A 60,948-nucleotide genomic window follows, 5' to 3' on the forward strand; every position below is an offset into this window, starting at 1 on the left:
TAAAGATGTACCAAATTTTTAAAGAGTACAGATACTAATATTGTCGATATAGTTCGTTTATTTCATTAAAAAATAAAAAAAAAACTGTTTAAATATTTGTTAAAGAGGACCAGTTAATATGATTCCAGTATTCAAACTACATTAATTGACTGTTTGCGTTGATTAATAATAATTGCTCCAAATACTAAAAAACTGAATTATGTATGTGTATTAGACAGTGTGGTAAAAAGTAACACCTTAAAAATGATATTTAATTTGTTGACAAATGCTTATTTATAACAACAGATACGTTCATTTTTATAACTTATTATTATATTGATTTCTGACTCAAATCCACATTTATTTAGAATAATTTATTAACGAACACAATTAAGTATGTAGTTAATTAGTATTTGGGCGGAAATACTGGTGGTATATTTCATTAATGGTATACTCTTTTATAAAGATTTAAATAGTTTTCTTTTTGCATACAAATGGGTTAGTAATATTATCGTTTTACTAAAAACGATAATATTACTAGCCCGTACATTTTGTACATTTGCTGTTTTAAAAACAATCTAAAATGTCAATATTCCATGGATATATTGATAAATGAGGTCTAAATTACAAGAAAATGCATTTTCTACGAAAACTTGAAGAAATAGGTAAGAAGTGGTATAATACAATTTGATATACAATTAAATCGTGCATCTGCTTCTCATACAATATACAGGGTGTTCTATTTAAATTAAATAAGTTATTGCCGTTTAAAGCTAGTAATTATTTTAAATTAATTTTTAGACACTCTGTATAAGGTACTATAATTTTTATTATTGCAACACAATAACTGATCAATAAATAAACTTCAGTAAATATTTAGTATTAAAAACTTTGATATCCTCGGAGAAATGAAGCCTTAAAATTTATACTGCAATTTCGCAAAATTGAGAAATATTTCAAAAACGGTAAGGTTTAAGTGTAATAAACCTTAATCAAATTTACCTTTATTTTAATCGTAGAAACTAAAAATGTAATAATATACAGGGTGTTCCATTTAAAAAAATACAACTGATATTTTTTACTTATTTGGGACACTCTGTATCTTGTAAAATTATTTTTAAATTGTACCTCTAATAGTCCTTCATCGAACCCAAAACTTACAATTTGTAAAAATCTCATCGTTTAGCTACAATACTCCGTGTCGTATGTGGTGAACAACCCTGATATACGGCATTTTATTGAGCATCAAATTGCTCAACTTTGCCTCCATTGAACCGATCCTGTATATCTTACGGTTTCCGAAATCCGAATGATGAGTGTCGAATTCGAGCCACACTGTACAAGTGGTGAAATACCAATAGGACTGTTTTGAAGATATAAAAAACTATTATAATGTTAATGAAGTTTCTCTCAACTCAAGTGGTGTCTGATTTGACTTCAGATTGTAAACCGCGATAACTTTTTGCTCTCCGCCTGTTCCATAGTCGAGAACGAAATGAAACGAGTGAGGTTGAAATCCCGACGCGCCGAAATAACAACAACGGGCGGCTGAAAAGGGTTAAATTTAGACACTAACCCCCTTTATTCTTTATCTCCCGCTCGCACAGGTCGAAACACGCCAGAATTAAACGGTTTTCCGAAATTATATAAACCCCGACCAGCTATCTCGATTTGCAAATGCCACAGTACAAATACTTTGCGGCCAGAAAAAGACGAAACAATCCCGAAATTGTTCAGAGAAATTAAAAGTTTTCAACACCGAATAAATCTCGTAAACCTACGCTCATAGTTTAAATGGAATTTGCTGAATAACTTTGGTAATAATGTAGTGTCTCATATCCTGGTGGTAAAAGTCATTATTGACTCGTAATTTTCTATGAATATCATTCTCTATCGTCTAGACTAAATCAAGTTATTTTTGTCCAAAACGATTTAATCCTTTCTTGTAAGTCAAAATAAGCTGTCGTACTATAAATAAACGTTTCCTGCGAAATTATATTGTATTAATTTAATTGGTACTTAAGATGTTTACAAATTATCTCGCAGAAACAAGAAGTTGGAGCCCGCGCGCCGGGGAGAGTTTGTATTTCTCTTTACAGTGTTTTGAGAGCTTTGCATTTAATTAAGGGTATTATTTCATGCCAAAAGGCGAGCTTAAATTCTTTCAAAACACTCACGTCTTTTTGGGCTAAAGTGTGTATATAGTTTGTTAATTAGAATTGTAGACGTTATGTCACATTATTTAATCTTTTTTTTTCCATACCAACTGTTAAAATTGCCTTATATCCACTTATATCTATCAAAAATAGTAGATAAAATAGTACTTTAACCGGAAGGGTAAATTAAATGATACTTTAACAGCGAGGATATGTTAAAAACTTTATTTCTTTTCGTACGTTTTTTAATTGCTTCCATTTTTGAAAATTTTTGTATTCCTTTTTCTAAGTTATTCGGGATTTACATGGAAGTAGTTTGGATATGGCGTTTGTCGCCTCAGCCTGAATATCTCTTGGTAATTTACTTATTTCGTTTTGAGCCATTTCTCGCTCCATTTCTCGCAATCGACACGAAAGAGAATTAAAAAATATTGACTCAAAACCATAGATAAAAGAAAATAATCTTCTATTAAGATAGATATGAAACTTAATAGTAAAATTTTGGGTCAAAGCAGAGTAACTTTAATAAAACATAAGAATATATATATTTTACAGTTTATTAAATATAAATTTTGACTACAGGGTAGAAAGTAAATCACAATATTTGATAAAACTTATAAGTATATATACGATTTTTACAGTTAATAAATAATAAAACTATTTCTGACTACGATATTTAAAATTTTAGATAGATAGAATATTAAAAAGCATACCGGTATTTGCAGACGCTGGCCCAAATTCAATAAAACTAAAAACTTTTCCTGCGAAAATCGGGCTTTTTCACAGAAAAGGTATTTTTGATTTACCAACAATCATTGTCAAGTTGACAATATACAGGGTGTTTCCTAATTAGTCTAAAAAAGATTGTGGTGTGATTCCTCATGTGTTCTTAAACAATTTTTTAGTATAACCATTAGGTCTAAAGTACTTCCTTTCTGATCTACAGGGTGTTAAAATTAAAAAAAAATCGATATTTTGCTTAACATAAATGGTACACTACTGCTTTTTAAAAGAAAATATTTTTTTCTTGACTGGCCATCCTTTTTCAACAAAATTGATCTTTTGAGTTTTTCTTGTTCATCAAACGGTTGCCGAGAAAAAAATAAATATACTTATTAAGAGTCCGCCTTAATCCGTTTTCTAACGATTTATTTATTTTTTAGGTTCATTAGGAAACACCCTGTATATGCATATCACAGGCAAACCAAACCCTTTGAATAAGAAGACTAAGGAAGGAGCATAATGCTATCCATGTATTCATGCATGGTGGGCGGAAAAGCCACCATAAAAGCTCTCTAGGGTGGGGATCCTTGACAGTTCTGTTTGACGATTCATTTGACACATTTGAATTTGATTTGAAATTTTGTGGATTTGTCAGTCTTTACGGAGCCTATTTTATCTTATTTATTATTTATTCTACTACTGATAGTTGTATAAAGGTAGTAAATCTAGATGAAAATTGTGGCAGAACTTAAATTAACAGTGACACTATCGCGATTTATCGAAAAAGACTCTAAAATAGTTGGTTGTGTAGCGTGCGGTAGATCTCTGCAAAAATTGAGTGAAATAATGGAACAACTTTTCGCTAGTAAGTGACTATATAATATACATACGTGTAGTAAACCGATCATTTATGAAATTCACTTAAATTAACTAAATTATATATTTTTCTTGCATTTTAGCTTTTATTTATTACTTGTCAAAGATTAGATGATTAAATAAAATTAGAACGACACTGATAAACTGGTATTTAAGTCGGCCATATTTGAGGCCCATCGCGGTGTACCTAAGATTTTTGATCTGCTCCTTCCTTAGTCTTCTTATTCAAAGACCAAACCAAATAAACTAGTAACCTCTAAAAATTATTTTTCCTTCCACTAGCGACTTATTTTTCCTACCACTAGCGATAAAAGTACTTTGATATGACTGAAATCGGAGATGGAGAACTAACCTCTGTAAAACCGTCTCAGATACTGACTTTGTATTATAAGAGAATATAATTTGTATTATACTTAAAAAGACTTTAACGGTTTTTTAAACACATCGAGGTAAAATTGTAAAAAACAACAAATTTATTTGATTAAAAATATATCCTTCTATAGCGACGTTTTAATCCTACATATTATTCCAACCAAATATACATAGAAATGAAAAACAAATTCGAAAAAAATAGAAAATATAGAAAAGTAATTATCTTCGTGCTGGATAGCATTTTTTTTCGATTTATTAGTCCACGACGAGGGGTTATAGGGGTAGGGGGGTGGCAAAGGTGACGTTCTGAACGAAATCCGGTGATTGCAAATATGACTGCTGTCAATAATCATACACGTCGAGCCGGGCGCGGCGTGTCATTTGGCGCCTGTAAGCGAAAAACGAATCGGATTTTTAATTATCGAGATTTCGGCCGAAATGCCATCATCACGGGATACAAACACATATTTTCCGATATACCGGCATTTTTAAATAATAATGTCATTCAAACAGTACGACACTCGGTTGAGTTTGTGCGGAACAGCGTGAAAAACAACGTAAATTAAATTCGCATTTTCAGAATTATTTGACTCTATTTGAAGAATTGATATATTAACAATTATGCATTATTATTATTATTTAACATGGAAAGATTTCTCACGTAAAAATTCAGGTCCGATTCTGCTTTGTTTTGTAGCTACAGGGTGTTAAAATCTTAATAATATTCTTTCGATTTATTATAACTTTCTTCCAAATACTTTTAGTGATTTGAATAAAATTTTGGGGGTAAAAGTTACAATAGATGCGACTTATTTTAAAGCTACTTGAATATTTTTCTAAAAATAGCATGTACGCCACTGACTTTTTTTTCTTTTTTAGCGAAATAGTTTAAGCAGTTTAATGGCGATTAAAAGTTGTCTTTTGATATTTTGTCTATTTTAGCCCCCTTGATGAGATAAACGCAGTTTTATTAATTTGCCTCGATCCAAGTCTAATAGCAACCGTTATAAGTACCCATTGATTCCTCATCTAAAGATACGAAAAAAAAGGAAATAAAAATTTAGAAAAGGACATTTGAAGGAAATAAAAATTTATAGGGTATTTTTCTTGGTATACAATTACTATTAAAATTCTCTTCCCTTAGTAATTCCGGACAACCTTAATAACAATAAAAACTGTAGGCTTCCGTGTCCCGTATCAAAATCATGCCAAATCCAGAACAGCTCGATGATGGCCGAGTTTTCGGCTTGTCAGCTCCAGATCTAATTGTTATCGGAAAGCTATTGCCTTTGTGGTTTTCAGACACGATCAGATCGTACTAAATACCCTATCCAGGCTAGTAAAGTTCCCCAAATATGATAAGTCTATTATTTTAGTGCTGTCGTTTGAAGTATCTTTGGTCTTTTGGGGAGGAAAATGTTCAAGAACTTTTTTAATTTTTTGAACATAGCAGTAACAAATTAAAGTATGTCTGAGAGCGATGGGAACTATCGAATGAATTAGACTATCGAATGGTTACTGAATGAATGATTTCAACTATCGAATGGTTTTATTCGAATAAAATCATTCATTCATTTGTATACTAAAGCATATGTGACAACTTTGCCGTGCGACTAAATGGTTATCGTTGCGCCACGACTATCGAATGCTTTTGATAAATGAAATTTAGTATTCGTTTGATTTTTGTGTGCGTCAGTGCATTATTAGTTCTTCCAAATTTTTATAACTTCGCCTTGTAAATACTATGCAATTTTTGCGTTTATTAAAATATTTAAAATACTAAAATAGTAGTTTTTTTTAATTGACGATTGTGTGCGAAGTGGTCAAAATTTTTCCGAAAATTTGTGTGATTTTCCGTAGCCCGATCTTTCAATTATTTAATCTTATATGGTATATTATGGTTAGGTTAGATTGCATTTTTTTAAAGGGAAATTTTGAGAAGTAGCAATTTTTAACAGAGATGCGATGAACTTACAATTAACTTTAAAAATACATATTTGTATTTTAGATGTTTTAATAATATGAATTAGTTGAACTTAATAATCATATTTCAGTAATGTGGTTAAGTAAATTGTGTGTTGTCGAACTTAAATTTTGGGGTGAGAAAATTAAAGTAAAAGTTTTACACGTGCCAATTTAAAAAAAAGCTAACAATGTATTTTGTTTATGCTAATTCTCTTACATGTAGTTTTTTGCGAAGAAATATTTCATTTAGGTTTTAAAGTAAATGCCAGCAAAAGTAAATATTATTTTTAAATAATAATATAAAGTAATAAAAAGTAATATAAATAATTTTGATTTCTAATTTTTTATTTATATTTTCCTTCCATTACACTGCATGCTTAGAAAATTAATAAATGTTTATATATCACGATTTTAAAATTTGTTGTTAATATAACAAATTAGTTCTGTAATTATTATTATTTAATAAACCAACGTTGCCATTTAGAGACTATATTATTTTTAAATAGGATCTAATATAAATACTTTTGACTTCTATTTGTTGTTTATATTTTGCTACTACTTAAAACAAATGTTTATATTATTAAATGATTGTAAATTTTGTTGTTAATAGGTATAACAAATTATTACTGTTATTATTATTTATTAAACCAGTCTTTGCTTAAAAACACATTAAAATAATTTTCCCTACATCCAAAATAAAAAGTATTATTGCAGTGTAACAACAGAATATTAATAAAAAATGCAAAAACATATAGACATACTATCCCTAACTAACTAATGCTAAAGAATAATATTCTTTGCTAATACCAACTAATACAAATATATGGCAACAGCGCCCTTCATAATATATTTTCTGTGTAAATACTAGCACCTCAATAAAAAAATGTGTGTCACTTATCTTTATTTGACTCCGCAAAAAATCAAAGATGCCGGCTTCTTTCATAGCATTGCCACCGACCGCTGTCGGGTTTCTAGGAAAGAAAGCTACGTCGCCGGACGACAACTAAAATCCAGTTTATATTTTATTAAAATCGATCCTGACGAATAAATAAATTTGATAAATGAATGAATTTTATAAATGAATGGTTTTTGCTGCCGAATTACTAGAATACAATATTTCAAGGCAGATGACGCATCTATGCGATAATTTTTATTCGAATAGTTTTCGACGAATGTTTTCTTACTAGCTATCGAATTATTCGAATGAATTGCAACTATCGAATGTTTCGATAGTATTCATTCGATAGTTCCCACTACTAGTCTGAGATACTTAAATCTTTTTAAGAGAAACAATTCTGCACAACTGTACTAGCTCTGAGAGACACTTCTTTCTCCAAAAGATACTACAAAATAAAAACTCTTCCGTACCATTCATTATCTATACAACATTAGACAATAAAAAGGGTTCCGTACCATTCATTATCTATACAACATTAGACACTATATTATTATAAACTTTTTTTCCGATTTAGCTGAAATTTTGAATGCGCTTATAAGTAATTTAAAAAAAATGAAGAAACACATTACTAAAAATTGTATTAATCAATAATAAAAATGTAAAATTAAAAATAAATATGTATCAATTAAAAAAAACGATTAAAAAAAGTCGCCTTGACTAGGATTCGAACCTGCCTTACTACGGCTCCAACGTCATAGCAGCGTAAAGTCCTAACGCTTTAGCCACGCGGCCACCTAGGACTTGAAAGATTCTATGTAAAATTCTTACTTAAAAGGTAATGTTTAGTAAAAGTACTTTTTTATTTACAAACATTTATTTAATTCTGTTTTTAGTATTTCTTCTTATAGCGGCAACATAGATACATTATCTGTTAAAATTTCAACTGTCTAGCTGTAACGGTTCATAAGATAGACCTTTGTGACAGACGAGCGGACGGACGGACAGCGAAATCTTAGTAATAGGGTTCCCGTTTTTACTCTTTGGGTACGAAGCCCTAAAAAGTGTGTTTTGACACAAATAAAGTTGCAAATGCCGAAATTGAAGCAAGATTTCTATCTTGACCCACGAAAGACCGAATAAATCATTCAATTGACAAAACCGACACCTATTAATATGGCGAAACGTCGAAAAATCACGTAAAAGCGATTAAATAAGCTTAATAAAGTGCGGCGCGGTATTTTTAGCCATCGACAGGTCGGGAAAATTGATGAAAAGCCGCGGAAAATCTACCTGACTGAAATTAAATCGTCAATTTTTAATTCGCCTAAATTAAGATCGATGAAAACTTCATCTCGCTCTTAATTCCGCATCATTAAAACTTTCCGACTTTGTGCCCGTTCAGACTTTCTCTATTCATATTTATATTAAGTTTGTATCTTCGTTAGAACGTTGGAGTGTAATTAAAATAGAACACAGGTAGTTGGCAGTTAAAGTTATGTAAATTTCGGAATATGTCAGGGTATTTTAATATTCAGGGAATTTTCACAGGGTCTTTTTCATTTATTGCAAAAAAACGAAGTCGAAAATCGGATCACAGATTCAAAAGTTATGAAACATCAAACTTGGTCAAAATTTTAAGTAGCGGAATTTTGTGCCGGGAAGTTTATGTTAAACTATAAAATAAATGAAAATTTCAAAGTGCCCCTTTTTCGTGGCGGTGAGTGTATACAAGATTTATTTTTTCCAAGGAATATGCTGTAAAACTAGTGCAATGTATCAAAAAGTTTTCCATTAAGTAAAAGTATATCCCTGTCCAGCTTACAGTTCTGAACAATGCGCTCCGTTGTTGGATGCTCCTCGAAGACGAGTTGCTTGTCTAACAAAGTTTCCGAACTTCTACATCCTTCTAAAGAGATAACGGTTATTTATTCATACGCCAACTCGCGTTAACAAAGAAGTTTGTGCAGGAGCGGCGTGTGGTCATTCGTGCAGATTGACAAAAAGTATTATACGTGGCTTTGTTCATAAAATATTCTACTAGTGGGTTTATGATGGTGATTCTTAGGGTATATATAAAAACTATGTAAAAACATCTTGGTTGTACATCTTGGCCACCTTTGTCTTGTATCGTAAGATGTGTCTATTTATATTATTTGTCTGAGACGTTGTTTCTAAGAATTATTCTATTTTAACCTCTGAAATGGCTGGCCCGTATATTCAGCTGTTCAGTACAAACGACGAAGTTTACCTAAAGGATTAACTGTGGAGTCTTTGAAGCAATTAGCGGCTCCACTCTACGGATTTTCCTCTAAAATAACGTCATCTCCGAGCACTAAATCGCATTTTCCGTAGAGCTTTTCCCATTTTCAAGAAAATCCGTCATAATTATCCCTCTTCGCCTTGAGAACAAAAAAGACTATTTCGTTGAGAGATACTAAGCATATGTGTTATAGTTAGAAAGATCTAAAAAAGAGAATTCTACTAAGATTTGTTAAATGTATAGTACATGCAGAAATAGTTGAAATCATATAATCGTTTTTATACGGTATTCTAACTACTATTTTGTTGAGAAACTCAAAAAAGTATGTTTAAAGCAGTAACAAATTAAATTACGTTTGTGATCCATATACTTAGGAGAAAAAATTATGCATAACCGTACTAGACATGACTCACACTTCTTTATCGATAAGATACAAAAATACTACAACTTTCCTTATTCAAGGCATATTCCATTGAAATATCGCGAATTTATACGTTTGAATGTTCGCAAACAAGTATTCTTTCAGCGTAAAGTTGTTTTGTTGTAACGAAAGCTTTTTCTCTTAACAAGCTAGTTATTTTCAGCCAAGCGAGTACATCTTTCATTGCCTAACTTGCAACCGGCAATTCCTTTAGCAAAGAACAATTTTCTTAAAAGCCTTTGTAATAAATAAAGTTGGCGAGTATTTTACTCGTTTTTACATTAATTGAAATCCAAACCCACCCAGAACTTGCTGTTTTGAATTAAATACTTGTACGTACAGGATGAATTAACCAAAGAGTTAGAAAGTCAATTTCCTTATTTGTTTAATGAGTTAAGAAATTTAATAATTTTCAATATTACTGGAATGTTAAGATAGGCATACTGTACGGAATCCCGAAAAAAATTATATACGAGTATAGACACAACAAAACCTGAGTAATATTAAAAATGTACATTTCTTCGTGCTTTTTTCTCCTAAAAAGATAATTCCAATCTCGCATCTATTGTCGCCGATGACAGTTCATCAGAAAAAGGAAATTTTCGATCAGAATCGACGACAGTTATGATGAATAGCGCCAAATTCTTTTGTGTATTCCAGCAAAAATTTGCAGGGTGCGCGTAGTAAGAATGTAGTGAATACGGATTTGTAAAAAAATATATTCGCATTTGCAATAACGGTCTCGTACAAATAAAATATCTTATTGGATAAAGACGAACAGATATTTTTTTTAACAACCCAGGGTCGTTCAACAAATGACTAGAAAGTTTTTCCGAAAAACTTTTGTTTTGGAGAGGCCGAAAGTAATATAAAAATGGCGCTGAAAGTAAAGATTTCATTAGAGTAATAATTTTATGGAGGGCTATTTAGCCGGGACACGTCTGGAACTTTTTAATTATCAATGGAGAAAGAATGGCGATTAGAGCCTAGCCCTTAAAAGCTAAGAGCTTCGAAAAGAAAGTTTTTTGAAAGATGAGAAACAATTAGAGGACTAAAGCCAAAGCTAGAACGCTATGGGTATACTCTCTAACGTTGAGCACTTGATAATATAAGAGATTGAAGGATTAATTATAAATACAGGGCTTTTAAATAAGTTTAATAAATCTCCAGAAAGGTGAAAAGTTCATAGTATTTGCCAAAATACTATGAACTTGGGATCTGATCAGTTAAAAAAATTGCTTTTATTTAAGAGACTCTCATAGTATAGGGCTTTTCATAATTTTAAATTTGCTTAAGATGAATTTTGTTTTATTACATCGGGTTCTTAAGATCTTTAAGGGTCTTAAATTTAATAAAAGTAGAGACGATGTCGATATTTCAGATTTAATTTAAGCGATCTGCGGTACAGACCGGATATAGGTGATCTTCCCTCCCCTTCCCAGCTTCTAAAATACGCCACGCCCCCCAATCGGGTCACGTCTGTGTCGGGTTTCGCGTTAAATTAATTAAATTTTGTTCTGAGGTCACACCGCATCGGAAAAATTCGCATTTCGTCTGGAGCAAAGTCGGGTTATTGGAAAATCCTTCTCTTATTTGCAGCGGATTTTTTTTTCAGAAATATCATATGGTATTATAGAAATCATGTATAAAAGATGAACTAAGTATATACAGTTGCGGATTGTTTATAAGAGGAAAAACTGTTTTATTATTGTTATTTTTTTCGAAAAATGCATTTTTCGTAAAAATTTTTGCTTGTTTAAAATGGCTAATCTCGTTTATACTTTTCCAAATTTCTACACAGTTTTAGAGAAAATTAAGAAAAACATGAAAATATGTTGGAATTTTTCCTAAAAAAATTCTTCCAAGATCTAAAGTCAAAAGGCGTTTCTATGGTAATATCATTTCGATTTCTTTTAAACTTTTATTGATTCAGTAATAAATAAAATAAATAAAGAGATGTTAAAAACCCCGTAACAATCTAAATATTGTTCTTACTAAAATCAAGGAAACTTTTGGATTTGTCTCTGTGGTTGGAACTTGCATACCTAGGATATTGTTATCGTTTGTTAAAAAACGGCGTAGCTTTTTTGTGGACGCATAAATAATTGTTTCAATTTCTGTTCGAATCTGTGGCAGTTTCGATTGAGTTAATAAAAATCGACAGGGAACAGTTTTGTTCAATTGGTTTCGACAAACTTTATGGATACATCCTCCCTAGGGGGTGATGTTCGCTTTTGAATTTTTGGAAAACATTTGCGTATCAAAAAATAAATCGCGCAAATAAAATAAGCTATTTTAACGAAAAAATAGTCTAAAAAAATAAACATGCTCAAGTTAAATATGTTTGAAAAATAAAAGTACAAATCAAACAAAATCCAGGTTTTCAGTATTACAGTACCATTAGCTTTGATTACTGTTCATTTATGTGGTTTTTACGCACTTTTTCCGTGTCTATCAGATTTCCCTTTCATTAAAACTAGAAAAAACGGTGTTTTTTAAATAAAAGTCCGTTCCCAGTAAGCCTATATAAATTACAAGGCAGCATGGATTGGATCGTATCACGCAATACTACTGTCCCGGCGGCCAGTTGGATATTGTGGAGTGATTATTCTTTGGCCAAAATGAGGCAATTTCTAATTTTAGATATACGCCAGTATTTTTAGGTTTCTATTCGTGGAATATTGTCAGTAAAAGAGCACTTAATAGTCACAAAATATTTGTTTTCTTATATTAAAGTTCCATTAAACCAAAATCTGGAAGATTTTTTAGTGTTTTTAGGGTTCCGTACCCAAAGCAAGTCGCAAGTCGCAAGTCGCAAGTCGCAAGTCGCATGTCGCATGTCGCAAGTCGCAAGTCGCAAGTCGCAATCGCATGTCGCAAGGGCAAATCGCAAATCGCAATCGCAAATCGCAATTCCTAATTTTAGATATACGTCAGTATTTTTAGGTTTCTAATCGTGGAAAATTGTCAGTAAAAGAGCACTTAAAAGTCACAAAATGTTTGTTTTCATATATTAAAGTTCCAATAAACCAAAATAAATTTGGATTTTAGTGTTTTTAGGGTTCCGTACCCATAGGGTAAAAACGGGAATCCTATTACTAAGACTTCGCTGTCCGTCCGTCCGTCCGTCCGTCTGTCACAAAGGTCTATCTTACGAACCATTATAGCTAGACAGTTGAAATTTTTACAGATAATGTATCTATGTTGCCGCTATAAGAACAAATACTAAAAACAGAATTAAATAAATGTTTATAAATAAAAAAGTACTTTCACTAAACATTATCTTTTAAGTAAGAATTTTACATAGAATCTTTCAAGTCCTCGGTGGCCGCGTGGTTAAAACGTTAGGACTTTACGTTGCTATGACGTTGGAGCCGTAGTAAGGCAGGTTCGAATCCTAGTTAAGGCGACTTTTTTTAATGGTTTTTTTATATATATATATATAAATTTTTACATATTTATTTTTACTTTTTACATATTTATTATGGGTTAATACCATTTTTATAGTAATGTGTTTCTTCATTTTTTTTAAATTACTTAAACGCGCATTCAAAATTTCAGCTAAATCGGTAAAAAAGTTTATAATAATATAGTGTCTAATGTTGTCTAGATAATGAATGGTACGGAACCCTTCGTGCGCGAGTCCGACTCGCACAATTTTTCTGGACAGCATTTTAATTATAAGTACATATTTATATTTACTGAAAATCAAACTTCAAAAGCCCTAAAAATATACTTTAACTTCTCGGCTTATCAGTTATCTCCACACATATACAGCAGATCAAAGGAACGAGGGTAAAAGGATATGTGTTTCAAAAAAGTTCTCTAAACTCTCTGGTTCCAACGATGGTATTACCAGCCCTATAGCCCACGCTTTTAACCAGATTTAAATGTCCGCTCTGGAATTTTTTAATTAGTACTCTACTCGAAATTAGTTTCTTTGCCAGATATTAAATTTGCATAAAGGTCGAATCGCTAGATCTAGGAAAGAAAAAGTTTCGGTAAAACTACATTAATTTTTGCCTGAAAAACTAGAAACTCGAGAATATAATTTTATTATCTCACAATGTTAATTGAATTTCTTTGAAATATATTATATTTAAGGTTATAGTTCAGTAATTTTAAGGTACGTTTTTGTGAGTGAAGTAACTTGCTTATTCCGTGTGATTTTATATCAAAACTCTTCTGCTAGTTGATTTACAGAACTCAAGAACCTGGAAAACTCTGTTCGTAACCTGGAATATCATTGTCCTGAACAAACATCAAATAAAATAATATTATCCTCAACGAACATCAAATACTATTTCTATATTTACTATTTTAATTTAAATAGTTGTTTTGGACATCGTATTTAAAGGTTTTTCATTTCTTTCAGGTACAACGATAAGACAGCAATCCAAAAGTTGGAGAGCTGAACACAAAGCAGCGAGAACACTAGGAATAATAATGGGCGTGTTCATTCTATGTTGGTTGCCGTTTTTTCTATGGTAAGCAAACTTAAAATACATTTTTAAATTGTCCAGTGTATTGACCATTTTGTAGAAAAATGTTATTAAAATGTTAAACAGGCAGGTGTATTGGTACATTGTCATTTCTGAGATCACATCTAGGTACAGCGCAACGGCCCAGCTACGTCGAAATACCAGTTCTCATTAGAACACCGAAGTTAAGCGACGTAAGGCGATACTAGTTGATGGATGGGTGACCGGATCGAAACTCTGTATCGTGCTGTTGTCCAATAAAGGCAAAAGTGTAAAAAAATCTATTGACACACTTACTCGTGAGTAAGAGTTGATTTAGACACTTGCCAAGTCGGTAGGCCATTGACCATGATATGGCCGAGGACCGCTGTTCGGATTCGTAACGTAAACAAAGTAGGCCCCGTCCAGATTAGCCCTGGCAGCAAAAAGGAGACGTTAACTGAAATCTTTACTTTACTTCTTTACTTTACACCTAGGTACACAGAGGCACGTTCTTAAATATCCATTATTATTTTAACTTATTGCACAATAAGATTATCTCAAACGTTCCCACATGCAAAATTAAACAAAATGCTATTCAAATACCCTTTAGGTTCAGTTAGAGTATCCATTTTTTATTCCTCGGAGTAAATCAGCCAAGATAAGACCCCTATTTGACTGCTTTATTGAGAAAGAGAGAGAGATAGAGAAATCTTTACCGTTGAACAGAAATAAAAAGAGCGGAAAACCAGAGATACATTCGTTTTTCTTTTTCGCTCGCGCTCCCCCCAACGTTGCCAAGTTTATAGATTAATCTACGGAGATTTTTTTCATATAACATGTGCATATTTACAAATGGAAATACCTGTTTTATCAATCAACAAATCATGCAATTTATAGGTTTCATCGCAAAAAAGCCAAATCAAAAGTATAATGATATACAGGGTGGTCCGAACTGTGTTCCGGAAATTATGTATTCTGTAAATAAAAATAAGTAAAAAAGTTCGTATAAGCTTGTGTCCTAAAATGCTTAGTTTCGAAGATACAGGGTGTAGAAATTTCATTTTTATTTCAATATTCTTCAAATAATTTCTGTAGTAACGTCAATATTTGGATGAAAATTGGTGTCTGGTAGTTTATTGACATGAGAAATTTGATTTTGATGTCAATATGACTTCTACTTGTAGAGGATCCCATCTACATATTTTTTAACTGGTTTAAAGAGTAATAACTTTTTGTCCGTACCTGTATAAAACTATTGATTAAAAAAACATACATTTGCGACGTTTTTTATGTAAAAAAGGTCTCTTGGTAAAAATCGCTACAAGTAATGGTTATCTCCTATCCCTATCCTCTATTTTAGAAGCTGTTCTTTTGAGGATTTTTTTGGATCTGGCAACTGTGTTTACTTTATCTGAAGGAAATCGACTTTCCGCATACACCGTTAATAAAGCGGAAGGAAATCCGCACGAAGCGTAGCCGAAATTTTCCGGAAGGAGACCCAAGTGGGAAACACTTTACATTCATCCCTATTTGAATACCAAAATATCAGTCTAGGTATCAAAAAGAATATAGGGAGTGTCCAAAATTCGATGGTGAGCATTGAGATCTGGGAAAAATTATTGTGAAACTAAAATTTTTGCTTGTTCTAAAATTATTTTCCAAATTTCTATACTGTTTTAAAATTTAAGATGTTTTAGAGACATAAATAAATGATGAATAAAATATGAATCGTCCCCTTAAATAGTAGCATGCCACGAAGGAACACCCTGTTTATCTTGTACACAAAAAACACGCGTTTTAATTTAAGATGACATTTTCATTTATTTCTAAGAATAGAGATAATAGATTTATTTTTAGCTCCACAAATACGAAAAACAACTTGATCCGGTATTATAATTTGAACTGCGACCGTTTCCATTTTAGATTTCCAGTTATTTACGACTTCTTCCACTTCATGTATCAGTCTTAAATATAAAGTTACGAGCTAGGAGAGAGAGAGGAAACCGTTGTGTATAGTGTAACACCCACAACAATGCGAAAAGTTTTTCCAGCAGACTTGTGCGACTCCGGCAAAAGTTATTCTAATGGATACTTGATTTATAAGGCCGGAAAAACTTCTTACTGCGTCGTGTTTGCTTTGCTTTCCCGGAGAAAAATCAAAAAGAAAACATATTCATATAAATAAAACGTGCTTGTATCAGATGTCTGACGAGAAATACAATATCTAAGGCTGCGATATTTGTCACATTATTGTTTTATAATGAGATATTTCTTTTAAAAATATAATCCTTAGTTGAAGAGAGTTCAGTAATAGAAAATGGATTTTTTTAAAGATTTAAATTTCCTACAGTATGTCCCCGGATTGTCTTTACAAGAGGGAGAAAACTCTTTTCTTATTAAGAGAAAGAGAAATTGAAAGAGAAAGAGAAAGAGAGATCAATAAATCGATAAATCGATAAATCTATAAATCGATAAATTCTCTTTCTCTCTCGATTTATCGATTTATGCAATAGCAAGTCGCAATCGCAAGTCGCAAGAGGGGTCGTAACTGGCGCAGTCTAGTCGGTACGATTCTCAAATCGTTGCGCAAAGACAAATTTTCGGCTAGAACAGTCTTCAGAGAGAGAAACCAAGACGCCCATTCCATCGAGAATCTTCCATTTGCCGGCTCTATTACAATTACTTAATCGTAATCCTAATCACAGTCGTAGTCGCAAATTGCAAGACGCAATTGCGAGTCGCAATCGCATGCCGTAAATTGCAATTGCATGTCGCAAGTCGCAATGGCAAATCGCACTCCCATGTCGTAATCGCAAGTCGCAATCGAAAAAGAGAGAAAGAGAAAGAGAGATCAATAAATCGATAAATTGATAAATTCTCTTTATCTCTCGATTTATCGCAAGAAGGGTCGTAACTGGCGTAGTCTAAGTCGGTACGATTCTCAAATCGTTGCGCAAAGACAAATTTTCGGCTAGAACAGTCTTCAGAGAGAGAAACCAAGACGCCCATTCCATCGAGGATCTTCCAGTTGCCGGCTCTAAATACAATAATTGATCAAAATCGCAAATTCTATCTGAATTTGCGATTTGCGACTACGACTGCGATTAGGATTGCGTTTAAGTAATTGTAATTGTAATTATTGTTATTACAATTACAATTACTTAATCGCAATCCTTTAAATAATTATTATTACAATTACAATTACTTAATCGCAATCCTAATCGCAGTCGTAGTCGCAAATCGCAAATTGCATGACGCAGTTGCAAGTCGGAATCGCATGTCGCAAGTCGCAATGGCAAATCGCAATTGCAAGTGGCAGTCGCAAGTGTCAAGCGCAAGTCCCAATCGCAAGTCGCAATCGCAATTCGCAATCGTAAGTCGCAATCGCAAGTCGCAATCGCAAGTCGCAATCGCAAGTCGCAATCGCAAGTCGCAATCGCATGTCGCAATCGCAAGTCGCAATCGCATGTCGCAATCGCAAGTCGCAATCGCAAGTCGCAATCGCAAGTCGCAATCGCAAGTCGCAATCGCAAGTCGCAATCGCAAGTCGCAATCGCAAGTCGCAATCGCAAGTCGCAATCGCAAGTCGCAATCGCAAGTCGCAATCGCATGTCGCAATCGCAAGTCGCAATCGCTAGTCGCAATCGCTAGTCGCAATCGCTAGTCGCAATCGCTAGTCGCAATCGCTAGTCGCAATCGCAATCGCATGTCGCAATTCCTAATTACTAATTACTAATTACTAATTACAATAGCGACTTGCGATTGCGACTTGCTATTGCATAAATCGATAAATCGAGAGATAAAGAGAATTTATCGATTTATTGATCTCTCTTTCTCTCTTTTTCGATTGCGACTTGCGATTGTGACATGGGAGTGCGATTTGCCATTGCGACTTGCGACTTGCGATATGCGATTGCGACTTGCAACTGCGTCATGCAATTGGCGAGTTTGTAATTTTCAATTTACGGCATGCGATTACGACTCGCAATTGCGTCTTGCAATTTGCGATTTGCGACTAGGACTGCGATTAGGATTGCGATTAAGTAATTGTAATTTTAATAATAATAATTACAATTACAATTACTTAAACGCAATCCTAATCGCAGTCGTAGTTATAGAATTTGCGATTTTGAACAATTATTGTATTTAGAGCCGGCAACTGGAAGATCCTCGATGGAATGGGCGTCTTGGTTTCTCTCTCTGAAGACTGTTCTAGCCGAAAATATGTCATTGCGCAACAATTTGAGAATCGTACCGACTAGACTGCGCCAGTTACGACCCTTCTTCCGACTTGCGATTGCACCTTGCTATTGCATAAATCGATAAATCGAGAGATAAAGAGAATTTATCAATTTATCGATTTATTGATCTCTCTTTCTCTTTCTCTCTTTTTCGATTGCGACTTGCGATTGCGACATAGGTGTGCGATTTACCATTGCGACTTGCAACTGCGTCATGCAATTGGCGAGTTTGTAATTTGCAATTTACGGCATGCGATTGCGACTCGCAATTGCGTCTTGCTGTCTTGCAATTTGCGATTTGCGACTACGACTGCGATTAGGATTGCGATTAAGTAATTGTAATTGTAATAATAATAATTACAATTACAATTACTTAAACGCAATCCTAATCGCACTCGTAGTTATAGAATTTGCGATTTTGAACAATTATTGTATTTAGAGCCGGCAACTGGAAGATCCTCGATGGAATGGGCGTCTTGGTTTCTCTCTCTAAAGACTGTTCTAGCCGAAAATATGTCTTTGCGCAACGATTTGAGAATCGTACCGACTAGACTGCGCCAGTTACGACCCTTCTTGCGACTTGCGATTGCACCTTGCTATTGCATAAATCGATAAATCGAGAGATAAAGAGAATTTATCAATTTATCGATTTATTGATCTCTCTTTCTCTTTCTCTCTTTTTCGTTTGCGACTTGCGATTGCGACGTGGGAGTGCGATTTTCCAGTGCGACTTGCAACTGCGTCATGCAATTGGCGAGTTTGTAATTTGCAATTTACGGCATGCGATTGCGACTCTCAATTGCGTCTTGCTGTCTTGCAATTTGCGATTTGCGACTACGACTGCGATTAGAATCGCGATTAAGTAATTGTAATTGTAATAATTATTTAAAGGATTGCGATTAAGTAATTGTAATTGTTATAATAATAATTACAATTACAATTACATAAACGCAATCCTAATCGCAGTCGTGGTTATAGAGTTTGCGATTTTGAACAATTATTGTATTTAGAGCCGGCAACTGGAAGATCCTCGATAGAATGGGCGTCTTGGTTTCTCTCTCTGAAGACTGTTCTAGCCGAAAATTTGTCTTTGCGCAACGATTTGAGAATCCTACCGACTAGACTGCGCCAGTTACGACCCTTCTTTTTTTTATATTTGTTAAAAATTACAATTTTGGTTTGGGAATATAAAAACAAAAATAAAAGTAACACAATTAAACTGACTTCTAGCCAGCTAGGTAAAGACAAGTGTTTTATATGAGCAAAAAAAATTGTTTCATATTAGTTCATATACAGAGTTGCAATATAACCACTGTTTAGGCTATATCAGTGTCCTAACAGTTTTTAGCTGCAAAATTATTAGATTTTCAACAAAGTTGTTTTTAAATGTAGATTTTTAGCTAAATTCGTAAAATGTTAAACAGCATTTTCCCGGATTGTCTTTACAAGAGGAAAAACTTTTTTATTATTGACATATTGAGAAAAATGCGTTCTTCATAAAAATTTTGCTTCTTCTAAAATGGCTAATCCTTTAAAAAAAATTTCCAAATTTCAATGTCAATGTTTTGCAATTAATTAATTCTTTACAAGATTTACGATTTAGGGTTTGCGATTTGCGATCGCAACTGATTATTCGTAATCGCAGTTCCAATCGTAATCGCAATCGCAATCGCCATCGCAATCAAATGATTGTAAAAATTTAACGATCCAAGTGTACTATCCCTACGGTTAGGGTTTTTTTGTGGGTCTTTCAGTTGTATTTAAATGGCAATTCTGCTAATTGGAGTTCGACATGAGTTCCATTCGCCACTTCAACCAACCAATCGTACCTAAAAATGTACGATTAGTTCCCAACTTTACGGAAACTACTTTAAGGAAAGATTTTTCTATGTATTTTAAAATGTATCTAAGAATAATCTAATTCACTTTATGGAAAAATGTGCAAAATAGAAAAAAATGGACCATACGAGGATTGAATATAAAACGTAGCTTCATAATCTTTTGCATAATACAGTACTCCGTCCAGGTTATATTTTATTGAGAAAAAAATCTAGATCTAACCAAACACCATAGATCAATGATAGAGAATTATTATTACTTGCAATTACTAATATCGGGCTTTGTCCGATAAGTCCACTTCTACTCTATTAAATGCAGCACAACTCTAAAATAATATCCGTTGGTGAGTGCCAGTGCAAGCAAATAATTCTCCTGCACAGAACTAATTTTCGGTGCGGGCTACAAGGAACAAAAATAAAACGAGAAACTTTACTTGCGCTTACGTGTTCTGAACCGGTATTAAACAGGGAGAGGATATTCCCAACTTTAACCGGCTAGCATGATTTACACTCCAATTTCTCTGTTATTCTATCGATAAATAAATAAAACTATCCAAAGTTGCATTTATTAGGAATAATATTATATTTGTTAAGAATAAACTACCTCAGATGAATAATATAAATAAATAAACCTTAGTTATAAACCTTTTAAATCTACACCGATCCAATTGGTCCAAGAATCACCCCCATCCAATATTAGCATGTCCTTAAAAACACCCTGTAACATTATTTCATGAGTTTTTGGTTTTCATCTATTGTCTCGAATTAATTAAAATCAAAATTATTTACTAATCAATATTTAAAAAGCATATTAAGAAAGTGAACTTAGTCTATGCAAGACAACTTCTCGAATAGTTTCAGATAACGTCATTCTATAAATAAGCACGCATGTATATTATTAGAATGGCCCACATCAAAATTCCTTCAAACTTTCCACCAAACTTCAAACTGTTAGGAAATATTTCTCTTGTCTATCTTGCATGGATCTCTCTAAATAACTTTCTGTTCTCTATATATGTATATCCAGAAGCTTATTAGGTTGGAATAACGTATCGCATAGTAAACTTCTGCGTCATGAGGAGGCTATTTACCGCATGTTATAACTAGGAGAATCCTCCTTACTTTGATCTTGAACGTGTCTTATTAATTAAATTAATTACCTTTTGGAATGACTCTCAGATAGAAGAGACCAATAGTTAGAGATTTTGGACCAATACCAACTTTTAACTAAAGTTTCTTTTGGGTAAAATTGATGAAAAGATTGAATTTTTAATTAAAACGGTACTTAAATTTTATAAGTCATTCTTTTTGAAGCACTAAAGATACTTCAAAATGCTTGAAAGTTTCGAATAGCTAGGAAAGTAACAAATTTTATTGCTGCCAATTTATTTTTTAAATTAAAGATTCATGGTTTTGAATATAATACCGTATGAGCAAAAAAAACCTTGAATTTAAAAATCTAAAAATCATTATCGATTTATCGATTTATTGATTTATTGATTTATTGATTTATTGATTTATTGATTTATTGATTTATTGATTTATTGATTTATTGATTTATTGATTTATCGATTTATTGATTTATTGATTTATTGATTTATTGATTTATTGATTTATTGATTTATTGATTTATTGATTTATTGATTTATTGATTTATTGATTTATTGATTTATTGATTTATTGATTTATTGATTTATTGATTTATTGATTTATTGATTTATTGATTTATTGATTTATTGATTTATTGATTTATTGATTTATTGATTTATTGATTTATTGATTTATTGATTTATTGATTTATTGATTTATTGATTTATTGATTTATTGATTTATTGATTTATTGATTTATTGATTTATTGATTTATTGATTTATTGATTTATTGATTTATTGATTTATTGATTTATTGATTTATTGATTTATTGATTTATTGATTTATTGATTTATTGATTTATTGATTTATTGATTTATTGATTTATTGATTTATTGATTTATTGATTTATTGATTTATTGATTTATTGATTTATTGATTTATTGATTTATTGATTTATTGATTTATTGATTTATTGATTTATTGATTTATTGATTTATTGATTTATTGATATATTGATTTATTGATTTATTGATTTATTGATTTATTGATTTATTGATTTATTGATTTATTGATTTATTGATTTATTGATTTATTGATTTATTGATTTATTGATTTATTGATTTATTGATTTATTGATTTATTGATTTATTGATTTATTGATTTATTGATTTATTGATTTATTGATTTATTGATTTATTGATTTATTGATTTATTGATTTATTGATTTATTGATTTATTGATTTATTGATTTATTGATTTATTGATTTATTGATTTATTGATTTATTGATTTATTGATTTATTGATTTATTGATTTATTGATTTATTGATTTATTGATTTATTGATTTATTGATTTATTGATTTATTGATTTATTGATTTATTGATTTATTGATTTATTGATTTATTGATTTATTGATTTATTGATTTATTGATTTATTGATTTATTGATTTATTGATTTATTGATTTATTGATTTATCGATTTATTGATTTATCGATTTATTGATTTATTGATTTATTGATTTATCGATTTATAGATTTAGCGATTTATCGATTTATCGATTTTTATTAGCGAAAGAAATCTTGATACAGTCTTGAAGTCTGCTACTCATAATAAATAATATAAATATTTATACCTTAATACCATATAAATCTTTAAACATCACTCAACTATCACCGTTTTATTTTTTATTTACAGGTATGTAATCACAACGCTCTGCGGTGAACACTACTGTCCAACTCCCGACTGGCTCATAGGCATGCTGTTCTGGGTGGGCTACTTCAATTCAGCCCTTAATCCTTTGATCTACGCCTACTTCAACAGGGACTTCCGGGAAGCCTTCAAGGACACCCTCCTTTGCGCCCTGCCCTGTTGTTTCGGACGCTGGAAGACACCTCCCAGGTTCCTCTAGCCACAGGATTGCTCACCCGGCGTGAGGGACGAAAGGCTGTGATATATTAATCTTACTCAGTTTGGTTAGACCGAAAAAAAAACAGTTATTATAAAGAAAATTTGATAAAGTTACTCAAAAACGTTTTTTAAAAAATCTAATTTTTATTTTATTTTACAATATACTGGTGGTCAGATAAGCAAAACTTCCACTGTACCGAGGAATAATAATCCCCACCGTTATATGGATGCGAAAACTGGGTGCCGTATTGCAAATACTCGTCAGCGAGTAATGGGAGTAGTAGTAGTAGGTAAGATAAATAAAACTTTAGAAAAATGATATGGAATTATTATATTTGTTTTGACGTTTTTGAGTAACTTTAAAAAACTTTCAAGATTGTATTTTTTGTTGCAAATTTGGAATTCCTGGCTTTTGCTTAAAGAATTAATATGTATTTTTGAAAATCATTAAATATTTAAGTATAGTGTATTTTATAATTAGAAAATTCTGCTCCTTTCAATATCAATGTACCTACAAATTATGAATAACTGGCTATTTTAAATTCAGATCAATATTCACTGAATCATCTTTAAAATAGAATAGTAAAATAAAGCTAAAAATATATTATTAAAACATTAATATTCTGTAATTAAATTTTATTTTTAATAGCAAATTTTTATTTAACTTTTTTTGTAAAATATACTATACTTTGTAAATGTTTTGTTTAAAATTAAAAGTTTTAAATTTCAAATATATTTGCTTTTATTTATAAAGAAAATATAGAAGTTTGTAAAAATGCGTATTTTACGCGAATGCCTTCCTCAAAAACGACTTGTATATAAATAGTTGTACCATTCTAACTTGTATATACATAGATAATAAGACGAGTAACTGTTACAACTTATATTCCTAAAGATTAAACCTAAAAACACGTATTACTTTGTTTTCCAAAAAAAAATATTTTTAAAATTTTTTTTTACTGAGTGAATTAGTAGTAGTTTTTTAATTCTTGTGTGTTTATTAGTTTCTTTAACTAGTAGTAGTTTTCTTTTGATACTAGGCTCTTCCATTTTAATGCCTGAATATTTTTAGTGCTAATTTTTTTAAAAAATAAATAAAATATATAACTGTATACCAAAAGCAATATAAAGAAGACTTTAAAGTTATTCTATGTTAGAAAAATTATTAAAATAACATAAACATGTCAAGTTTGAATCCTGTTATTTCTGAAGACAGAAATATTTGATGAATTATTGAGGAAAAATGTTTTTTATATGTAAATATTTCTGTCTTCAATGGTTTACTACTTTCTGTGATAATGTTTTAGATTTAATGTAAATAAATGATATTGATAGTGACCTACCCGGTATGTATTCAAGAAAGAAAGATTAAAGAAACTTATTTTTCTAATTATTGATTAAATTTGCTCAATGACACGGCGTGATTGATTAAAAAGCGTGTGATAGTAGGCTTAGAAATAATATTAACTACTATGACATTGTTTTTTTTTCAATTACAAAGTATTTTGTTAGATGTCAGTAAAAATGTCGGTCATTGTGATTGCACAAAATTCATAAGATGACTGATTCTTTTACTGCACTTATTTTTCTGTGATTTTTTTAGAAGATTTTTTGTTTGTCTATTCAATGTGAACCATTGTAAAGTAATTGAAAAAATCTATTCATAATTTTAATGAATAATCATGTAAAGCAAATAATTATAAACTATTGTTATACGTGTATATTGCTTATCGCAAAAAAACGAAAGTAAAATATATTTTTTTGAAAATTTGTTTGATGGAAAAAGAATGGATAAACATTTTGCGATAAGCAAATACATCTGAACGACAATCTTGTAGGCCTACAGTAAAATATATTTAACTGAAAAAAGTACGTAAAATAAAAATGACATATTATAGAAAAAAACCTAAAGAAAATCATGATAAATCAATGTAATAGATATAATTGTACATTGCCAATAAAGAAAATATTTGTTAAACATCACTCCGTGTTTTTATTTAATATACTATATCTTCCACATAACTATATTTAGTAAGTTAATAAATTTAAATCCCATTTACCTATGGAAAAACGCTTTATGCATTTTTTCTTTGTTATATAACAAAATGTAGGCGTGATATACAGAGACATCTGGCAGAGAGTTGAAAGATTTGAATCATATAAGTGACAGAATTCTACACATAATTTTAAGTACAAGTTCTGTTAACTAGATGGCGTAAGAAAAATCAGAGGCAATTTTTTGAAAAATTCTGTATATCTGATTGAATATCATATAAAATATCTATTTATATTACTATATTATTATGTGTTGCAATATTGTTTTCAACAGTTTTCAACAATATAAAAAAACGGTAATCGTATACCGGTGAATTATGGAAACAGTCTATTCTATAATTTAATTTAAACTAATGTATATCTGGTTGCATAAAGGGAAAATAGTTTAATTTGAACTAGAATTATTATAAACTTTGAATTATAAAGAATTATATAACCAAGCTGAAAGCTATAAATCATATAAGTTACAGATTTTTACACATAATTTTTGGTATGAGGGCTGTTTACTAGATGGCAGAAGCAAAATTAGTGTCGATCGTGTCGATTTATTAAGAAATTATATAACCAAGCTAAAAGCTATAAATCATATAAATTACAGATTTTTACACATAATTTTTGGTACGAGGGCTGTTTACTAGATGGCAGAAGCAAAATTAGTGTCGATTTATTGAAAAATTCTGTATATCTAGTTGCATACGGTATAAAACATCGATATAATTACATATTTTAATTGATTTCATTAATAAAGAAAATGGCGTTCATGTACTTTTAGATTATGAAAACTTTCATACCATAATTTTAATTTGATCGAATTTAGGAGAATTATTATTAATTCTTATATTAATATAATATTAATTATCAGACATTCTTTAATAAGAGATATAAAAAAACAAAAACATTGTAGTGATAATTTCTGGAACATTATGCAACCAGATATTCAAATTTTAAGAGAGGTGTACTAAAATCAAACACAATGATCAGAATACCATATTTATTGATTTTTAAACTTTATTTAATATATCGTTCAATGCCATTTGTTGTTCTTCAACGGGATCTTCGATGTTCGGTCTTCTTCGCTCGGTTTCATTGTTGTAGGCCCAATGTAGACTTGGACTGGACTTTGGTCGTTTCTTCTTCCTTTTAAGTTTGTTTCTCAAAGAGGAGCAACTGTAAAAAAATCAATCTAATAAAAACGTGCTAAAAAACAGGATAAGCTTACCATTTGGTCTGATAGTCGCTGTTCGATTGTATGGAGTCCAGTTGAGATTTAAACGCCAAATCCCTGGAATTATCCGAATAGGCTTGCACTTGTTTATTTTTTTCCAGGAACAGAATTGGTTTCTCGCGATACTCGTCTATACTGCCTTGTGCCGGTTGTTGAGCCTGTCTAAACATATTGGCCGCTTCTGTAGCTCTTGCAACTAACTAAAATTAATAATTATTATAACGAACTAATATTACATTAATTTATTTTAATGAGTTTCTATGTTTAACTAGTCCAATTTTCAAAGATGTCCCAAACTTTATTTCCTTTGTATCTCTTAAGCTTGACTCAGAAACTCAAAATTAGTGGAATACATTAGTGGTTTCAATTAGTTTGAATGTTCAAAAAAAAGTTTAATATTAGTAGTAATTTTCAATTAGTAAAAAAAAGTTAACAAACATTTAACTTTTCCACTAATTATTCTTCAAAATTTGCGTTCGTGTCATTTTGGAATTTGATTATCCTCCGCCAAGATTTCTTCTTTAATAATAAATTAATAAGTTTAAATCAATCAATACTATTTAGAGTTCCGGTTTAAATCAATCGATCTGGTTTTTGAATGAGCACAAAAGGGACAGATGTCGCTCTTTGTTTAGTCAGCTCGGTATTTGATTCAAAGATGTCAGTGCAATCCATGTAATAGCTTTATAAAATATGTATTATAGTGGAGTGCCTAGAGACTTTTACCTCGGAATTCAATTAATGTGAAACCTTCTGTATTATGTTTTATAGATAAAATACTAAAATGTTTACCCATTTTTTTTCGTTGCTTTTAATTTTTTTATTTTAGTAATTTTATTAAATTCTTAATTATTTCTTTCTTAATATTTTGATTTTTTTAATTCTTTTTCTAACTAAATTTTTGAAAATTGAAATTTTGATTGAAATCGAATTATACAGGGTGGCGCGTCATACACGACGTGGTTTTTGCAAGGAGAACTTGAAGTGAAATTTTGTGAGCTTATGTAAGTCAATTTAAAGCATTTTCTAAAATTATGTAGAGTTCTACAGGTTGTCCCCAAAAAAAGTTACATATCAAAGTTTTGTTTTCTGTATCTTCACGACCAACCATCCAGTGTGTGTTTTGAAGGACACACTAGTACCAGCATCAAATTGATGCTTGCATCAGAAGGGCTACCTAGTGACCTGGAGTCCTTGCGTAAGTTGTACTACCGCTTCCACAACGCCTATGGTATTGGTTCAACTGAAGTTGATGCAGATCTTTCAGCTTTCAGGTCATTCTTTTCTGCGGAGAGCCTTCTACGACTTCAAAAAAATTAGGGAAAGTCATGGCAAATATTATTCCAGTGGTTCCCCAAATAAGAGTAAAATTTTTAGTTGAATTGACGCGAACAGAGGATCAAGCACCCTCTGAAGAATTAAGCGATAGCAAGCTTGGTCTATTCCTTATTAATATTCAGTCCTTAAGACATAAAACAGATGAATTATATCTTTTACTAGAAGAACTTGAATTTCCTGATATCATTGCCATAACTGAGCACTGGTTGAATTTTGATGAGCCTGTGTTTATTAAAAAATTATACCACAGTAGCCAGATTTGATAGAACAAATTTTTTCTCATGGAGGTACTATGATAATGTCTTTAAACAACGACTTTTCCGAGGTAACTAGGTACAATGATTTGTTATCTGAAAAAGTATTCGAATTTTCCATTGTCCACCATAATGCTTATGACCTTTACATTATTTGTATTTATAGAACACCTGACTCTGACGTGCAATTATTCTGTCATAATCTACTAAGATTGCTTGAGTCCCTGCCCTTGAAAAGCAAATTAATTTTGTGTGGTGATCTTAATATTGACTTTCTTAGTGTATGTGCTGCTCAGGAGTTTCTTCAGTCCATTTTTGATTCTTTTGGAATGGTCATGCATGTAGGCTCACCTACCAGAATATCCAATACCAGTTCTAGTACTATAGACTATGTTGTGTCATCTTTTGATCCTAACTCCATCGCCTGCAACGTCTTTAGCTCGGGTCTCTCTGATCATGAAGCAGTTTTAACTGAATTTTCGATAAAGTCCAAAATCAAAAAATGCCCCTCGTAAATTATGCCGTATTTTTTCAGAAAAGAATGCTCAAAAGTTCGGTCACTTATGTAAAACAACCAACTGGGATACTAGCTCTTATGATGTCGACACCGAATTTTCTATTTTCGTAAAAACATTAACCAGTCTAGCGTTCAAATCCTTTCCTCTTAGGCCTATAAAAATAAGCATAATAAACCTTGGACCACTAAAGGTCTACGCATATCTTCTAAAACATGCGTTCATTATCTCACTTAAAAAATTCTCAGACAGTCTCTTCTTCCACAATTACGTAAAACTATACAGAAAAATTTATCATAAGGCTATAAGAGCCGCTAAGGACCTTTATTATAATAGGAGAATAGTCAATTCTGGTAATGTTGCTAAGGAAACATGGTCTATTGTGAATGAGTTGAGAAACAAAGCTTCTTCGTCTAGCAATATCTCTACCTCGCCTGAGAACCTTAACGATTACTTTGTAAATGTAGCGAAAACTTAACTAATACCATATGTCCTCCTCATGATCCACTTTCTTATCTCTCTAATGATAATGTAAACTTACACAGTTTCTTTTTTTCGCCCGTAGTTCTTTGAAGAGCTTCGCAGTACAATTAATACCATCAAAATAAATCCTCTTCTGGGACCGACGGGCTAACTTTAAAAATGTTTTCGAATCTGCCAGAAAGCACTCTGAATCACCTAACAACTTTAATAAACATGTCGTTCCAAAATGGTATTTTTCCAAAATGTCTTAAGACGGCAATAATCATTCCACTGCACAAAGGAGGAGACAAAGATGAAGCTTCTAACTATCGCCCAATTGCACTCCTTCCAACGCTATCTAAGATCATAGAAAGGTTGGTTAAAAGCAGGCTGGTATCTTTTCTGTTTAAGTACAAAATACTTACTGAATATCAATTTGGATTTCTAAGCAACAAGTCCACAAATGACGCTATGTTTTCCCTCCTTAATAAAGTTTACTCCAGCCTAAACAACCATCATTCTACAGCAACAATTTTCTGTGATTTTTCTAAGGCGTTCGATTGTGTAAATCATGAGATCCTAATTAATAAACTGCAGCACTATGGGTTCAGGGGATCATCTCTCGAATGGTTTAAGTCGTATCTGAGCAACAGAAGTCAACTTGTGAGGGTGGATACCACGTTGTCTTCTAGCAAGCCAATAGAATGTGGAGTACCACAAGGCTCAGTACTAGGCCCTATTTTGTTTCTTCTTTTTATTAACGACATTGCTAACATAAACATCAGTGGCAAAATATGTCTTTTTGCGGACGACACTAGCTTCACTTGGAGCAACAAGGACATCGCGGCACTTCATAGGATTATATCAAATGACTTAATCACCATTAAATCTTGGTGCGATTCGAACCTCCTGAGTCTCAACATTTCTAAAACTAAGGCTTTGTCGTATAAAAACTCGTTGCAGCCTTTTGTACTTGCCAACACCACCATTGACGTCGTAAAATCCGTAAAATTCTTAGGGCTTGTTGTGGACAATTCTCTGAAATGGGACATACATATCGAAGCTTTGTCGAAAAAATTGAGCTCTGCCTGTTTTGCATTAAGGTCTGTTTCTAAGGAGCTTAACTTGTCAGTGGCTAGAACTGTTTATTATGCACTTTTTGAGTCGCACCTCAGGTATGCCCTTCCATTCTGGGGTACGTGTTGTGCGGCTCAATTTGACCGCATTTTCAAGCTCCAGAAGAGAGCTGTTCGATATTCACTGGGACTGAACAGCAGAACTCATTGCCGGGGCTTTTTTAGAGAATTAAAAATATTGACTCTTCCTTCCTTATTTATATTTGAATCCGTTTGCCTAATACGTAAACATGTATCAGCTTCTCAAGAAAGGCCATCTCACACTTATCCACTCAGGAACGCGGAGCAAGATCTTTATCTACCTACCCCACGCTCAGAGTTAGTTAAAAGTTCAATATTATACAACTCGAAAAAATGCACAATCACCTGCCATTTGAAATCAAATCCATAACATCATTTTTTCATTTCGCAAAGCATTGAACTCTTATTTACTAGACAAGGCTTTCTACGCCGTAAATGAATTATATTTGAATTGAAAATCGAATTTGATCTTGAAAACACTGGTCTAATGTTTGCTATTGCTATATTTACTAATGACATCGAAATTAATTTATTTAGAGGTCATTGATATTTTGCTATAAACTGGCTAAATATTTTTGAATATTATTTTAATTTTTTGTTCTTTGACATTGTAAACATTTATATATGTTTATTTTAACAATAAGACTGACAATATTATTTGTATAATGTTTTGTATTATCTTTTGTTTGTTTGTTTGTGTACCTTGTTATTTTTTACTTTGTTTGTTAGTTTACCTTTGTCCACAAATTGAAAAATTTTTTGACAATAAAGGCATTTATTTATTTATTTATTTATTTGTTTTTTGTAATGGAACGCCCTATATATTAATTAATTTTTGGATTCTAGTAAAAAAATAAAGGTTTAGAAAAGTATATGACTAAAATGTATAGTTTTTTAAATACATTCACCGGTACGAAAAATGAGCACCTTAAAACTTTGATGCATTTAAAGGTTAATATATTTTATTTTAATGGGCCGATTTTGATGATTTTTTAAGCAGTGTGTTGCCAAATTATTTGACTTTTGAGTATCTTTTTCTAAATTAAAAATGACACTCGCCATCTGTTAACTATACGAGGGAAAACAAAATGTTGATATTTGGGTGAAAGTTTGTAACACCCTGTGAAATATGTTAAAACAGCAAGAAATTTAAAAATAATTTTATCATCTAGATACATCCTTTCTCGATGGTTTGTTTTTTGGTTCATCTCATTAGCTTAATTTTTGTTGGAAATATTCGGTTTTAAAGATGGCGCTAACAGTTTTTTGTAAGTTTTAGTTGTTAATAACTTTTAGTTGCAAAAAAAATCGTTAGTATAGAGAATATCAAAATTAATAATACGTTTTTGTAGAATAGATACCTGCAGCTTGCTGAGCCATTTTCAATCAAAACAATAATATAAACGTAAAAAGAGCACAAGAACAAAAACAATTTATAATTTTAGACATAAAATTTAGCCATTTTCCTCTTATCTGTGAGAAGTAACGACTTTGACCTTTCGTTGAAACAAATGAATGCAACTAAACACAGCCATAGCAACGCCATTCATTGCAGACATGATTTAACTTATCATTTATCTTTTTTTGGGAAATCTTAAACACATTTGCTTTTTCGAATTTCGATCACCTTTTTCATGCTAATACCCCACCGTGCGTCTGTGAGTGTAGAAAGGAGAATTTCACGCGTTTTTAATAGCATCAAATTTAAAAATGATGGAATTTAAAAAAGAGAAGGAAATGTAAATTACTTACCTGTTCTTCGCTTGTAGTTGCTTTCAGCACTGAATTTGAAGAGTGTCCTTTTGGGAAACTCCAACTAACGACACTGGTACGTTTTTCGCGCCGTTCTGGTTCTGTATAAACTGAATCTTTCATATCATCTTCCTGGAAGAGGTGAAACTTTACAGACACTTTCCAAAAATAAATTTGAGTCATACAGGGTATTCTTTAAAAGTGGCTCACCAATATGTCTTTTTTAATTTTCTGTCAAATAAAGTAAAAAAATACCGAGGATGTCATTTAAAAATAAAAAGTTGTAGTAATTTCCGAAAAATATGAAGTGACCGAAAAATTGAGTACCTCAATCAATCCTAATTTATGTTAAGCCGCGTATAAATATGCCGAGGCAAGTACGAGACAAACCCGAAACGAGTATGAAACGAGGCTATAGCAAATTCTTTCCAAAAGGCGTACTAATATGCCGAGACGAGGACGAGACGAGTCAACCTCAAGCGGAATTCGTCATATTATAGCCTCGAGCCGAGCGCTTTAGCCTCGAGCAGAGTCCCTGCCCAGTCGAACGGCGTTGTCTCGCGGCTATCCATTTTCAGTGGAGCCTTTGGCGAACCCACAAAATTCTTCATAGGGCTGTGCGATACTGAGGCAGTATCGATATTTTGGTATCGGTTGTATTGAATATAAAGTATCGATACTTTAAAATATTGATAAATATATTAAAGTATTATTCGATACCATTCAATATTTTAAAAAATTAATTAATAAATTTAAGTATAATGTGTTTTTTAATTGGATTAGGATCGAAAAAAATCAACAGAAGTCCTTTGTTTTAAATTTGTCGACGTTTCGCAAAATTTATTTGCATCTTCAGGACACTACAAAGTTAAGAGAGCAAAATACAATCAAAAAATTTTAAAAATTTAACAAACAACTTAAAACACATATCAGTGGAATTCCACACATACACAATTGGTAAAACTACCCTAATGTTAACAATTAAATAAAATATATGTATATGTTATAAACTTAAGATCGCTTGTAAATAAAAATAATAAGGGATAGGGCCAGAATATAATCAGGATATTTTCTTATTCGCATTTAACGAAAAAAATCGACGATGGTGGCACTGTTTTATACAAAAAACTACCCGGATCAGAACTAAATCAGTCATCAAACGATCTCAAATTACTAAAAGCACTTGGAAGAAAATGATAAAACACTTAACCTAGGGTTGGCAACTTTGAAAATAAAAAATAGGGGCGAGAGGATAAAAAAAGGCACAGGCGAAACATTTTTGAAACGTCGCTCAAATGTCGAGAATTTACCAAAAAGTTATATAAACGGTATGCGATAAATATTTAAAATACACAAAAATATTTATACTCAAAACTTATTAAAATAAAGCAAACCATTGTCAACAAACTTTTTTTCAAGACATAAACTAACAGTAAGTAAACATAAAATTACATAAAAGACACAGATTAACAATTCTTTAAAGCATTGTGGCGATAAACGAATATTTTTTAGATTTTGAAGTTAGTATGTAACAAAGTTTTCAATACGTGAGAGAAAAGAGGACAATCAGATCAAAAAGAGGACTGTTTCTGGAATAGAGGACGGTTGGGAACCCTATTTTAACCCCCTGTAGCTACGAATCAAAGCAGAATTGGATTGGTTGATATAAAAAATAAATCTTATTTTTACGTGAGGAACTTCCCCACGAGAGATGGAACATGTTTTTTGAAACACCCTGTATATGTTTGTTTAATTTCAAAATAGGTAAAAAAAGAAGCTAGATAAATTAAAGGAATTCATGATAAATTTAAATTATATTCCGACTGTTTACATTAAAAAAAACTGGAGAACGCCGACTGAGATACCTGGAGTTAACGGCACGGCAGCGGCGGCGGCGGAGCCTTCTGCGAGCGCCGTTTTTTTGAGTCTTTAATTATTTTATTCAATAATATATTTTGTATGTGGTTTGTATATCTATAAATTTTTTAAATAGAGTAACAGCGCTTTCAGATGGAGCGGACCGTACGCGCAGAGCGTCCGCACGGATGTTTTTTCAAGATAGCTCATCAGGACGGAGCATACGCGACCCAGGTGAAATTGTTCATATAAGCTCATGGTACTTGCTCGAAGTCGCGGACGGTCCGTCTCGGACGCTCCGTTCCATCTGAAAGCGCTGTAAGATAAGATCTAATTCGACTTTATTTATTTAAAAAATTAGAAATTTAAGTAATTAAGATTTAAATTATTAATTTAAATCTACATTTAAATGCCAATAACTAACCTGGAACTTTATTATTTTCATATTTGCCATAAATTAAGTTTCTTAGTAGTCTGGATAGTTCAAATTTCTGGATTTTTCTATATCGGATCGTTCCTTTCTTTGTCGATTCCCTTTATTTATGAGAGTACCTACCGTAACGAACTTCTGATAGCATGGCCACCTTTTTCAACACACTCGATTTGCCTCTCTTATCTTCTATGTATCCTATATGTAAACAATATTGTTTTACATCTTTTTAATTCCGTTCAGCAGAAATAGCGCATAATTTACGTTTGAGCCGTTAATAACTCGACGAAAAGTTCATTACGTTTATTCATTTTTCATAAAATTTTCATGGTTTTATAAAAGAGATCACTAATAAATCTTTGTGTATGAGATTTACCTACTTTGGCTAACTTACCTATACTATTTTAGAGAAGACAAAATTGCATCTTTCTAGTTAGGATGCATTATTAACATTATTACAAATAAAGGAAAGAATTTTTATTTTTATGTAAAAATGGGATGTGGAATCCGAGCCCCTTGAGACTCGAGGCACTTGTTCCGCGGAGCCGCGGTGTATACGCCACTGGTTAAATAGACGCCCCAATCCTTTTGATGGTTTTGAAAAAACGGAGACAACGCCGTCCGGCTGGGCATAGGCTCGGCTCGAAGCTCAGACCCCGTCCAAATATGACGAGTCAACCGCAAATCAGCTTGAGGTTGACTCGTTTCGGGTGTCTCTCGCACTCGTCTCGACATATTTATATGTCGACGCAGCTTTATATACTCTTCGAATATCGTTTTTTACTCTGAAAAAATAAAAAAGTTGTAGGGGTGAACCACTTTTAAAAAATACCCAGTATAACTTATTTAAATTATTCCGATTTTGATGGAACTTTAAAGAAGCGCGCTGGCATGTGTCTAGGTATATTACTTTGAATTTTACTCCTCAAAAAACACTCTGTGTGCACCGGTATAAAATATTATATTTTATACCGGTGCGTTTATTAGGGCATGATTTCATATATGTAACAAAATACCGTATGACCAAAAAAAACCGCGTCAGCGATGGCTATGAAATGAAGATTGCTCTCATTTTATATGTAAATTTATATGGAAAATGACATCGATCGTCATTTTTCAGCCAACTGGATGCCGAATTTTTTTCGATCATACGGTGTTATTTGAGTCAATAGATGATTTTTAAGAGAAAATATGATTTATAAATCTCTTGAGGTGTGTTCATTATAGTGTCACCAAAATCAAAAAAACAATTTAAAAAGTCATCACAGGGTGTGTCAACACAACTAAAATGATTTTTGTTCGGAATGTTTTGTCATAAAGCATATACCGTGTGATTGAAAAAAAACGGTGTCAAAGACGCCTGGGGAAATGACAATCGATGATAATTTTGTCAAGAACAATCTCTAGAGGATTATTTACTAAAAATTGACATAAAACTTGTCAAAATTAACACTGATTCAAATCAATTTTGTAGAATGTAGAATTGCAGTACGCGCCATTATGAAATAAAGAAAAGTACAGGCCAAGTAAATTACATCTTTAGAGCTTGACCTCGTCAAAATTATAATTGATTGTCATTCCTCAGCCGTCTTTGACGCCGTTTTTTTTTCGATTGTATGGTTTATTGACCGAGCACTATAATAAAAACTGACTTCTTCATTTTTAGACGTAAAGAGTTCTTCTAGTATAATACTACTTTTCGGTTTTGCTATCGCGTTAGAGCTGCTTGCAGGCAAATAATCTTCGGACTTGATAAATTGTTCTTCTTTTTTGAAATCTGTATTAGGCGGTTGATGATTGGTTGGTTCCTCCTGCTTTAGAGCGTAAGTAAAGTTGTCTTTACCCCAATAATGGTAGCTTTAAGGAAAAAAAATACATTCAAAAAAACTTTATACAGGATGGTCCGAATTGTTTTCGGGGAACTTCAGAAAAATTTTCTGCAAAAAAAAAATTAAAAAAATGGCAAGAAAAGTTAACGTAAGCGGTTAAATATTCTGTTTTTGAATATTTGTTTTTTTTTAAATTACCAGAATTATTTAACACTCTACTATCAGAATATGTAAACGAAAACAAAATTAAAAAGTTTTTGACCTGACCCGGATTCGAACTCTGAATCATCGGTTCGTGGTCGGAAACTCTACGCACTGCGCTATGGAGACATGTTCGGTTTATATTCAATACTAGAATTTATAGGACGAAAGTAATAAAAAATATAGGATCTTCTTCCGATGCGCAGTAGTAAACGCAACGGGTATCGGCAGCCAGACGGGCCGCATGCTGTTCCAGAGAGCATAGTAAAAAATATATCAAAGAGCTTTCGGAAAGTATATACGATCTACGAAGAAAGGACTAATATCAATTTTTACATACTCGCTATCTCCAGTATCAGTTGATTTTGTAACTTCCACTTTAACCAAAGGTTCGTATATGTCGCAAATTCTAGCTGCCAGCTCGCAAGCCTTCTTTCTGCAACACATTCTCACATCGGTTATGAACTTGTACGTGCTCGAATCCATGTCGTTGAGCGGACATTTTGCCGTACGGCAACACGTTTTCGTACTCTTGAAACCGACGTTGAGTTTGGGACAAGTTTCAGCCACGCATATTTTCGGTTTGACTTCGTGCTTTGACGGTTCTTGTTTGATTATCGATTGGGTTTTGCTGTGGGTACTGATAAGACTTTCCGAAAGTTCTGCAGTTGATTCGATTCCCTGGCAACATTGCGGTCTCTTGATTGGACGTGCATCTTCTGTCGGATTTGATGCAACTAGAGGTATGTATCTAGATGATTCGCCTATTTAAAAATAAACATATTTCTTTAAATTCAAAACATTTAGTTTTTTAGACACTCTGTATACATAAATAATCGTTGATTTTTAAATATTACTCTGAAACTAGGGAGAGGGAATTCAGACGACAGAGATGATGGGTGTTAGGTAATAGCTTTGGCATCCTAGATCATATATACCGTATGATCGAGAAAAAAAGGCGTCGGCGATGGCTATGGAATGACGATCGCTGTCATTTTATATGTAAATTTAAATGGGAAATGTCATCGATGTTCATTTCCCAGCCAACTGGACGCTGTTTTTTTTTCGATCATACGGTACTATTATATAAACGGTATGCGATAAATATTTAAAACAAACAAAAATATTTATACTCAAAACTTTTTTTCAAGACATAAACTAACAGTAAGTAAACATAAAATTACATAAAAGACACAGATTAACAAGTCTTTAAAGCATTGTGACGATAAACGAATATTTTTTAGATTTTGAAGTTGGTATGCAACAAAGTTTTCAATACGTGAGAGAAAAGAGGACAATCAGATCAAAAAGATGACTGTTTCTGTAATAGAGGACGGTTGGGAATCTGTTTTTTTTTTCGATCATACGGTACTTACGTGGATAAATCAACGCCATAAGTTTAGCATTAAAAAATATGTCTCCAACATCACGACATGCCATTTTCAAACCTTCTTTATTGCACTTATGAAACGCTCAATAGTTTTGTCTTTTTCGAGGATCTTACTTTGCGCATGCGCATTAAAAGTTGCACGTATTTCCAAAATTATCACAATTTTATAGGTTTAGAAAGTACTTAGAAAGTACAGATTATACATTGTTATGGAAACCAACTTTTCATTTGTCATCATATTGTCATAATCATATGTCATAATCTTATTTCCATTGTGTGACGACGCTTGTTTTTTGCGTTTTTTATTTTAAAAATTGTATTAGTTACTCTTTTAGCGACCGCTTTTATATAGCCAAGGATGCAAGTTTGTTCAGCGAGAAGTTAATTTTAAGTGTGTGCGTAATTTTTTTTCGTTGGACATTCTAAATACTCGTAAAAATGACTAGAAAGTGTTTAGTGTGTGAAAGTTCTAATATAAAGGTCCCCGAATTATCTTTTCATAGGCAAGTAAAGTATTCAGTTGTTCTTTTATTTATATTAAGCTACATGCATACTTTCTGGTTAGATTTTATAATAATATTGATATTCGTACAGAGTGGCTAAAAGTATTTTTTATATAATTTAATTTTTGTGACAGTAAATATTCAATTTATTGTTCAAATATAACATTTTACAAATGAAATTTTTAAAATTAATGTTCAAATTTGGCGCGCGGACGATAGGTCCTCGACAAGGATAGAAAGAGCAGAACCACCTCGTGTGCAACAAAAAAAGAAGATAAATGGAAGTCGTTGATATGTTTGCGACAGTTTCCATAGTGATTTACTTATCCACGAAAGTATATATGATCTAGGGTAATAACACATTTTTTGAATTCAGTAAAAATGTCAGTAATACCTTTTGGTGTGTATTCCTTTGAAGGGGCATTTTCTAGCGATTTTGCTGAAAATAGAAATATGTATTTTCATTAAAACATTTCTGTATTCAGTAAAAATGACAGTAATACCTTTTGGTGTGTATTCCTTTGAAGGTGCATTTTCTAGCGATTTTGCTGAAAATAGAAATATGTATTTTTATTAAAACATTATTGTATTCAGTAAAAATGTCAGTAATAATACCTTTTGGTGTGTATTCCTTTGAAGGAGCATTTTCTAGCGATTTTCCTGCAAATAGAAATATGTATTTTAATTAAAACATTATTGTATTCAGTAAAAATGTCAGTAATAATACCTTTTGGTGTGTATTCCTTTGAAGGTGCATTTTCTGGCGGTTTTGCTGCAACTAGAAATATGTATTTTTATTAAAACATTTTTGTATTCAGTAAAAATGTCAGTAATGCCTTTTGGTGTGTATTCCTTTGAAGGTGCATTTTCTGGCGGTTTTGCTGCATCTAGAAACACGTAGGTATTTTTATTAATACATTTTTGTATACTCAGTAAAAATATCAGCAATACCTTTCGGTGTGTATTCTTCCAAAAATTGAGAAAAACTCTTGGACAGTTGTTGTTCTGCAACAGAATAAAATTATTTTGGCTAGCACAATCAAGTCTTTTACGTATATTAACAAACCTGATAAGCTTTGATGGTTTGCTTTTGTTAATTCGCGTTCCATATCATCATCATCAGCATCACGCTCCGTACCTTTTATTGTTACAGTTACTTTGTTCGAAGAACTGTGCAAAATAATATTGTATGTACAGGGTGAGTCTTAAATAAGTGCAAATTATTAAGTGAAAAAACTAAAAATTAAAAACATTTCCAAAGATTTTCTTGAAAAAATTCAATTTTTAAAAATTATTTTTCAAGAAAAAACACGTGTTTCTGGGGTTGAAATATGGTGCCCCTAAAATATTTGCACTTATTGAGGACTCTCCCTGTATAATTTACTTTGAGGGTATACAGGGTTGTTCACAACATACGACACGGAGTATTGTAGCTAAACGATTAGATTTTTACAAATTGTAAGTTTTGGGATCGTTGAAGGACTATTAGAGCTACAATTTAAAAATATTTTTACAAGGTACAGAGTGTCCCAAATAAATAAAAAATATCAAAGTTGTATTTTTTTAAATGGAACACCCTGTATATTATTACATTTATAGTTTCTACGATTAAAATAAAGGTAAGTTTGATAAAGGTTTATCACACTTAAACCTGACCGTTTTTGAAATATTTTCAATTTTGTGAAATTGCAAACAAAATTTTAAGCCTTTGTTTCTCCCAGGGTATCAAAGTTTTTAATACTAAATATTTACTGAAGTTTATTTATCGATCAGTTATTGTGCTGCAATAATAAAAATTATACTATTATACAGAGTGTCCAAAATTTTATTTTAGATAATTAATATCTTTAAACGGCAATAACTTGTTCAATTTAAATGGAACACCCTGTATATTTTATGAGAATCAGATGCACAATTTAATTGTCTATCAAATTGTATTATACCATTTTTTACCTATCTCTTCAAGTTTCCGTAGAAAATGCATTTTCTTGTAATTTAAAACTCATTTATCAATATACCCATGGAATACTGACATTTTAGATTATTTTTAAAGATGTACCAAATTTTTAAAGAGTACAGATACTAATATTGTCGATATAGTTTGTTTATTTCATTAAAAATTAAAAAGAAACTGTTTAAATATTTGTTAAAGAGGACCAATTAATATGATTCCAGTATTCAAACTACATTAATTGACTGTTTGCGTTGATTAAAAATAATTACTCCAAATACTAAAGAACTGAATTTTGTATGTGTATTAAACAGTGTGGTAAAAAATAAACACCTTAAAAATGATATTTCATTTTTTGACAAATGCTTATTTATAACAGAGACATTTATTTTCATAACTTATTATTATATTGATTTCTGATTCAAATCCACATTTATTTAGAATAATTTATTAACAAATATAATTAAGTATGTAATTAATTAGTATAGTCTATAAAATGAATAACTTTGAATTTTGACCGTTATTTTTTACCAACATGTCAAATATAAAATCCCTCTGTCAAAAAAGTTACTGATATTCTTTAAATTGAGTCCCTGAACGAATCAGATAGGTAACTCTTTTTACTTTCATGAAATAGAAAAGGAAAATAACAAAACAAGTGACAGTTCTTCCTCTTCTTGCAAAAATCAACACGAAATGTCATAATTGACAAAAGTAAAATGTCATCAGCTTTTGACACTTCTAAATATTAGACCAATGCCGTCTCTAATAGAACAGCCACGGAGCGAGATTTATGACGTCACGCAAGTTAGATACTACGGATTAATAAATATGTTGTAGAATACATGGAAAACATAATTATTCCTCGTATTTTTGGTTTGTATTTTAAAAATGATATAGTTTACATGAAATATACAGTTAATAAATACAATATAATATACTTAGATTAAGAAGATAATATATACCTATTTATAGTAATAAATACTTTGGCAAATAAACTATGAACCATACAAATGCAGCAAATGTTTTACAATATACAAATAATGTGGTACATAAGATAATGCGTAACATGTAAAATATATTTTAAATTTTGGGGTTTGAAAATCGATCTAATTTAACAAAAAACATTCAATATCTACTAATAGTGATGTATTATTATTTGCATTCACAACATTTATTTATATATTATAATGTTTACTGCAATTAATAAACTAATATAAACTTGTCAAAAGATGACCACATATTTTTTTAAATTATTATTTTTAACACAAAAACTTTCCACACTGACTATGGAGTACGATTTCAGCCATATTTTAAAACATTTGCTGCATTTGTATGGTTCATAGTTTATTTGCCAAAGTATTTATTACTATAAATAGGTATATATATTGTATTTATTAACTCTATATTATATATATTTCATGTAAACTATTTCATTTTTAAAATACAAACCAATAATACAAGGAATAATTATGTTTTCCATGTATTCTACAACATATTTATTAATCCGTAGTATCTAACTAGCGTGACGTCATAAATCTCGCTCTGCGGCTGTTCTATTAGAGACGGCATTGCGTCAGCGTGGCCGCAAGTTGCTAACCTAATAAAATTAACACTAGAAAAGCCCGCGGGAACTGTCAAAAACGATAATATTACTAGCCTGTACATTTTGTACCTTTGTTGTTTTAAAAACAATCTAAAATGTCAATATTCCATGGGTATATTGATAAATGAGGTCTAAATTATAAGAAAATGCATTTTATACGAAAACTTGAAGGGATAGGTAAAAAATGGTATAATACAATTTGCTAGACAATTAAATTGTGCATCTGATTCTCCTAAAATATACAGGGTTCATCTGATTCTCCTAAAATATACAAGTTATTGCCGTTTAGAGCTAGAAATAATTTAAAATAAATTTTTAGACACTCTGTATGAGGTAGTATTATTTTTATTATTGCAACCTAATAACTGATCAATAAATAAACTTCAGTAAATATTTAGTATTAAAAACTTTGACACCCTTGGAGAAATGAAGCCTTAAAATTTTGACTGCAATTTCACAAAATTGAAAATATTTCAAAAACGGTCAGGTTTAAGTGTGATAAACCTTAATCAAATTTACCTTTATTTTGATCGTAGAAACTAAAAATGTAATAATATACAGGGTGTTCCATTTAAAAAAATACAACTTTGATATTTTTTATTTATTTGGGACACTCTCTATCTTGTAAAAATATTTTTAAATTGTAGCTCTAATAGTCCTGCAACGAACCCAAAACTTACAATTTGTAAAAATCTAATCGTTTAGCTACAATACTCCGTGTCGTATGTGGTGAACAACCCTGTATACAGGGTGGCCCGAACTGTATTCCGGAAACTTCGACAGTATATTCGGCAGATAAAAGTAAGTAAAATAGTTCGTATAACTGTATGTCTTAAAATGCTTAGTTTTGGAAATACAGAGTGTAGAAGTTTTATTTTTATTTCGATTTTTTCCAAATAATTATACATTTACGATGTTTTTTACGTTAAGAAGGTCTCTTGGTAAAAATCATTACAAAATCGGACCACCCTGTAGAATTAAACAAATATTTAAATAAGATTCTTTATAGTTATTAATACTGACCTGTAGTTTACCGCTAATCCACTTTTGTGATCTTCTAAAGCATCAGAACTTCGAGGTGTCCGATCATATCTACCAAAAAAAAATAATACAAAATTTAATAAAGAAAATGTAAGTCTGAAATCACAGTTTTCCTCATGAGTGTACCAACGTATACCGATTTAACAAATATTTTTAAATACTCTGAAGCAAAAGAATTTTTACTAATTTTTTCTTTGTTAAACTCACTCGTTTGACCCAGACTTTGATCCATCTGAAACTTGGGAATTCCTAGGTGTGCCAGGCGTACTAAAAGCAAAAATAATAACAACACAATGGAAAATTTAGAAGTTTGGGACAGAAACAACTAACTCGTTTTTATTATTGGATTCTACACCTTCTTCGTCATCAAATTCCGTGCAACATTCCACAATAGAGTTTGTCTTTATCAGAAAAAAATGGTATTATAAGATTTATTTTATTTTAGCAACACAAGTATGCAAGGTGACAATTTGAAAACGAACAGTATTTAATATTACCTCTACCGATGATAATATGAAAATTTGGAGAAACACGTTCATTTACATATCAAGGGGGACAATTTTTGAGGCCTTTGTTGTCGTGTTACTTTCAACCCCTTGACCTCCAGGGACTACCCCTAAAATTTTAAATAGCAACCCCTATTTATTTTACCATTTTTGTGTTTCTTCTACATAAAAAAGAATTCTACATAAACTGCATTATTTTTTTGAGAATTTTATAAGGAACACAAAAATGGTAAAAGAAATAGGGGTTGCCATTTAAAATTTTAGGGGTAGGTGCCCTGGGGGTAAAAGGGTTGAAAGTAACACGACAACAAATGCCTCAAAAATTGTCCCCCTTGATATGTAAATTGACGTATTTCGCCAAATTTTCATACTATAGTCTGTAAAACGAATAACTTTGAATTTGACAGTTCCCGCGGGCTTTTCTAGTGTTAGTTTTATTAGGTTAGCAACTTGCGGGCCATGCTGATGCAATGCCGTCTCTAATAGAACAGCCTCGGAGCGAGATTTCTGACGTCACGCTAGTTAGATACTACGGATTAATTATATTGTAGAATACATGGAAAACATTCCTCGTATATGTAATTTTTTGGATTATATTCGACACATTTACATTCGACATTTTTTTCATATGACACAGCACTAATGAAGGCTATAAACGTTAGCTGTAACGTTTTTTTTTAAACCAAAAAAAAATAATGAAAAACCAAATGTAAACTTAATCAGCGTTTTTCCCGAACCTAAATCCCAAAAAATCAAAAATTTTAGAATAATTTTACATATAAAATGACAGCGATCTTCATTTCATAGCCATCGCTGACGCCTTTTTTTCTATGATATTGTATTATTTGCAAATATAATTTTTCGCACATTGATGCTTGCAAAATATACATATAAATTTTGTGAATGCAAATAATAATACATCACTATTAGTAGATATTGAATGTTTTTTGTTAAATTAGATCGATTTTCAAACCCCAAAATTTAAAATATATTTTACATTTTACCCATTATCTTATGTACCTATTCATTATTTGTATATTGTAAAACATTTGATGCATTTGTATGGTTCATAGTTTATTTGCCAAAGTATTTATTACTATAAATAGGTATATATATTGTATTTATTAACTGTATATTATGTGAACTATATCATTTTTAAAATACAAACCAAAAATACGAGGAATAATTATGTTTTCCGTGTATTCTACAACATATTTATTAATCCGTGGTATCTAACTAGCGTGGCGTCATAAATCTCGCTCCAAGGCTGGTCTATTAGAGACGGCATTGGTTTGATATTTAGAAATGTCAAAGGCTGATGACATTTTACTTTTGTCAATTATGACATTTCGCGTTGATTTTTGCAAGAAGAGGAAGAACTGTTACTTGTTTTATAATTTTTCTTTTCTATTTCACGAAAGTAAAAAGAGTTACCTATCTGATTCGTTCAGGCACTCATTTTAAAGAATATCAGTAACTTTTTGGATAGAGGGCTTTTATATTTGCCATGTTGGTAAAAAATAACGGTCAAAATTCAAAGTTATTCATTTTATAGACTATATCATCGGTAGAGGTAATATTAAATACTGTTCGTTTTCAAATTGTCACCCTGTATATTAGAAAATTTGTACAGGGTTGCGCCTCTCATACGCGCGGAGGCTACAAGGACAACTACAGCTTGTATTAAAATTAAATTTTGTGAGCATATGTAGGTTGATTTAGAGCATTTTTTAAAAATATAGAGGGTTCTACAGGGTGTTCTCAAAAAAAGTTACATATCAAAGTTGTGTTTTATGTAATGGAATACCCTATAAATTAATTGATTTTCGGATTCTAGAAGAAAAATAAAGGTGAGTTTCATTAGTGACGTATATGGCTAAAATGTAAGGTTTTTGACTTATTTAACAATGTAGTTAAAATAACTATTTTACAGGGTGAGTCAACGATAGATTAAAGTCCATTATCTCATTTGTTTCGAGGTTTACAAAAAATGTTAAATACAAAGGTTATAGAGAAGATTAAGATACACATTTTAAAATTATTATAGAGTATACAGGGTCCTTCAAAAATGTGTGGCGAATATAACATATGTTTTTTTAAATGCAACACCCTATTTTTTATTTAATTTTTAGATTCTGCGTAAAATTCTATAACTTTTTTATATATAATGTTATATACCTAAAATTAATGGTTTTTGTAATATTTAAATTTGTTTATACAAATGTTAAATTGCAGTGTGGCAAAAAATTGTCAGTTGTGCCATTGTTTCTGAAGTTGGAATACTAAAATTTGGTATGAAAGTTCTATAGAGATTAAAAAGAAGATATATGTTAAGATATTTTAGTTAAATGGTACAGGGTGTTTAAAATATATTTATGAATTTCAACTAATTAAAATTAAAAAATCTCAAATTTTTTAAATGGTACACCCTATATATTTTCATTTTTTCTGAGAGATTTTGCAAAGCTCTTCAACTTTTATTAAGTATGTCATATAGCTATTTTTAATAGTTTGCGATTTATTCCAATTTTTTCTATTTTTACACTAATTTTTAATACAATAATTACGCTATAACATCATAGTTACCATGACAAAACAAACATATTTATTACTTATTTTTAACAAGTAGTTTAATAATTAGTTACAATTGTTAATATTAGTCAAAATTAACTTACTTTACTCAAATAAACTAAAATCGTAGTCGTGAATTTCTTGGTGTATTTCTATATTATGAAAGATGACATTTGGATTTTCCGTCGGGCCGAATAGCCGCAGATTAGGGTAATACCCTTGGTAATACTAACTAGATTACCTAATTATTGACGACTACTGATATTGAAATTTCCTCCGACATACAGTAATTTTTTTTTTCTCGTAGTAATTCTGGTTTATAATTCATTTCGTAAAGCCAATATTACTACTGCCACAAAACCGTCCCATTACACACTGAAAATATTATAATATAATATAATATGAAAATGTTTTCTAGATAATCTACATCTATATTCTTATAGTACTTAGCAAAGTACTATATAATATATAGTACTGAACCAAAAACTATGTTTATTTTGGCTTGTTCGTGTATATCAGTCACATTGACTAATCCATTTTTAGGAAAATCTGAAACTATTACCTCTACCTCTACCATTTATACAAATTAAACTAAAATTCACTTTTTGTTCTTAACTTGCTTAACAGACATATGAAATTTTGATAATAATTTTTTTTTTGTCATGGTAACTATGATGTTATAGAGTAATTGTATTAAAGATATGGGTAAAAATAGAAAAAATTGGAATAAATCGCAAATTATTAAAAATAGGTATATGACATACTTAATAAAAGTTTAATAAAAGCTTTGCAAAATCTATCAGAAAAAATCAAAATATATAGGGTGCACCATTTAAAAAATTTTAGATTTTTTAATTTTAAGTAGTTGAAATTTATAAATATATTTTAAACACCCTGTAGCATTTAACTAAAATATCTTAACTTATATCTTCTTTTTAATCTCTATAGAACTCTTATACCATATTTTGGTATTCCAACTTCAGAAACAATGGTACCACTGACAATTTTTTGCCACACTGCAATTTAACATTTGTATAAACAAATTTAAATATTACAAAAACTATTAATTTTAGGTATATAACGTTATATATAAAAAAGTTATAGAATTTTACGCAGAATCTAAAAATGAAATAAAAAATAGGGCGTTGCCGTTAAAAAAACATATGTTATATCCTTACACTTTGGCCATATACTTCTCTAATGAAACTCGCCTATATTTTTCTATTACATATTTTCTATTACACATTTTCTATTACAAAAAACACAAGTTTGATGTGTAACTTTTTTTGGGATCCCCTGTAGAACTCACTGTAATTTTCATTAATTATATATTATATTTTCATTAATATTATTGTCATTGGCCACCCTATATTGATTTGGCCACCCTATATTGAGGATCAATGACAATTTTTTCAAAATGGATACAACCAATAATACAAATCGATATTCTTAAACATCTGGCCAAAGTTATTACAAATCTAATAAACCAAAAAAGGTTGCTTAACTAAAAAATACCAAGAAAACTAAGACTTAGGGTTAATGTTGAAGAACACTATGGTATGCAAAACATTTTTAACATGGATCTTACTAAATTTGATACTGAATCGCTTGTATAATCTCTCGGTTCTAGGGTGAGCCAAAAATAGTTGCACGTTCTTCGTTGGCAGTTCTTTCCTTCGTTACTGTTTATCTCTAGATAGCCACAGTTCGGAGCCACGGAACATTTTCGTTTTCTGTCGGGTGAGTTGAGGTCGCCATTACTTGGACCTCCGTGTGAGCTGCTCTGCATTGAAGAACAACTTTAAAAAATTTGACGGTTTTGAGTGATGAAAATTGTATTTTTTTTTGACAGTGACATTGATATAAATTAGGATAAATTTATCGAGGTATCTAATAATCCGCTAGAGGAATAAATAATATTGTATTTGTTGTCCGGTTATCTAAAAAAAATATGATTAAAAAAAGAAAAGGGATATATAAATTCAAAAAATCGTGTTTTTTGCCGATTCATCTCGGTATACATTTATATTTTAATTAATAAATTACAAAAAACCCACGTTATAAAAAGAGTATCTCTGGGGGACGATGAAGCGATAATGCTGTGGACGAAAATTCTATTTATAAGAGCTCGCGGATGATCTGGTGGATTTATTATGCCATTATCGATAATGCTTGGATAAAATCGATGGTGTCTGTCCAGGAGGAAAACCCACACTGACTTAGAGATGTACAAATATATCGATATATTAAAACATCGATATTTTTTTTTTAATTATTTATTGATGAGTCTAAGTTGAGTACCGCTTCCCACCATACTAGTGCTTCATAGATGATGATTGGTTTAACTACTGTACGTCTGTACGTTCTGTAGCTACGGGGTATCCGTGAGAGGGGAAACGATATTCTCTCGATGTTTTTCGTAAAAAATTAGAGGACGCGTCCCATCAATAAAAATTCGACAAATTTGCAAGTAGCCAATAAAATGAGTGGGCGGAGCGATTAGCGGTGGCGTACTCGTCAAGTCGACGTATAAAATATATTTCTGTTTATTTAAATGTTTTTTGTCCGCATTCCTTTCATAGACACAGATCCAGAAGACGTACTGTACATCAGTGTACATCCAGTGTGAATAATATACGGTTGCAAACCCCATCTTCTTCCAAAATGTTTTGTACTACTAAGGATTTGTTTAGTCTAACTTTTATATTTTCTATAGATATTCTTTTGAATATCGATATTTTAAAAGACACAAACATTCCTACACAGGCCGTTGGAGTTCAGAACAATGCTACTATATAATTGCGGTTGCACAAAGCAAACGGTTAAATGATATTGCGATACCTACGTTTATTCTTTAATTTTATAGAGTGCATTCACAATGTTGCGCTTTACAAAATAATAAAGATCGCTATTTATTTTTTCAACGATCTCATTTTTATTTGCTGGCATGAAACGATTCATTATATGGCCTTTGCGGTTAATTTTATCTATTGTTATACAGTATGTCCCTTAAATAAGTGCAAGCATTTTAACTAGCATAGTTCCGCACTAGTATAGTGTTGAGCATAAGATGGCTAATTTAAATTTCTTAGTTCTTAGATTAATGTAGTATTTTTATGTTAGTTTAGTATTTTTTTTTAGTTTTAATTTTTTAGTTAAGTTAAATAACTGAATTACTTTTAATCTGTTTTAAAAATGGTAAATAAAAAATGTTATTGAAGTTTAACATCAGATAAATATATTAGAATAAAAATGCCCCGAAGAAAATTAAACGAAACAATTTTAAAAGACCTGGTGCATCAGCTTCGTATACTATAAAGAAAATTAGCAATAAAACTCAATAAAAAACACTTTTAGCAAAAAACGACACGTGTTTCTTGATAATTGCCATCAGATAAACATATTAGAATAAAAATGCCCCGATGAAAAGTAACAGAAACAATTTTACAAGACCTGGTGCATCAGCTTCGTATAATATAAAGAAAATTAGAGATAAAACTCAATAAAAAACACTTTTAGCAAAAAACGACACGTGTTTCTTGATAATTGCCATCAGATAAACATATTAGAATAAAAATGCCCCGATGAAAAGTAACAGAAACAATTTTACAAGACCTGGTGCATCAGCTTCATATAATATAAAGAAAATTAGAGATAAAACTCAATAAAAAACACTTTTAGCAAAAAACGACACGTGTTTCTTGATAATTGCCATCAGATAAACATATTAGAATAAAAATGCCCCGATGAAAAGTAACAGAAACAATTTTACAAGACCTGGTGCATCAGCTTCATATAATATAAAGAAAATTAGAGATAAAACTCAATAAAAACACTTTTAGCAAAAAACAACATGCGTTTCTTGATAATTGCCATCAGATAAACATATTAGAATAAAAATGCTCCGAAGAAAAGTAATAGAAACAATTTTACAAGACCTGGTGCATCAGCTTCGTATAATATAAAGAAAATTAGAGATAAAACTCAATAAAAAACACTTTTAGCAAAAAACAACATGCGTTTCTTGATAATTGCCATCAGATAAACATATTAGAATAAAAATGCTCCGAAGAAAAGTAATAGAAACAATTTTACAAGACCTGGTGCATCAGCTTCGTATAATATAAAGAAAATTAGAGATAAAACTCAATAAAAACACTTTTAGCAAAAAACAATATGCGTTTCTTGATAATTGCCATCAGATAAACATATTAGAATAAAAATGCTCCGAAGAAAAGTAACAGAAACAATTTTACAAGACCTGGTGCATCAGCTTCGTATAATATAAAGAAAATTAGAGATAAAACTCAATAAAAAACACTTTTAGCAAAAAACAACATGCGTTTCTTGATAATTGCCATCAGATAAACATATTAGAATAAAAATGCTCCGAAGAAAAGTAATAGAAACAATTTTACAAGACCTGGTGCATCAGCTTCGTATAATATAAAGAAAATTAGAGATAAAACTCAATAAAAAACATTTTTAGCAAAAAACAACATGCGTTTCTTGATAATTGCCATCAGATAAACATATTAGAATAAAAATGCTCCGAAGAAAAGTAATAGAAACAATTTTACAAGACCTGGTGCATCAGCTTCGTATAATATAAAGAAAATTAGAGATAAAACTCAATTAAAATCACTTTTAGCAAAAAATGACACGTGTTTCTTGATAATTGCCATCAGATAAACATATTAGAATAAAAATGCCCCGATGAAAAGTAGCAGAAACAATTTTACAATACCTGGTGCATCAGCTTCGTATACTATAAAGAAAATTAGAGATAAAACTCAATGAAAAACACTTTTAGCAAAAAACAACATGCTTTTCTTGATAATTAACATCAGATAAACGTATTAGAAAAAAAATGCCTCAAAGAAAAGTAACAGAAACAGTTTTACAAGACCTGGTGCATCAGCTTCGTATAATATAATGAAAATTAGAGATAAAACTCAATAAAAAACACTTTTAGCAAAAAACAACATGCTTTTCTTGATAATTAACATCAGATAAACGTATTAGAAAAAAAATGCCTCGAAGAAAAGTAACAGAAACAATTTTGCAAGACCTGGTGCATCAGCTTCGTATAATATAAAGAAAATTAGAGATAAAACTCAATAAAAAACACTTTTAGCAAAAAACAACATGCTTTTCTTGATAATTAGCATCAGATAAACGTATTAGAAAAAAAAATGCCTCGAAGAAAAGTAACAGAAACAATTTTGCAAGACCTGGTGCATCAGCTTCGTATAATATAAAGAAAATTAGAGATAAAACTTAATAAAAAAACACTTTTAGCAAAAAACAACATGATTTTCTTGAATAATTAACATCAGATAAACGTATTAGAAAAAAAATGCCTCGAAGAAAAGTAACAGAAACAATTTTGCAAGACCTGGTGCATCAGCTTCGTATAATATAAAGAAAATTAGAGATAAAACTCAATAAAAAACACTTTTAGCAAAAAACAACATGCGTTTCTTGATAATTGCCATCAGATAAACTTTTAGAATAAAAATGCTCCGAAGAAAAGTAATAGAAACAATTTTGCAAGACCTGGTGCATCAGCTTCGTATAATATAAAGAAAATTAGAGATAAAACTCAATAAAAAACACTTTTAGCAAAAAACAACATGCTTTTCTTGATAATTAACATCAGATAAACGTATTAGAAAAAAAAATGCCTCGAAGAAAAGTAACAGAAACAATTTTACAAGACCTGGTGCATCAGCTTCGTATAATATAAAGAAAATTAGAGATAAAACTCAATAAAAAAACACTTTAGCAAAAAAAAAACAACATGCTTTTCTTGATAATTAACATCAGATAAACGTATAAGAAAAAAAAATGCCTCGAAGAAAAGTAACAGAAACAATTTTGCAAGACCTGGTGCATCAGCTTCGTATAATATAAAGAAAAATTAGAGATAAAACTCAATAAAAACACTTTTAGCAAAAAACAACATGCGTTTCTTGATAATTGCCATCAGATAAGCATATTAGAATAAAAATGCTCCGAAGAAAAGTAATAGAAACAATTTTGCAAGACCTGGTGCATCAGCTTCGTATAATATAAAGAAAATTAGAGATAAAACTCAATAAAAAACACTTTTAGCAAAAAACAACATGCTTTTCTTGATAATTAACATCAGATAAACGTATTAGAAAAAAATGCCTCCAAGAAAAGTAACAGAAACAATTTTGCAAGACCTGGTGCATCAGCTTCGTATAATATAAAGAAAATTAGAGATAAAACTCAATAAAAAACACTTTTAGCAAAAACAACATGCTTTTCTTGATAATTAACATCAGATAAACGTATTAGAAAAAAAATGCCTCGAAGAAAAGTAACAGAAACAATTTTACAAGACCTGGTGCATCAGCTTCGTATAATATAAAGAAACTTAGAGATAAAACTCAATAAAAAACACTTTTAGCAAAAAACAACATGCTTTTCTTGATAATTAACATCAGATAAACGTATTAGAAAAAAAAAATGCCTCGAAGAAAAGTAACAGAAACAATTTTACAAGACCTGGTGCATCAGCTTCGTATAATATAAAGAAAATTAGAGATAAAACTCAATAAAAAACACTTTTAGCAAAAAACAACATGCTTTTCTTGATAATTAACATCAGATAAACGTATTAGAAAAAAAATGCCTCGAAGAAAAGTAACAGAAACAATTTTGCAAGACCTGGTGCATCAGCTTCGTATAATATAATGAAAATTAGAGATAAAACTCAATAAAAACACTTTTAGCAAAAAACAACATGCTTTTCTTGATAATTAACATCAGATAAACGTATTAGAAAAAAAATGCCTCGAAGAAAAGTAACAGAAACAGTTTTACAAGACCTGGTGCATCAGCTTCGTATAATATAATGAAAATTAGAGATAAAACTCAATAAAAAACACTTTTAGCAATAAACAACATGCTTTTCTTGATAATTAACATCAGATAAACGTATTAGAAAAAAAATGCCTCGAAGAAAAGTAACAGAAACAATTTTACAAGACCCGGTGCATCAGCTTCGTAAAATATAATGAAAATTAGAGATAAAACTCAATAAAAAACACTTTTAGCAAAAAACAACATGCTTTTCTTGATAATTAACATCAGATAAACGTATTAGAAAAAAAATGCCTGGAAGAAAAGTAACAGAAACAGTTTTACAAGACCTGGTGCATCAGCTTCGTATAATATAATGAAAATTAGAGATAAAACTCAATAAAAAACACTTTTAGCAAAAAACAACATGCTTTTTTTGATAATTAACATCAGATAAACGTATTAGAAAAAAAATGCCTCGAAGAAAAGTAACAGAAACAATTTTGCAAGATCTGGTGCATCAGCTTCGTATAATATAAAGAAAATTAGAGATAAAACTTAATAAAAAACACTTTTAGCAAAAAACAACATGCTTTTCTTGATAATTAACATCAGATAAACGTATTAGAAAAAAAATGCCTCGAAGAAAAGTAACAGAAACAATTTTGCAAGACCTGGTGCATCAGCTTTGTATAATATAATGAAAATTAGAGATAAAACTCAATAAAAAACACTTTTAGCAAAAAAAAACATGCGTTTCTTGATAATTGCCATCAGATAAACATATTAGAATAAAAATGCTCTCGAAGAAAAGTAATAGAAACAATTTTGCAAGACCTGGTGCATCAGCTTCGTATAATATAAAGAAAATTAGAGATAAAACTCAATAAAAAAAACACTTTTAGCAAAAAACAACATGCTTTTCTTGATAATTAACATCAGATAAACGTATTAGAAAAAAAATGCCTCGAAGAAAAGTAACAGAAACAATTTTACAAGACCTGGTGCATCAGCTTCGTATAATATAAAGAAAATTAGAGATAAAACTCAATAAAAAACACTTTTAGCAAAAAACAACATGCTTTTCTTGATAATTAACATCAGATAAACGTATAAGAAAAAAATGCCTCGAAGAAAAGTAACAGAAACAATTTTGCAAGACCTGGTGCATCAGCTTCGTATAATATAAAGAAAATTAGAGATAAAACTCAATAAAAAACACTTTTAGCAAAAAACAACATGCGTTTCTTGATAATTGCCATCAGATAAACATATTAGAATAAAAATGCTCCGAAGAAAAGTAATAGAAACAATTTTGCAAGACCTGGTGCATCAGCTTCGTATAATATAAAGAAAATTAGAGATAAAACTCAATAAAAAACACTTTTAGCAAAAAACAACATGCTTTTCTTGATAATTAACATCAGATAAACGTATTAGAAAAAAAATGCCTCGAAGAAAAGTAACAGAAACAATTTTGCAAGACCTGGTGCATCAGCTTCGTATAATATAAAGAAAATTAGAGATAAAACTCAATAAAAAACACTTTTAGCAAAAACAACATGCTTTTCTTGATAATTAACATCAGATAAACGTATTAGAAAAAAAATGCCTCGAAGAAAAGTAACAGAAACAATTTTACAAGACCTGGTGCATCAGCTTCGTATAATATAAAGAAAATTAGAGATAAAACTCAATAAAAAACACTTTTAGCAAAAACAACATGCTTTTCTTGATAATTAACATCAGATAAACGTATTAGAAAAAAAATGCCTCGAAGAAAAGTAACAGAAACAATTTTACAAGACCTGGTGCATCAGCTTCGTATAATATAAAGAAAATTAGAGATAAAACTCAATAAAAAACACTTTTAGCAAAAAACAACATGCTTTTCTTGATAATTAACATCAGATAAACGTATTAGAAAAAAAATACCTCGAAGAAAAGTAACAGAAACAATTTTGCAAGACCTGGTGCATCAGCTTTGTATAATATAATGAAAATTAGAGATAAAACTCAATAAAAACACTTTTAGCAAAAAACAACATGCTTTTCTTGATAATTAACATCAGATAAACGTATTAGAAAAAAAATGCCTCGAAGAAAAGTAACAGAAACAGTTTTACAAGACCTGGTGCATCAGGTTCGTATAATATAATGAAAATTAGAGATAAAACTCAATAAAAAACACTTTTAGCAATAAACAACATGCTTTTCTTGATAATTAACATCAGATAAACGTATTAGAAAAAAAATGCCTCGAAGAAAAGTAACAGAAACAATTTTACAAGACCCGGTGCATCAGCTTCGTAAAATATAATGAAAATTAGAGATAAAACTCAATAAAAAACACTTTTAGCAAAAAACAACATGCTTTTCTTGATAATTAACATCAGATAAACGTATTAGAAAAAAATGCCTCGAGAAAAAGTAACAGAAACAGTTTTACAAGACCTGGTGCATCAGCTTCGTATAATATAATGAAAATTAGAGATAAAACTCAATAAAAAACACTTTTAGCAAAAACAACATGCTTTTTTTGATAATTAACATCAGATAAACGTATTAGAAAAAAAATGCCTCGAAGAAAAGTAACAGAAACAATTTTGCAAGACCTGGTGCATCAGCTTCGTATAATATAAAGAAAATTAGAGATAAAACTTAATAAAAAACACTTTTAGCAAAAAACAACATGCTTTTCTTGATAATTAACATCAGATAAACGTATTAGAAAAAAAATGCCTCGAAGAAAAGTAACAGAAACAATTTTGCAAGACCTGGTGCATCAGCTTTGTATAATATAATGAAAATTAGAGATAAAACTTAATAAAAAACACTTTTAGCAAAAAACAACATGCTTTTCTTGATAATAAACATCAGATAAACGTATTAGAAAAAAAATGCCTCGAAGAAAAGTAACAGAAACAATTTTGCAAGACCTGGTGCATCAGCTTCGTATACTATAAAGAAAATTAAAGGTAATATAGTTAAAAATACGCACAATATATTTCAATTTCTTATAAACTGTTTTTTTTAGCTCCGAAACAGTATAAAATATAACGAGTCTATTTCTGGAGGTATTTTAAACCTCCCACTTGAAATACAGGAGGAACAAAGAGGAGAATAATGAGGAAAAACAGAGAGAAGGAGGTTTGCGTTGCCCCCATTTAATCTTATCAAATTGGAGGATATGTTGACGTTCAAATAAATGTCCCAAATAGCGGTGTTGTTTATCTTACTCCTTCGCTTCAAAGCCTCTTTGCAAGAAACAGAGACTCTTTGAGAATTAATGGAGTTTTTAACTGGTTCAACTGTGTTGATTTATTTAGTTCAAGAAAAAAAAACAAGCAATAGCGTAGGTTTTAAATATAGTGTGTACAGAGTTGCAAGCCCACAGAAAACTTCAGTTTTCTATCATTTTAAAGAATTAAATCATTTGTTTTTAACTCATTCTTTGAAAGTTAGCAATAAAAATTATTGGAAAAGAAAATCTGATATCAGTCTTGTCAGAATTTTCTTTAATAAAATTTATTGTTAAAAACTAAACCAAAAAACAAAAATTAATATTTTTTAAACCATTTCAGATAGTCTAACTATAGTAATTTAACGTGTGAATCTTGTTGTTAAAAATAGTTTAGGAATCTCTGCCGCCCCATTGGCCAGCTCAAACGACTCCATCCCCCTCCATAACGATTTTCCTTCTCTCCTCTGGAAAAGCGGAAAGCGTGTGGAAAGCTCGATTCAGGACCAGTTTCGCGTGCGACACGAGGAAAACACCACGTGGAAAACTCAGCGGAAAATTTCAGCGCGAACTATTCTATCCATTATTATGAAGTTTTCAATGGAAACAGTGAAAATCGAGTGAAAAGTTTCCAGCGTTAATTTTAGAACAGTTTGTGGGTGTATTGTTAGGGGTCAAAGTCGGGAACATGTGACTTTGATTGGTGATTTTGATTGGATTGGAAAAAAATGTAAGGAAAAGTTTGTTGGGAAACTAATTTGGGAAATTTAATTTTTGAAATGTTGCTTAAATTTTTTTTAGAAAATTTATATTATTATAGAAAAGGCTGAAAACTTATAGCAAAAGTTTGGTAACTGGGAAAAAATTGTAAGCATGTTGTTATAGGGTAGAGCTTATTAGAAAGTTAGTTTCTAAAGATATAACTGTAGGTTTCCTTGAGAAATATATTTCTAAATATTATGAATATATTGGAAATTATTCAAAAATTCAATTTGGCGCCGGGGGGCACGTATAGCCGCCCATACTACAATATGTTAATAAAAAGTTGGTAGGCAGTTCTTTTAGTTTCAATTATCTCAAAAACTGCGACTTTGACTGATTATGATGTTATTAAAAATTTTGTTGCAAATATTATTCCTAATCTTAAATTGAAAACCGCGTTTCGCTAGCTATTGTAATTTTGGAGTTACGATTCTTTAAATTTTTAACCCTTTTCCATACCCCCTTACCAACACCCCACCCCCACCAAAAATGGCCAGATTCTCGGATGCCACAGTATTTTTATGCCAAATTTCGTTAAAATCGGTTTAGCGGTTTTTGAGTTATCGTGTTACAGACAGACGGACAGGCAGACAGGCAGACAGACAGACAGACAGACACCATGAAAATATTTTGTATTTAGGTCATTTATGAGCCAAATAACTCATTTTGAGTGAAATTAAAAAAACTTTCTTTTTGCCGATCTTAATAGCCTGGCATACCTGTTGGTATGATCGGCTAAAAATATTTTAACAATAAATAAATTCTAAAAATATATATTATACTGTATAAAACCCCCTGACTAAATACAGTGACGTAGCACATACTTGTACAAAAATTGTATATTCGTTATAATATATAAATAATTTTCTCTTTATATATTTCATATTTAAATAAGTTAGTTTCTATAAATATCTAAAATTAAACGATTTTACGATATTGCAATATTATTTTTGGTATGTGCTACGTAATATAATAGCAAATGGTCTCTTCAATTATTAAATTAATTATTGATATGACTGATTAAATATTAAATCATTATAATTTAAATATAACTCGTATCATTTGAATTCGATTCTAAATGAAGTAGCAATTTCAATATTATTTATTCGATTTTTAATTCAACTCTGTCAATATTTGAAGATAAAAATTTTAAATTGTATTTTTACATTAGTAATAATTATTGCCGTATAATTTACATATTTGTCTGTATTTGTATTTTCTAACTGATATTCCACAAAAAAAAACACAGTGTAACCTTTACCTTCTACGATAGAATACTATAAATTCGTAATTATATTTTGTGCAGGAAATCAATAATGCTACTTAAATCTTTATATCCTCAATGGAAAAACTACACCGGACTATGATAGCCAGAAGAGACCGGCACATTGTTAATAATACAAAGGTATCGATTGTGCATCCTTTATTTTACGGGAAGTACACACTACTGTCTTGGAACTGTATTTTTAGAATTTTCAATTATTTTTTTCAGTTGATTTTAATACAAAAAGCATATTAAATATATATTTAAATTGAAAATTTAACAGTTAAATTAGTTTACTTATGTTTAATTAAAACTTTAAAACATGTTTCTATGATATAATCCTTGATACGTAATTTGTTGGCCTACGATTCACATTTATTTAATAAGCTCACACAAGGAGCATATTAAATACATTTAAAATTAAAATTTAATAGTTGTAATAAAATAATTTAGTATACTTATAATTAATTAAAACTTTAAAACGTGGTTCTTTGACATATTTCTTGATACCATAATCTGTTGGCCTATGATTTCTTTATTAAGTTCCGTATATGTTCAGATAATAAATTATCTATGTAATCTAGACAAGCTACTGTCTAAAATACCTACTAAAAATTATTATTGTTTTTATTTTTGTTGTAAATTTTACAAAGCATACACCTTAAACATTTAATCTCTCCACAAAAATAACACGTAAGATGAAACTTAAAAATAAACTTTAAGATCTGAACATGTTAAATCCAAAAATAATACAGGGTGTTTAAAAAAGCATGTACCACCTCTCGTGTTCCTCACGTAAATGTAAGATTTACTTTTTGTATCAACATATAGGCCACTAGGCTTCTGCAAGAGATTACTAACATAGAATTTACAGAGCTCAACGTTAGCGAAGCCATAAAATCATTAAAAACTGACAGTAGCCCGGGTCCAGATAGTGTACCGACTGTTTTTCTTCAGAAATGTTGTCATGCCCTCGCACAACCTTTAGCATGTCTATTTAATGATTTACTAATACCTGGCAAATTTCCAGATACTTGGTCTCTTTCTTTCGTTACACCGCTTCACAAAAAGGGAGACAGACAGTTAGCTGGTAATTACCGGTAATTAATTAGTCTAACTAGCTGCATCTGTAAATGCATGGAAAAGGTAATCATCCGCACACTTACTCCATACCTAATGGAAAAAGATATCTTACCAAGCACACAGCATGGATTTCTTCCTGGTCGATCCACAATAACGAACATGACATCTTGTCTTAGCGATTGGACAGCAGCCTGTGATAGAAACCAACAAACAGACGTCATCTATCTTGACTTTGAAAAGGCATTTGATAAAGTACCCCACAAGATGCTTCTTTATAAACTAAACCACTACGGCATAAGAGGGAATTTATTCAAACTTATATCAAAGTTCCTAACCCGACGCTACTTCAAAGTCAGAATAAATGGATCTCTTTCAACTAAACACAAAGTGACCAGCGGTGTTCCTCAAGGCTCTGTGTGGGCCCACTGTTGTTCCTCCTGTATATCAGTGATCTGGCAAGAGGCATAAAAACGAATATCATATTTTTTGCGGATGATACAAAGTTATATGCAAATCCCGAAACGAGCTACGTCAATCTTCAGCATGATCTAAAGTTGGTGCAATCCTGGGCCAAACAATGGAGAATGAAGCTGAATGAGGACAAATGCACTATTCGTAGCATTGGAATGAATTCTACGCACAAAACCTACACCCTAAATGAACTAAGTCTAAGACATGTAGAACAACAGGAAGATCTAGGGATTACAGTTACTAGAAATCTAAAATGGTATGTACCTATATCAAAGATTACTAAAAAACCAAATTCTCTTCTTTATTTCATTCAAGGAGCATTTCAAGACCGCTCTATTGATCTTATTTTAAAGATATACAAGTCCTACATTAGACCCAAAATAGAATATGGTCAAATAATATGGAGTCCCTATTTTCAGAAGGATATTGATCTCATCGAGAAAATTCAACGCAAGGTGACAAAAATGCCCCATGAACTTAAGGATCTAGAGTATGAAGATCGTCTTGCGATGTTAAATCTCACCACATTAAAACAGAGGCGTTTGCGGGGGGACTTGATAGAGACTTACAAAATTCTAAATTGTTTCTACACTTGCCCATTAAATATATACCATCCTTGCCAAACTCCACAACTTAGAGGCCACAGCAGACGCCTGGAAAAGGAAAGATCGTCCAAACTCCAGCGAAAAAATTTTTTGACTAACCGCATAGTGTACCCGTGGAACTCGCTGTCAGAAGAAAGTGTTTCAGTACCAACTCTCAACTCATTTAATAACAAAATTGATCAAGAAATGAATACCTTGAGTTCTGTACATTTGCATTACGGCCAGTAAACTCGAAACAATTACGCGCAACATAAAAAGACAGTAGACTCATCGGTATTTTTATACCGCTTTCTATTGTGTAAATAATAATAATAATAATAATATGTAGGTTCGATTGTGCTTTGTGTCGTAGCTACAGGGTGTTACAGGCTTCATTTTCTGTTTATTATGTTTTATTATGATTAATTTTGAGGGTAAACGTTACTAGAAGTGCTAAAAAAGTAGATATTGAAGACCAGAAATTGCCGTATATGATTTGTCAATTCTCGATAAAAAGTTTTTTTTTCGGTATAGTAAATCTTGAAATTTAATCTGAGAGTTTTTTTTATTCAATTACAAGAAACATACTCGTGAAAATAGCTATAAACAAATCATATTAACCCAGTAATAAGTAACAAATTGTGGCTTAAACTCATAACCGTAAATTCCTCTATGCTTCCCACTCTGAAATTCGGCCTTTTATTGGAAAAAAGGGCTTAACGCGGCACTTGTGCTGTAATTAAGTTTACACGAGCGTCAGCGGTGTCCATTTTGATTTCAGAGAGGTAATAGATAGCGCAAACCCTTTCTGTGTTTGCCCTTTTCATCAGGAATAGAATTATTTTTAATAACCATCCCGTTTTTCAATTTAGC

At 31.0% G+C, this 60,948-nt stretch overlaps 2 protein-coding genes across 6 annotated transcripts in view; one reads left to right on the forward strand and one right to left on the reverse strand.

The window, feature by feature from the left end:
• LOC115880550 (octopamine receptor beta-3R-like) overlaps nucleotides 1-23,780 on the forward strand; it is an 82,361-nt gene extending 58,581 nt beyond the window's left edge. Inside the window, exons 3-4 of the mRNA XM_030897780.1 lie at nucleotides 14,026-14,137; nucleotides 22,981-23,780. Coding sequence (XP_030753640.1) covers nucleotides 14,026-14,137; nucleotides 22,981-23,194 — 326 coding nt within the window. The 3' untranslated portion in view covers nucleotides 23,195-23,780. The remainder of the gene's footprint in view (nucleotides 1-14,025; nucleotides 14,138-22,980) is intronic.
• A 2,445-nt stretch (nucleotides 23,781-26,225) lies between these two features.
• On the reverse strand, nucleotides 26,226-47,689 carry LOC115880542. Of its 5 annotated transcripts, XM_030897766.1 has the most exons (16): nucleotides 47,425-47,689; nucleotides 43,090-43,160; nucleotides 42,967-43,026; nucleotides 42,742-42,810; nucleotides 39,228-39,331; nucleotides 39,113-39,166; nucleotides 38,998-39,048; nucleotides 38,889-38,939; nucleotides 38,777-38,821; nucleotides 38,665-38,709; nucleotides 38,556-38,600; nucleotides 36,609-37,032; nucleotides 35,891-36,095; nucleotides 31,952-32,083; nucleotides 26,468-26,673; nucleotides 26,226-26,415 (listed from the first exon to the last, which is right to left on the reverse strand). In XM_030897766.1, the coding sequence occupies exons 1-16, from the start codon at nucleotides 47,623-47,625 to the stop codon at nucleotides 26,250-26,252; spliced, it is 1,929 nt and encodes a 642-aa protein (XP_030753626.1). In that variant the 5' UTR covers nucleotides 47,626-47,689; the 3' UTR covers nucleotides 26,226-26,249. The 5 variants fall into 5 exon arrangements, with proteins under 5 accessions (XP_030753626.1, XP_030753627.1, XP_030753628.1 ...); XM_030897767.1 differs by lacking the exon at nucleotides 38,777-38,821; XM_030897768.1 differs by lacking the exons at nucleotides 38,665-38,709; nucleotides 38,777-38,821.
• Between the last annotated feature and the right edge of the window lie 13,259 nt (nucleotides 47,690-60,948).

This window comes from Sitophilus oryzae, unplaced genomic scaffold (assembly GCF_002938485.1).
Source record: "Sitophilus oryzae breed Bouriz unplaced genomic scaffold, Soryzae_2.0 scaffold_1625_pilon_pilon, whole genome shotgun sequence".
NCBI classification, from domain to species: domain Eukaryota; kingdom Metazoa; phylum Arthropoda; class Insecta; order Coleoptera; family Curculionidae; genus Sitophilus; species Sitophilus oryzae.

What these genes read in the sequence shown, in the direction of transcription:
- LOC115880542 (XM_030897766.1), bottom strand. Translation starts at nt 47,625, where the DNA reads ATGCAGAGCAGCTCACACGGAGGTCCAAGTAATGGCGACCTCAACTCA. An exon ending in GAATCCAATAATAAAAACGA is followed by an intron (nt 43,027 to 43,089) that starts GTTAGTTGTTTC and finishes TTTTGCTTTTAG; the next exon opens with TACGCCTGGCACACCTAGGA. An exon ending in CAACTACAAGCGAAGAACAG is followed by an intron (nt 26,674 to 31,951) that starts GTAAGTAATTTA and finishes TATTAATTTTAG; the next exon opens with TTAGTTGCAAGAGCTACAGA.